The 72,089-nt window shown below is 49.6% G+C and overlaps 1 long non-coding RNA gene across 1 annotated transcript; it reads left to right on the top strand.

The window, feature by feature from the left end:
* Positions 1–52,908: 52,908 nt before the first annotated feature.
* Positions 52,909–59,483, top strand: LOC311581165. Its single transcript, XR_014773677.1, has 3 exons — positions 52,909–53,190; positions 58,376–58,497; positions 59,296–59,483. It is a non-coding gene; the product is annotated as an uncharacterized lncRNA (long non-coding RNA).
* The last annotated feature ends 12,606 nt before the right edge of the window (positions 59,484–72,089 follow it).

Below are 72,089 nucleotides of genomic sequence, written 5' to 3'. Positions count from 1 at the left end.
TCCTCACAAAAGCAACGTCCCGAGTGCACAAAACAGCTCGTTCACGAGTCAGGAGTGCGGCCACATGTGTTCACACACACATGAGTACACAGACATGTGAGTGCGGAGGGTCAGGCCACACTATTCAGAGGTTTGCTTGACTCTTTTTTTTTTTCCCCCGTTTTTGTTTTTGTTTTTGTTTTTTCTGAGACAGGGTTTCTCTGTGTAGCCCTGGCTGTCCTGGACTCACTCTGTAGACCAGGCTGGCCTCGAACTCACAGTGATCCTCCAGCCTCTGCCTCCCGAGTGCTGGGATTAAAGGTGTGTGCCACCACGCCCGGCTTGGTTTGCTTGAGTCTTCTAGGTGGTTGTTTAACCTGTCCAGGTAGCAGCAGTTTGCTTGGCCCTGTAGTCTGGGCAAAGCTCTCCTCATCTTTCTCACCTCCCTGGTCTCCAAGCACAGTGTGAGTTCTCCAGTCCTTCTCAGGGGCAGCTGTCCATCAAGGCTTTAGCCCATTGGGTATTATCCCTGCAGTCTGTCTGTTGGGGTCCCCCTGCTATGCTGTAGGTAGGCCATGCATGAAAGAGACCCTATCCCCTGTACCCCCAAATGGCAGCTTCTCTGAGTCTTGGGGGAACCAACTCCTCCTAAAGCCAGGACTCTTTTATTCCTGTTGCCTGTCTGTGAGTAAAAAAAAAAAACAAACTACTTGGTGTAGAGAGAGAGAGAGTGTGTGTGAGTGTGTGTGTGTGTGTGTGTGTGTGTGTGTGTTCTGCCTCAGTTGCCTGGAGCACATACCAGCGTTACTTTGACCTTCCTCCGTGCCCCCAACTCTGTCTGATGCGTCTCCGGACCCCACAGATTTCAGCACCCCAGCCAAGCTACCCCCCCATTCTAAAAATAATGATGCGTGATATCTACCCCAGACCTCCACAAAGGATCTCATTAAACTTCTATACAACCCCAAGAGGCAGAGGCTCTGATCACCGCACCTCATTTTACAGGGAGAAGGCTACGGTATCGGTACCAGGAACTGGTTTAAAGAGACTGAGATACCAGCACTAACAAAAATGGAGGTGTGGAACGGATAGAAGGAGATTGGGAAGGCATCGGGTGACGTGTTGAAAGGGGGCGTTGAGCTCATAGGGGCTCATTATCCTAATGCTTTCTGCCCACGTGGACAATTTCCCTTAATTAAGAGTAAAATTATGAAAAATAAAGAGTCACATACTGGTTGAGTGGATGAGCTCACTGGGTGTAGAGTTTCATCTTACATGGGTTATAAATGAGATAATGTATATAAAGAATGGCGTCATTCCTCTGCCGGGGGTGTGGCTATGGCTTGGGGGTACAGTGCTCGCCTGGATTATGCAAGGCCTGGGTTTTATCCTCGGAACCATAGAAACATAACTAAATAAATTGAATATTACTGTTTTGGTATTCTTGGTGCTGATTATTATTATTATTATTATTATTATTATTATTATTATTATTATTATCATCATTATTATCATTATTATTATTATTATTTATGCTATGTAAAGCATGCCCTCCTGTCCTGTGCTGTCACCCTAATGCTTCTAGCAATAGTCCAAGGCCTTAGCCCAGATCCCTGTGAGGCAGCTCCATTCCAGAGGCAGCCACAGCATCCCAACCTGTCTCCCCTGGGCCGCACCAGGACACATATTCCCCTCCGTTCAGCACTTATTTGGGATCAGCCAGACACAGAATTGTGGCAGTCACCCACTCCACCTGCCCCAGACATTGGGGCGGAGGCTCCCAGGGCCAGCCCCGCCTGCCACTCCCAGCCACCCACAGCAGAGGGCGGCCTCCCTGGCTCTAATTTTAACCCTGAGGAAGATGCCACTCGTTCGTTTTTCAAAGCTATTTCAAAGTGACTCTGATAAGCAAATTGCTGGCAGCCCTGGTGGGTGATTATTCCTGCATTAATCAGGGGGAAATTATGCCAGTTACTGATTAACTAATTACTGCAATCAGATCGGCAGGGAGAGCAGGGCAGAGGGAGCGGGCCAAGGTAAACAACCCGGGGAAGGTGAGGCAGGCTATCCGGCTGGAGACACAGGGCAGTGGCAAGCGGCCCCTACATTCCGACTCCCACCAAGCAGTCCCTGAGGCCACAGCTGGGACCCTGTGTGTCCACTGAAGGAAGCGGTGGGGAAGGGGGTGTCCATACAGGATGACAAAGGAGTTGTGTTTTTTCCAGCCTTTGCAAGGGTTGGGTGTATCCCCCATGCACCAGATTTGTGGGTTCTGTGGGCTCAGGCCTTCAGGAGGCCATGTCTGATGGAGAAAGGTTTGGGGGAGGAGGCTGCAGGCAGAATCAGGTTTGGCTATTAAGACGTACTCAGAAGCAGGGAAGAAGTAACTGAGTACGGAGCGGTGGCCAGATCTTCAGAGTACCGAACCCATTGGTCCACCCGGTCATCACCAGAGCTGCCCTTGCTGGCTCCCTCTCTGCCCCATGTGGAGGAACTGGAGAGACTGAGCTCACGGGTCCATCCCATCCCCATCCCATCCCCATCCCCACCCCACCCCACCCCACCCCACCCCCACGTTCCCACCTCACAATCTCAGTGTTGAGGGGAGTGAGGCCTTGTGGGTGCTTCATAACCGTTTGTGTCTCACCTGCCTGATGGGGGAAAATATGGCCCAGACTGGAGCCTGCTCAGCAGCATTCTGACCCCCCCGCCCCCACCCCGCCCCACTCAGCCCAGTGAGCAGCCACTGAATAAGATACTGGCAGTTGAAGCCAGGGGACAAGAAGTAGGTAGAGGCAGCCTCTTCTCTCCTAGTGGCCCAATTTGGGAGAGCTATGGGATGGGAGGCTCCCTGACCCCTCAGGAGGGTAGCAGAGATCTGGTACCCGACTCCACAGGTGGGTTTACAAGGTCCTCACACTCAGGCCTGAATCTGCCCCCTGCCCCAGTGCTCCTAGGTATAGTGTCCCCTGCTCTTCGGTGGAAGGAGGGATGTCTAACTCGGGGAATGGTGCCCTTACTGAAAGAAGATATTCACATTTCCAGAGTTTTGCTGTCAGCAGCTCCCAGTTCTTGTGGCCACGTAGCTTCAGCAGCAGGAGGAACTGCACAACATAGGCCTGCTGGGGGCCGAGGGGTGTGCGCTTAACCAAATGGGACTGCGGCTTTGGGCAAGCTGTAAGCCTTGAAGGAAGAATGGGAGGAGCTCATTTGAAGGGCTTTCCGATTGGAAAAGGTCTTTCCTGCCTCCCTCCCTCCTCCCCTCCCTCCTCCTCCTCTCCTCCCTCCTCCTTCTCCCCTCCCTCCTCCTCCTCCCCTCCCTCCTCCTCCTCTCCTCCCTCCCCCTCCTCCCCTCCCTCCTCCTCCTCTCCTTTCCCTCTCTTCCCTCCTCCCCTCCCTCCTCCTCCTCCCCTCCCTCCTCCTCCTCCCCTCCCTCCTCTCCTTTCCCTCCCTTCCCTCCTCCCTCCCTCTTCTCCTTCCTTCTCTCCCCTCCCTCCTCTCACCCCTTTCTTTCTTCCTTCCTCCTCTCCTTTCCCCATTTCCCTTCCCCCCTTTCCTCCTTTTTTTTTTAAATTAGGCTAAGCATTATTTTGTTGTTGTTGTTGTTGTTTTGTTTTGTTTTTCAAGACAGGTCTCTCTGTGTAGCCTTGGCTGTGCTGGACACACTCTGTAGTCCAGGCTGGCCTCAAACTCACAGAGATCCTCCTGCCTCTGCCTCCCTGAGTGCTGGGATTACAGATGAGTGCCACCATGCCCAAGCATTGTTTAAAATAATGTTTTTTTTATCAATTAATCTGAGAACAGAGGACGTTCGCCCCTCCGCATTTGCCTACACGTGTTGAGCTCTCCATACAGTCTAGAAGAGGAGCCACTGGGAGGTACATGCACTCAGAAGCAGATGGTGCCGTCCCCAGAGACATCCTGCAGGGAAGGGGTTCTCGGTCCCTGGATCATAGGATGCTGGAGGATCCAAAGACTAAACCTTCTGCTAACTCTCAGATCGCCAAACCCTAACCAGGCGTGCAGCCTCTGATGGCTGTCCCTTTCACTGCCCTCTGTCCTGTCTCCATCTGTATGGAGCCATAGGGTATATATAGTCCACTTAACCTGCTTGAGACAGGCCTGCCTTGCTGAGGGCTGGGTCTTCCGCCCACGCCCCTTCCCCCATCTTTTTTTTTTTTTCCGGGACAGGCTCTCTCTCTGTGTTAGCCTTGGCAGTCCCGGACTCACTTTGTAGACCAGGCTGGCCTCAAAGTCACAGGGATCTACTGGCCTCTGCCTCCCGAGTGCTGGGATTAAAGGTGTGAATTACCACGCCTGGCTCTTCCCCCCTATTTTAAGGTCTTACAATCCTCTCTACCTCACGGCCTGGGAGAGGATGTGCTGTGGCCCCTGCCTCAACTTGTCCCCATTTCAGATCAGAGGCCACTGTCCCTGGCGTCAGGGAGCAGGGTGGAAGGCGGACAGGAAAGCAGATATGTGTAGCGAGGAGCCCGGACGGCTGTCAGGGGGCGATTTAGGGCGATTGCTTTCCGCAGGGCACACGGTTTCACTGCAGCAAATATTTCCTCGGCGTTGCTACAAGACGTGCATTTGGCACAGCACAGCGGGCCTGCAGGCCCTGCTCTCCCTGGTAAAGAGGCGGGCGGGCGCAGCTGATGGCGGGAGTAAATCTGAGTTCACAATTAAAATCTCTTTAGAGATTGCGGCCAAGTGACTGATGGATAGGACCCCAGGCTCCATCCGTCCCCTCCACGCTCCCGCGCCAAGACAGATATCGACAGGACATCATAAATAGCCTCGCACAGGCTGGCAGGAGGTGCGGTTGAGAGACTCAAAGAAAAGGCTGAATGGGGCTCTGTGTTCCGCAGGGCCCTGGGGGAGCGGGGGCTCCCTGCAAATCACCTCAGATGAGCGGAGAAGGTGTTTTATCATTCTTCTAAAACTGAGTGAGGTCTCCTGCACTTGAATTTTGAGACATCTTGAAACTGCAGGGGGCGCTCTAGGGAGTTCTGTCTACCCGGACTATTCCTCCCTTCCCCCAACACCTATGGTAGTAGAGGTGTTTGCGACCAAAGGCGTTCCTTCTCTCAGGCTACTTTGGTGCATACCCGCCTGACTCTAAAGCACCGGAGTCCTCCTTTCTCTGCATGAAGACTTCCTGGCCATCCGTGGGGCAGGTCAGAGCTATTGAGAGGCTGGAACTTCATCTCTTGGGCAGCATCACCAATGATGGGTGACAGCTGACCAGAGGATGAAAAACTCAGCTACCTCCCTGACCGTTTGGGGCAACTCTGATGCACGGTCTGTAGTCTCCCCCAAATCCCCACAGGGGGTGAAGCCCAGCTGCTCACGGGAGCAACCCGCTGTCAATGTTCTTCCTACCAGGCCTTTTTTCCCCTTGCCTGCTCCCCTCCCCTACCTCATCCCCCACCCCCCAATGCCTAGCCCTGATTACTGCGATTGACCTGAGAGACACACAGGAAAGCACCACATCACACCTGTGGTGCTGGGTGTGAGGGCTCTAACCTAACCTGTAGTTTAACCCATTGGCCGGTTTGAGGTTGAACAGTCAGGGCCAGTGAGATGGATGGCTCAGCAGGTAAGGGAGTTTGCTGGACAGCCTCAGCTGGATTCCCAGGATCCACATGGTGGATGGAGAGATCCAACTCTCACAAGATGTCCTCTGACCTCCGTACGTGCACTGTGGCATGTGCACCCTGTCCATAACACACTTAACTAATTATTTGCTAATTAATTAATCAACACATTTTTAATTGAAAAAATAGAACAACTCTCAGGAGGGGTGCAGCTGTGGAAGATGGGTGCTGGTTAGATAAAGTGCCTTTGAAGGTGCATCTTAGTTCCGGATCCTTCCTGTTTGTCCTTCTGCTTCCTGGCAGCCAGGAAATGAGCAGCTCCGTTTCCCCAAGCCCTCCCACCTGCCGTTCGGCCTCAGCACAGGTCCGGGACTGATGGAGTCAGCCTACTGTAGACCAACACTCTGAAACCAAGCGTGAGGAATCTCCCCTCCCCCTTTGTGTCAGGCGTCTTGTTGCCAACTTAATTCCCTCAGACTCTCCTAAGTCAGCCACTTGCACACATCTCCTTGCTTTAGGGTTGCTCTGTCTCTCTGTGAGCCCGCATCCAGATACCAGGTCATCTTTGATTCTCAGCCCAACTTGTTTTCTACTCTGAGCCTTCCCTCTCCCTCTCGGTGCGGCAGACAACGTTCCCATGGCACCTTGAGTGTTTCCTGTCACACGTTGGTGTCCAGCTTCCCCAGCGAGATAGGAGCCTCTGGAGAACAAGAGACATTGTTTTGAATTATCTCTGGGGTCCCTGGGTCCAGCACAGTGCCTGGCACACAGTCACTATTTATTGAATAATTAATGGGGTGAATGACGTGAATGCATTAAATGCTCTTGCCAATTACAAGAGTGTAGATGAAGAATCTTTTTCTTCTCAGGGAGAAAGGAAGACACAAGGAAGAGCCTCGTGAAGCAAAAACAACTTGACTTAGCTTTGTTTTGAGCAGGGGACTATAAAGCATTGTATCGATCTGCCTTTTAAATTAAGAACAGGAAACAGTAAAGCCATTCAATAAATAAAACATAATAAAAACACCTCAGTCCCAGAGTATCGCTAATTAAGGGAGGCAGAGAGAACAAAGGGGGAGAGAGGAGGAGAAATGGGAGACAAGGCAGCACACCCAAGGGCAGCGAGATGGGGGACAAAGAGACTCAGAGAGAGTACACTAGCCCCAGGGGGCGCGGGCCACTGGGATATAGAAGGGGGCGGGGCAGTGTGCTTGCTCCAACAGAGGCTGGGAAACAGGGCGAGGTGGTGCAGACACAGGAAAATCCCGCGCCAACAGTTGGGCACCTCGAGGAGAACATAGCCTCTCTACATGCAGAAGGGGAGACACGGAGAAGCTCGGCAGCTAGGATCGCTGGGCTGCTCTTGCAGAGGGACCCGGGTTCATTTCCCAGCACTGCCAAATGGCGACTCACAACTGTCTGTAAGTCCAGTTCCAGTGGCCCTCTTCCCTCCTCCTTCCTCTGAGGACGGACATCACACAGTGCACATACACACTTGCAAACAACACACACACACACAAAGATAAATAAATCTTTTCTTTAAAAAAAAAAAAAAAGGAAAACTGGAAGGAGGAAGTGAGTCACGGGTGGCCAGGCACCTGCGTTAGTCACTCGTTCTAATGAAGCGTTTCCTACCTGTTACTCACACACACAGACTGAGGCTCCGAATGGCTGGGTCTCATGCTTCAGGCTTGTGACAACTCTATAGGGCTGGCAAGTATAGGAGAACAAGGCTCAGAGGTGCCAAGGACATCTCCCGGCTCATCACAGGCCGTGTCATCTGATCCCAGGCCCCGTGCCTTATCCAAGGTAATAAACAGTTCTAGAACATTCGTCATAAGACCTCCCCCACCAGGATCATCTCAACTGTCAACAAAGGTCTAATATCCAAAATATATGAAGAAATCAAGAAATTAAACGCCACCAAACCAAATAACCCAATTGAGAAATGGGGCTCAGAATCAAACAGAGAATTCTCAACAGAGGAATATCGAATAGCTGAGAAACACTTAAAGAAATGCTCAACGTCGTTAGTCATCAGAGATATGCAAATCAAAACGACACTGAGATTCCATCTTATACCCATCAGAATGGCTAAGACCAAAAATTCAAGTGACACCACATGCTGGCGAGGATGTAGAGAAAGAGGAACACTCCTTCATTGCTGGTGGGAATGCAAACTTGTACAACCATTTTGGAAATCTATCTGGCACTTTCTCAGAAAAATGGGCATAGGGCTTCCTCAAGACTCAGCTATTCCATTCCTTGGAATATACCCAGAAAATGCTCCACCACACAACAGGGACATATAGTCAACCATGTTCATAGCGGCCTTATTCATAGTAGCCAGAACATGGAAACAGCCTAAGTGACCCTCAGTAGAAGAATGGATAAAGAAACTGTGGTACATTTACACTATAGAATATTACTCAGCTATTAAAAACAAGGAATTCCCAAAATTTGTGGACAAGTGGATTGAACTAGAAATGATCATAATGAGTGAGTTAACCCAGAAGCAGAAAGAGTCAAATGGTATACACTCACTTATATCTGGACACTAGTCCAAGGGGCATGTCCCATGAAAGTCTTCACTTACCAGGAAAAGTGGGACAGAGGGGAGGACATCCTATGGGGACTTTAGGTGAGAGAAGCACGGGAGAATGGGGAAGTAGAAAGATCCAGAGGGTCCTAGAAACCTACAAGTAGAACATTATGATGGGCAGATCTGGGCCCAGAGGTCCTGCTCAAACTATAGCACCAGCCAAGGACAATATGGGAAGTAAACTTCGAACCTCGACCCAGATCTAGCCAATGGACAGGACATTCTCCACAGTTGAGTGAAGAATGGGGTCTGACTTTCACATGAACTCTGGGGCCCCGTATTTGACCGTGTCCCCTTGATGAGGAGGCCTGGTGGCACTCAGAGGAAGGATAACAGGTACCAAGAAGAGACTTGATACCCTATGAGCATATACAGGGGGAGGAGGTCCCCCTCAGTCACAGACATAGGGGAGGGGAGTAGGGGGAAAGCAGGAGGGAGGGAGGAATGGGAGGATACAAGGGATGGGATAACAATTTAGATATAATATGAATAAATTAATAAAATATTTTTTAAAAGACCCTGTCTCAAAAAAACAAAAACAAACAAACAAAAAAGGATATATTTTTTATTTTCAATTCTGTATACGTGTGTGCCTGTATATACATATACAGTTTCCCTTAGAGACAAGAGACAATAGATCCCCTCCATCTGGAGTTACAGGCAGTTGTGAACTGCCTGATGTGGGTTCTGGAAACTGAACTCAGGTCCTCTGAAAGAGCCACAAGCACTCTTAACCACTGAGCCATCTCTCCAGTCCCTAGAAGATATGTATTTAAAGGAGGAAGTGAGTTGAGCACAAGCACTCATTGTTTTTTGCCTCCTGACTACAGACACGAGACGTCACCAACTGCCTCAAGCCTCTGCTGTCTTGACTCCCAGACAGGGTGGGTTGTATCCCAGGAAGCACGGGGTGAAACAAACCCTTTTCTCTCTTAATCTGCTTCTGTGAGTTATTTCATCGCAGTATCAGAAGAGTAACTGTGGCACAGAGCAAGGGGAACGGCAGCTCACAGAGCTACCCACCCACGGCAACCTCTGAGAAATCCTAAGACTTGTGGGTCCTGAACTGGGAACGTAGACAGAAGAGGGTGGGGTCTCCTGTGGGTGGGGTGGGTCTGCCCTTCACGGCAGCCTATCTATAGAACCTGGAGGCTTGGGCCTCCTCACCCAAAATCATCAGGGCTCCAAAATCTGGGTCTTGCCTTTTCCTACATGGTCAGCACCTCACGTCCTCCTCCAGTTCCCAGGGCTCCCTTCCCTCTCTTACTCCATCTTAGAGCCATGAGGATTTGTCAGCTCCCCTGTAATGGGCGTTACAGGCAGTTGTGGGTGCTGAGAACCACACTCAGGCCCTCTGCAAGAGCAGTGAGTGCTCCTGACTATTCAGCCATTTCTCTGGCCCCTCTACAATTCGCTCTTGGCTCAGACCAGGCCGTGCTTCTAGAATCTCCTGGGACCTCAGCCAGTCCCTACCAGTGGATCTTAATTGCCTGACAAAAGTAATACCAATATTTATAAGGGAACAAACACGGATACCATAAATAAATACATTACTGACTCATTGAATTAATTAGTGTTTAATTACTCGAAATTACCATCAGTTACTACCAATTACCCGAACAACGAATGCATTCTTTCTCCATTACAGATGGCAATTTCCAGGGCCAAACCCAGAGACCTCAGCTTTAGGAAGCACCCTCGGGCTCCATCCGTGCTGTCTTGGCCCTCCCCCACTGCCCACCTTGGGATGGTCACTCATTTTGTCAAATATTTATTACAATACACCAGACTTTGGGCCGGGCACCAGGGATGCATCTGCAGACTAAAGTGACAAAAATCCTTGTCCTTGTAGAACTCACAGTCCAGTAGAGGATGATTTTTTTTTTTAATGCTGAGTACTTTAAAAGATGATGAGAGTGGGGCTGGAGAGATGGCTCAGTGGTTAAGAGCACTGTCTGCTCTTCCAGAGGTCCTGAGTTCAATTCCCAGCAACCACATGGTGGCTCATAAGCATCTATATTGGGAACTGATCCCCTCTTCTGACCTGCAGGTGCACGTGTAGATAGAGCACTCATATACATAAACTAAATAAATGTTTAAAAAAAAAAAAGATGGTAAGTGTTGAATAGAAAAATAGGCAGGAAGAGTGGTGGATGTGGAGTCGGGTGGTGACGGTGATGTTTAAATAGTGTGCTCAGGGGCAATGGGTGACAAGGACATCCTCTGCTTGTCCCTTCACTCTCCACCCTGATTCCCTCAGATCTGTGCCCTAGGAAGCTGCTTTGCAGGCATAGCATCACCTGAACTCCCTGACCCCCAGCCCTCCCCCATCACTGGCTTCTGTGAGTTGGGAACCTCAGGAAGAGCAGAAACAAGATAGTACGTGAGGTGGCTACAGCCCTTGCTCGGAGTTCTCAGCCCCTGGGCTGCCCTTTCAACATAGCGCTCTCCCCCATTTTGTTTATGTTTAATAACATATATACATGTGTGTCTGTGTAAGGGTATGTGCATATGAGTGAAGTGCTCTCAGAGGCCAGAAGAGAGTGTTGGATCCCCTAGAGCTGGGGTTACGTGCGATGTGAGCTGCCAACATGGGTGCTGGGAACTGAACCCAGGTCTACAGGAACAGTAGTCATCTCCTCCTCCTCCTCCTCCTCCTCCTCCTCCCCCTCTCCCTGTTCCTTCTCTTCCTCTCCTCTTCCTCCCCTCCCTTCTCCCCTCCTCTTCTCCTCCCCTCCCTCCTCCTCCGTCTCCCCCCACCTCCTCCTCTTGTTTCTTTTGAGATAAGATATCTCTGTGTAGCCATGGCTGTCCTGGAACTTTTTGTGTAGACCAGGTTGGCCTCGAACTCAGAGATCCACCTGCCTCTGCCTCCTGAGTGCTGGGATTAAAGGCGTGCGCCGCCGCCACCACCACCCACTTTACAACCTCCCTCTTAAATTGCTTCTTGTCCCCTATTTTGTTACAGCAGCGAGAGAAGGGGAATTAACACAGTGGCCTACAGTGGAAAAGGGTGAATGTGCTGATGGATTTGTGGGAGACTCCAAATCTTCTCACTCATGCAGCAGCAAAGATGTACTGGGATGGGAAAGATTTGGGGGAAAGCAGCTTCTTTGGGGGAACTGTGGGATTGAAGTTGATGAAGAAATGAGTCTCTGATGTACGGAGGCCAACCCTCCACCTGCGCTCCAGATGCTGGAATCTTCTCTGAGTCAAACCCACGTCCTCTGCCAGAGCACCCACTGCTCTTAACCACTGAGCCATGTTGTCCCTTTTAGCTCAGCGGATGTGCAGGAAACAAAAGGATGAGAACCGTCACAGCGTCCGTCTCAGCTCTGGGCTTGTGTAAGATTGGGTAATGACACTAAACTCCTCCTTCCCCTCCTTTCCCGTTCCCTGATGGAAGTTCTCGGTTCACTCTAACTAGGACCCTTTCCCTTGAATGGCAGGGTGCCCAGGAATGGCCGCATCTGGGAGCTGGAAGGGAGGAGAAATGACGGAGCCTGGAAAAGATTCCTGCCAGGGTGCGTGCGGTGGAGGGGAGGGAGGTTGTTTTCATCTCCCCGAACCTTAGGAAGCCTGTGCCAAAAAATAAATGTGGATTGAGAGTAACCCCAATCTCAGTTGGGTCAGAGCAATCAAAATGTAATTGGGTTTGTGAATAACTAATGTTTACACTGGTGTTGTCCTAATAGGGACGATGAGACCTGTAGGTGTGACTGTCATTCTCCTCCCTGTGAGAATCTCCGGCTTTCACAGAAACTGGGTCAGGTGGAGGGAGATCGAGAGAGAAGCCACTGTCCTGGGCTGGGGGACCAGGACGGAAGGAGGCAAGTTCTCTGGGCAGAGACAAGAAGGCTGGAGAATAACGGTATTGGTGGTAATTACTCTATATGATGCTTATTAAACACCTACTGCATACAAGACATAACACACTTCCTTCCTGCAGCCTGAAGAGATGTTCTATACTGTTGCCACTTTTTTTTTTAACAGATAAAACCACCAACTCCCTGGGAAGAGGTGAGTGGCTCTAGGCTTCTCATGTGGTCAGTGGCACAGAGGAGTCCAAGGTCGGGTGTCTAGAGCCAAGCTCTTCCAATGATTCCATCACCCTCCAGGGAGCCAGGGGAGTCATGGGAGAAGGTCGCCGCTTCCTCCAGGAGCCTCTGAGAGATGACGCAAGTCCACAGCAGAGACAGGCAAGCTGTGACAATTCCCATTCTCTCGTTTCTGCATGCCAAGCTGAAAAGGACAAGATGGGGGCTGGAGAGACGGCTCGGTGGTTAGGAGCAGTGGGTGCTCTTGCAGGGGACTCGGGCTTGAATTTCAGCAGCCACATGATGGGTCACAGTCATTCATAACCCCAGTCCCAAAGGATCAGCCGTCCTCTTCTGATCTCCATGAGTATCAGGCATGCACGTGGTACTCAGACATACCTGCAAGCAAAATACTCATATACACAAAAATAGTAATAAATCTAAATTTTTAAAAAGGATTTATGAGATACCTTGGGAATAAGACCCAAGTCTAAACATGTAACTCACTTGTGTTTCCCGTACGCCTTAGGCATCCAGGCTGAAGATGTAATTTTATATGGCATCTTTAGAGCACCTGTGTTTTGACTTGGACCTGTCACATGAGGTCAGGTGTAGAGTTTTCCACTTAACACCATTATGTCATCATTCAAAGTGTTTCAGACGTCAAGGCATCTTGACTTTGGGATTTTTCTGATTAGGGATGTTCATTCGGCCTGACACTACCTTCCCATGGGCGACACTGATTCGGTTTGATGACTCGAGGTGGGGTAAGGGGTAATTAAATGAGGGGATGTTGGGATGCTGTATGTGACCCTGTTTGTGCTGTGGCAGCTTGGCAAGGTGAATGACATTTGTCGCTGTGAGGTGGCGATACTGCTAGAGACCTCCTGGGAAGCTGAACAGGGGGTCAGCATTGCTGCGGGGTGGGGGTGGGGCTCAGGCGAGGAACCTCCAGATGCGGGGAGGGCAGGGCTCAGGACTTCCCGTAGAACCAGCTTTATTGCATTCCCTGTTCTGGACAGTGTAAGCGATGACCCTGCCTCTCCAGAGGGACAAATGTGATAAATAACCAGGGAGGACAAGCGGGAGGAGGAGGCCCAGACACCAGAAGTCATAAGTCTCTGTCCAACTGTTTGGCAGGCTCATTACAGAAAACCCCAGGGCCATCCCAGGCTGCGGACCCTGGGACTGTAGAGAGCCTCTGCTGTGGGGCTCCCGACGGGGTCTGCAGTTTAGTGCTGAGGGCTCATTGTCCTCACCCTCAGTAACCTTTACGCCAGGCCACGTATACCCACTCTGTCTCAGTCTCTAGAGATTCATGCCTCGCTCGACCCTCTAACTCCTGAGAACTGTAAGAAGGCATCTGATAAGGGTTTTCCTGATGTTCTTAAAGAGAGACTGAACACATAGGAACCTGGTGGCAGTTGGATTAGCCATGCTAGATTTCAACATATCCATGAAGGTCAGGGTTCAAATTCAGTTCCATTACTGATATGGTCATGTGGCCTTGGCGATATGCATAAACTACCTCTTCTTTATCTTGGAAATGGAGATTACATTAACATAGCCTCCCACTGTTGAAAATGTAAGAAGAAACACACACACACACACACACACACACACACACACACACACACACATCTTCCTGATAATACATCAGTTAGCATGCACATGCTTTCTGTAAGCCTAGCATGGGTCCATTTTTTCTTAGTTTTAATTGTCAATTTGATACTACTGAGAACCACCGAGAAGAGACTCAGTAAGGGATTATCTACGCGGGGTTGGCCTCTGGGCATGTCAGTGGGAGATTATATTAGTTGACAGAGAAATAGCCACCCCCACTGTGGGCAGCACCATTCCCTAGGCAGGAGTTCCTGAAATGCACACGGGTAGAAAAATGGAGCAGAGCACAAATAAGGAACACGTGAGCACGTCTCTGTTTCTTGCTGCCTTTGACTGTGATATGACTAGCTGTTTGAAGTCCCTGCCTTGACTTCCCCTACAATAACGGACAATAATCTAGAAATGTGAGCTGATATAAGCTCCTTTCGCCCACACATTTCTTTTTATCAGGGTGTTTCGTTACAGAAACAGAACTGAAACCAGAATGGGGTTCATTTAATTCTCACACCTGCGCTGTGTGGTCAGGCACTAGTCTGTCTTTTTTTGGGGGGCGGGGGTTCGAGAGAGACAGGGTTTCTCTGTGTTAGCCCTGGCTGTCCTGGACTCACTTTGTAGACCAGGCTGGCCTCGAACTCACAGAGATCCGCCTGCCTCTGCCTCCCGAGTGCTGGGATAAAGGCGTGCACCACCACGCCCGGCTCACTAACCTATCTCTTGATAGCTAAGGCAATATGCCTGCTGTGACCCTAGTGAGTGGAGCAGTTAGCCTTAGAATCCAGACAATCACACATTAGCCTTGTACCACTAGATTGCTCACTTGGTATGCATCAGGCGGCGGCCAACAGTGCATACTTAGGAATCAGCTACCATATTAAAGTAGACTTGTGGGTTTTCTCAAACTGAACGAGTGTTTGGCACTTGCAACAATATTGTGTCTCATAACCTGCTTTTTTTGTATAACCTCAGATAAGATCGGGATTCATCATTTTTTTAAAATTTTCGATTGATTCTTTGTGAAATTCACTTTATGCACCCCAATCCCACTCATCTCCCCTTCCCTTCATATCCGCGCCACCCCCCATCCTTGCAACCTCCCCCTCAAAACAAAACAAATAAACAAAAAGAATCCAGCCATGGAAGCTGCAGTGTGTCAGAGAGTGTGCCACACAGTATATACCCTTCTGTCCACATGTCTTGCAAATGTTCATTGCAATGAGTCATTGGTCTGTCTCGAGGCCTCTGGGTTCTTACACTGTGAGTACTGGATCCTCAGCGGGACACTTCTCAGATGTCTCGTTGTCCCGTTGCCATGGAGATTGCGCAGCTTTGGATCTGTGTAAGACCAGCCCCTTCACCAGCTCCAGTGGTTTGTAGATGGGATGGATGGATGTTGGGATGGACCAACTCAAAGGGGCGTACTCACTCATACTCCGCCACCAGGGTCAGCTCTACTGTGCTGCCCAGATGAGATGCTGGGCCCCACTTTCGCAAATGCTGCAGCTATCCAGGGTCCCAAGCAGCAGCCCGGACCAGGGATGTCCATATGATCTTTAGTGGTAACCCGGGGCCACAGACACTGACATGGACCCCCGCTGCTGCATGGCCACAGACCCAGACATGGCCCTTAACAGACTTCACCATGGCCTCAGGTTGGAGCGTAAGCTCTTCACACTGGGCGGTTCCTCATAGCCCTCACTGTCTCCAGTTCCATCTCTCTTTGTAGTGCTCAAATCCTTCTTCTCTCTCATCTCTCTACCACATACCTGCACATCCCACTTGTCAGTGTACGGGCCTCTGAGTGTCTTCCGCTCACCCACTGAGATCATCTTCCTTTTTTTTAAAGATATAATTATATGTATTTTATTTGTGTTTAAATATACACTTGTGTGCCCATGCCATAGTGAGGACGTGAGAGTCAGCTCTCTCCTTGCACCACGATGGTCCTCACCTTCTGGCTTAGCAGCAAGCAGCTTTCACCCACAGAGCCACCTCGCCAGCTTGTTGGCTCACGATGTCCTACCCAGAAGTGGTGAGGCCGATGCTCGCACCCGGGGTTCCTCATAACCAACTTCAAAGGCCTCGGCAACACTCCAGTGGCCTTCCCTGCCATCCTGCCCCACCCAGGCCTCCATGTGTCTGGATCCTTCGTCTTTCCCACTCATCGCGTTTCAAGAAAAACATGGCGGCGTGTAGACAAGCCACGGCAGCTGATTCACGGGCTCCTTCAAATTCAGCTTTCCACTAAGGGGAACCGACCCCCTTCCCAGCTGCCTCCTGGAATCTAGTATGCTCATTTGCAAAAATAATTGGTGGTTAAACAAAGTCTTGGTGTACACACAGAATATAAAAAGGAGACCGTCACAAAGCGACAAGGGAAAAGGCAGACAAACCACTAGAATGAACAAAGGATCAGCACAGCTAACTCCCAAAAGATGCCATCTGATTGGCTGTGAGCCAATCAGAAAGAGCGCTCCACTTTATCACCAGGGAGACACAGATGCTGGGAGATCCTGCTTCAAATCCACAGAATCCTTTGACTGCTGGCGAGGGTGCTAATGGGAATACACAGTATTTGGTATTGGGTGACACTATTTGGTCAAACTGCAAATTACATACATCATGACCCAGGGACTGACTCTGCATGGGAAGTTACATGTGTGTGTGTCGTCATCTGATAAGAAACAGAAAGCCCCATCCCTGCAGCCCGTGAACCGCAGTTCTGACCGCTAAGCAGTGCTGGCCGATCAGCAGCAGTGACATGGATGGATACATGACGTCACACTTATAGTGTGGAATATTATACATCCATGAGAATGGGCATGTACAGTGACTCCCAGTACAGATAAAGGTCAGATATATTGTGAGAAAAAAAAAAAACTAAACAGGAGGTTGTGTATAATGTCAAATGCTTGTAATTCCAGCGCCCGGGAGTCAGAGGCAGAAGGAATTAGGAATTCAAGTCCTTCCTGGCTACCTTCTGAGTAGGAGGCCAGCCTGGACTACATGAGACTCTGTTTCCAAAAAAAAAAAAAAAAAAAAAAAGGTCTTCACCAAAGGCTCAGGGAACAGTGCATAAGAAGGATTGGAAAGACTGTAAGAGCCGGAGGATCAGGGAGTTTGCTGTGAGATTGTTTTCTTGTCACCTCAGAAGCTAGGCCCATGACAGTCCAAACACAAGCCAAACAAGGATGACATCAATGGTCAAGCCAAACAGGACAGGGAGACGCCAACAAGGCCTCAGCCCTATACAAAGAGCTGCAGGCAACTGAGGAAATCTGAGAGTGGGAGTGGCGGTCCTCCCCAGGGAAGAGCAGACCAATTGGTCGTCCCTGAAAGCACACATACAAGTAGCATTGTACAAACTGAGCAGGCTATAGTTAGGAATATCTATGTATATACATATACACATGCATATATGCATGCAATAACAATTAGTGGAAAAAGAGACCATGAATTTAAATGAGAGCAGGGAGCAGTATTGTGGGAGGAAAGGGAGGGAAAAATGTAACAATATTATAATCTCAAAAAAAAAAAAAAGAACATAAATAGCCAAAAATAATAAAATTATAGCAATCAATAAACAAAAGCAAAAAAGCAAACGCAAACAGAATACATATGTGGATACATTTCAAATATATATTTCAAAAATGAGAGAAGATAGGCTGTGAAGCTAGAAGCCCTAAGGGTTCTTTTTAGTGGGGTGACACTAGTGGGGTACTATTGTGCTTCTTGCTCTGAGTGGTGATATCATACACAGGTCACTCTGGAAAGTAGTGGAGCTGTGTGCTGGTGACCTGAGAACTCCTGAATGTGTGCTTCAGTGAAATAGTTTGTTTGGTTGTTTTTGTTTGTTTGTTTTTGTTTTTCGAGACAGGGTTTCTCTGTGTAGTCTTGGCTGTCCTAGACTTGCTTTGTAGTCCAGGCTGGCCTCGAACTCACAGCGATCCACCTGCCTCTGCTTCCCGAGTGCTGGGATTAAAGGCGTGTGCCACCACGCCCGGCTTGTTTGGTTTTTTGAGACAGGGTTTCTCTGTGTTATCTTGGTTGTCCTTAACTTGCTTTGTAGACTAGGCTGGCCTCGAACTCACAGCAATGCATCTGCCTCTACCTCCCAAGTGCTGGGATTAAAGGCATGCACCACCATGCACGGCTGTTCGTTTGATTTTTTTAAATAAATAAAAGTTGGATATGGTGGTGCACACCTTTAATGCCAACGCTAAGTTGCAGAGGCATGTGGATCACTGTGAGTTCAAGGCCAGTCTGGTCTACAGAGAGAGTTTCTATCTTAAAGGAGAGGGAGAGGGAGAGGGGGAGGGGGAGAGGGAGGGGGAGAGAGAGAGAGAGAGAGAGAGAGAGAGAGAGAGAAGTTTCTGGATGCTGGAGAACAAAATCACTGCCCCTCTCCTTAACACAGTTACCAGAATGACGGAAGAAAACAGTGTCACATGTGGTGTGACAGGTCTTCCCTGAGAATGGTGACAAGGCCTCTTACAATGTCCTTGAGAAGAAACGGCCCGACACGGCCCAGTGACCATGTAATGAGGTGGATTGAACCGCTGTCCCCAAAGGGTGCTGATTAAGGAAGCCTTGTCTATCCTCGGGGAAACTTCTAGTGCCTCGGGGCTCTGTCTTCAGCCTGGGCAAGGGAAGAGGCTGTTATCAGGGACAAGGATGAAGACGTAACAGGCTTATCGAATTCACTGGTGACACAGAGCCAGGAGGGAGAGCGAGGATGGAGCATGAAGAAGCGAGATCCAAAGTGACTTTGGCAGGATGGTCAAGAGCAGCGAGCGTAATAAGATGAAATTGAGTGCAGGATGTGGGCACTGCCCTGAAATTGAGGCTAAAAGAGCACTTTGTAGGAACAAGACCAGGTGGTGATGAGGAGGCGAAGGCGGTGTCACTGAACAGAGAAAGCATGGAGACCCTCCTGCCTGGTGTGTGGCTCCCCGAGGCCTACCTCAAGGTCTGGCTCTGACAAAAACACACCCAGAATGCATTGCCAAATTAATCCTAGAATGAAGGATGGCAGAGCCTGACGCCTTAGCCTCTGCGCCATTTGATAAAGTCCGTGAGTATGTCCTGCTCTGGTGGGGGACCAGCAGGCTGTCACTCAGTCCTGAGGCCACCTAAAGAGATATTAATTGGGATGGAGCTGTGTCGGTAGAGTGTTTCTACAGCCCGCACAAGGCCTGGGTTGGAGCTCCGAGTCCCACCTCCCCGACCTTCCCCCCCCACCCCCCACCTTCCCCTCCCCCCCCACCCCCCGCCCCCGTAGTATGTGAACTGGGAGTGGGAGGTGGATGCAAGGAGGATCAGAAAAGCCAAGGTCATCCTCTGCTACATAGTGAATTTGAGTCCAGCCTGGGCTACATGGAAACCCTACCCTAAAATAAATAAAGGGATATGAACATATTGATACCAAGTAAGCAAAAAAACGGGAGACTTGGTTTTTTGATTGTTTTGTTTTTGTTTTTGTTTTTTGAGACAGGGTTTCTCTGTGTAATAGCCCTGGCTGTCCTAGAACTCTCTTTGTAGACCAGGCTGGCCTCAAACTCACAGGGATCTGCCTGCCTCTGCCTCCCAAGTGCTGGTATTAAAGGCGTGCACCACCATGCCTGGCTAGGACACTGTTTTTACATTTGATTTATTATTCTGTCTCTGTGTCAAGGTCCAGGTGTAGCCATCCCTCAGCTGCTTCGGAGTCTGCTGCTAAGGGCTCCCGGGTCCCTCTTTTCTGGGGTTTCACCGTCTGGTGATGGAAAGTACCTTGAGGTACACACACCCACACACTCACACACAAACACTCACTCACACTCACACACACACACACAGACACACATTCACACTCATGCTCATACACAAACACACACAGACACACACACATTCACACACAGACACACACTCACACTCATACAGACACTCACACTCACACACAGACACACTCACACTCACTCATACCCAAACACACATACAGACACACACTCACAGACACACACAAACGAGCTCATAGCCAACGACTACTGAGGAGGCTGAAAAGACTGTCTTTCTCCTAAAGGACAAGACAACTTTGCACTGTGTGCACATTCCAGGTCCTGTGGATTTAGCCAAGACTACCATTTCCCTGAGACCACATCCTTGCTCCACCCTGACTTGAGAGATTTCTGAAGGGTGAGTGTGTGTGTGTGTGTGTGTGTGTGTGTGTGTTCCCTGAACCCTGAACCCTGTCTCGGGCTGTTTCCAGCAAGTCTAAGACGCACAGCATGCAGGGCACAGTGTTTGTGGAATCAATGAACAAGAAAGACACACACCGGGCTTGAGTGGGTAAACCCCTCCGATCTCAGGTCACGGGACCAAGGGCCATGTGGCCAAGGTTGCAGGTCCTCTGTGACCTCAGCCTCCTTGGAGTAGCTGCCGTTCCTGCCCACCGCCGCTGCCGCCCTGTTCAGGAGAAGCTGTTGCTGGCTCTGAGAGCCTCCCGAATGGATTGATTAATTAATTACCACCAGCCTGACAGCTCCAGGCTGCTGGCAGGGCCCTCGGCGCCCCTCCCGGCTCCTCTTGGCAGGTGAGGTCTTCATTTCCCAGCACTTGGCAGAGCTGGGCTGGGAAAAGGTGGAGAGTAATGGGGAGGAGAGGGAACCAGGGAGGGAGGGGACACAAAGCAGAACAGAGAGGACGCTCCTGCCCAGGGCCTCCTTGCAGAGAATCCGTTTTACCATCCCGACTAAGAAACAGGCAGAGATATTTGCCTCTAGGGTCACAGTTTGGAGGAGAGATGGGTGACACTCCAGCGTCTTCGCTTCCCAAGTTGGCTTTCAGCCTGCATTCGATGGTAATTAGTAAGGGGAAGAGGGATTTCTAGTAACTTCTTCCCTTCCTATTGTAAGCCTTCTTCAGAACCGGCCCATGCAGCTCAGCCTGAAACAGACCCGACCGAGAAAGGGAGGGACTGGGAAGGACCAGTGAAGCAGTCTGGTCCTTCCCAGTCCTCAGGCCCCATGGCCGCTCTGTGGGGCCATGTTCAAGCAGAGCCCCTCCTCCACCCCCCTGTTTGATGCATCCCCCACCCCCTCACCCCCCAGACACACACAACTCTACTGTGGTTAGGATGCTGGTACTGATGTTTGCAAGGCAACTTATGAGGTTCCATGAGCTTTGAGGGCCGGGTGAAAATTCATCTCCTGCCGGCTGTGGTGGCACACACCTTTAATCCCAGCAGAGGCAGAGGCAGAGGCAGAGGCAGAGGCAGAGGCAGAGGCAGAGGCAGAGGCAGAGGCAGGTGGATGGCATGAGTTCAAGGCCAGCCTGGTCTACAAAGAGAGTCCAGGGCAGCCAAGACTTCACAGAGAAACCCTGTCTCGAGGGGGGAAAAGAAGAAAAGGAAAATTGGCCCCAGTTTCCTCATCTTTCAAATGGGGACAGTACTAATTTCAATTCAGAAATGGTTGGGGAAGGGGCCTAGGAATGTGGCTCAGTTGGGAAACAGCTTGCCTAGCGTTCAGGAAGCTCTGGATGAGACCGCTGGTACCACATAACTCAAGCATGGTGACTTACACTTGTGATCCCAGCACTCCAGAGGCCAAGGTCAGAGGATCTGTTCACGCTTGTCCTCAGCCACATAGTGAGTTTGAGGCCAGCCTGAGATACATGACATCCCTGTCTACAAAAACAAACAAACAAACAACAAAACGCCGTAAAGCCAGAAATGGTGGTACGCAGTGTAATCCCAGCTTTAGGACCAGAAACAAAAGAAACAAAGGGCTGCAGTCACCCTTGGCAACATAGCGAGTTCGAAGCCGTGGTTTGGATTCCTGCTCTTGGAATTGCTCCCGCCACGATGAGAGAGAGACCTGACCATCACCACCTAAGCGCATGTAGCCCAGGCCCCACGAGACCATGCCTCAGGCTTGTTGAACAGTGCTACGTAGCTCTTTCCTCTGGCTTAGACATGGCCATTGCTCAGAGCAACTGTGAGTATCTGGCAGGAAAGCCTAGTGAGATCAGGCCTGGAACACTCTTTCATGGGAGATGGCCAGTGCACATGAGGTCCCCCCCTGCCCCCCCACCAAAGCCCGACTTCTCCCAAAGGCTGTATGGAGATGGGAACGCCACTGGGCATTAGAACTCTGGTCTCTTGTTATTTTAAGAGAGGCTCTCATGTAGCCCAGGCTGGCCTCAGACTCATAACGCAGCTGAGAATAAGCTAGAACTCCAGTACTTGCTGTCTCCGCCTTCTGAGTGCTGGGATTACAGACCTGTACAATCTCCCCTGCTTTATCTGGTACTAGTGATCATGCGTGCTAGGCCACACTCACAGCTCTAGAGCATAGCTAGGGTACTTTTTGTCAGCATAGCTGCCTTTTGAATCACTTCTGCTCTGGATTGCTAAGATGGGTTTGAATGAAATCTTCTTTGGTCTGTCCTTGGTTTCCTATTGAGTTGAAAGGACTTTTCTTTCTTTCTTTCTTTCTTTCTTTCTTTCTTTCTTTCTTTTTTCTCTTTTCCCTTTTGGTTTTCTGAGACAGGGTTTTTCTGGGTAGCCTTGGCTGTCCTGGACTCATTCTGTAGACAAGGCTGGCTTTGAACTCACAGCGATCTGCCTGCCTCTGCCTCCTGAGTGCTGGGCTTAAAAGGCGTGCTTTTCTTTAAATCTTCCTAGGAAAAGTCACATGACAAGCATTTAGAACAGAGCCTATATGCATTAGCGAGATGGCTCAGCAGGCAAAGGGTCTTGCCACCAAGCCTGATGCCCTGAGCTGGATCTCCAAGGTTCCATTCAGTAGAAGGAGAGAACCCTGTCCTGAAAGCTGTCCTGGACCTCTCCTCGCCCCCCGCCCCCAGCGGCGTGCACATGAGTTATTTAATTAATTAACTTTCAAAGAGAACTTAGAGCAGGACCTGGCACCTTGGTAATTGCCCTAGAAGTAAATGTCGGTGTTACTGAGTCTCATATTCTCTAGGCTGCTGTGGTGTGAACAGCCCACACAGTCTATCCAAGAATACTACAGACGCTGCAGAAAATCACTCTAACACTCGGGGCTTGTGAGAAATGATCCCTGATTTCAAAATATCCAAATTGCTGGGGACGGGCGCCGAGGGGGGGTGGCGCGCTGGAGGGGGAGGAGGGGGGGGGGATGGATATGTTTCTTAGAAAGAAGAAATCCAGCATTATTCTCTATTCTCATCCTCATTGCTCCCTAACTGAAGTACTTAGCCCCCTGCCAGCTGCACGGCAGGTGCAGAATAAACATTTGTTGAAGAAAGGAATGAGTGACAGGTGGCCATCTTACCCTGAGTGTGAAGACACAGGGAGCTGGCCCCCCTGGCAACAGCTCCGCCCCCTGCACTGTGGCCCCAGGTCTGACTTTGCAGCCCCTCATGACGCCAGGCCCAGTAACAGGTTTCTTTGGGTATGAGCCCATGGTCCCTTCTCCTACACATACAAATTCTGAGGTCCCCCTAGCCTCAGTAAAAACACACTTCTTTGGGACCCTCAAAAGGGACCCCTGGGAAGTGAGGTTAGGATTTTTCAGGTTCCAGAAACCAGTTGGAGAGAAATGCTTGGGGGAGGGAGAGGGGGACCCAGAGAGAAAAGAAATTGTGTGAGAGAGTGGTCACAGAACTTCTTGGGGGTGGCCCCTACTGCTTCCCCATCTGTGCGAGGGCGGATAGCACAGTCCTTCCTTCCTTGCATGGTAGGGGGGTTAGGTCAGATAGTAGAGTACAGGCAGTGAGCTGCTTTCTCCCTCCTTCCCTCCCTCCCTCCCTTCCTCAGCACCCCCTACCTGCTGCTTCCTCTTGAGCCCCACTCCAGCCCTGCTCTATAACCTCCTCCATACCAACTCTGATTAATCTCCTTCCAGTAGCTAAAATGCACTTTAATCCTGGAGGGAGAGGAGGAGGGAGGTGGGGCTCAAGGCCAGTGGAAGCAGGGGCTGGGGGCTGCCACACCAGTGAGGGGCCCTCCTCACACAGAGCCTCCACACTCTGGCTCTTCCCACAAAGATTTAATTTGTGTCTTAATGGGCCTCAGCCTCCTGCATAAAAGCCCTAAAGTGCCTTTTTATTAAAAAAAAAAAAAAAAAAAAAAAAAAAAAAAGAAACCAAGCAAGTTGTTGATTGTGTTTGCTGTTTCCTAGGGGAAGGCAGAGAGAAAGGACAGGGGAGAGAGGATGAAAAGAAGAAATGGCTGGCGTAAGGCTCCCCCTTTCTCAGGCACCAGTCCTTTAGGTAGTGAGGATTATGGGGTACCCCTTACTGGTCTTGTAGAGAACAGGGAGACCTCAAATACCAGACACATCTAATGCTCCTCTCAGTCCTGGCACTAGCCCCAGCCGACCACTCTCTCACACCACAGGCCGCCTGCCCGGTGTCCCGGGGACCTTGTGGGGCAGAAGGAGAGCTGGTCCCGATCTGCCCAGTTCATAGTTTGTCCTCTCTGAGGAACTGTAGCCACTTCCGCCCCCTTCTCCTTCCCACACGTAACCATCAAGTTCAGCCCCCTGGAAGCCTCCTTCAAAGTTCTCTGCCAAAGAGCAATGAGCTAAGACCCTAGGTTTGTTGAAACATAGCATTACAACCAATTTAGTTCTGGCTATGCTCGGCTTTTATTTGTGGTTGGTGAACCAGGGCAGCCCCCGTCCTGCAGACGGAGTGAGCTCCCGCAGCAATGCCAGCACAGTGGGTTTGTGGGAAGGGATCAAGGAAACAGAGCAATAGGAAAAAGCACTGAGTGATTGACCTCAAACAACTTCAAGTCACTTTTTTTGTAATGGTTTAAGCAGAGGGTCTTGGAGTTTAAGAGATGGCTCAGCAGTTAAGAGTACATATAGAAAAGAGAGTGAGGAGAGAGAGAGAGAGGAGGAGGAGGAGAGAGAGAGACAGAAAGAGACAGAGAGACAGAGACAGAGACAGAGACAGAGAGACAGAGAGACAGAGAGAGATAGAGACAGAGAGGGACACAGAGAGAGACACAGAGACAGAGACAGAGCAGAGACAGAGACAGAGACAGAGAGAGCACTGAAGTCCCAGCACCCACATGGGTGGGTGGTTCACAGCTGTCTCTAACTCCAGCTCCAAGGACATCAGACACACACACACACACACACACACACACACACACACACACGTCAAAATAATAAAATTAAGTTTAAAAGCCTGAAAGTCTTGGGCCAGCAAGACGGCTCTGCAGATAAGGGTGCTTACCACTTGATGATTTGACGTCTTTCCTCTGGATGCACATGGCAGAGAGGACAAACTCACAAGTTATCCTCGGGTCTCCAGATGCCTATTGTGATATGCCTGCGCCCCACCTGTAAGGTAAAGAAACATAATTTTCAAAACTCAGAGGGTCCTTCCTTACCTCACTGACTCAGGTGGACTAGAACCTCCTGTTTTTAGGAGAAACTTATCTTTTGGGGGTGGGGAGGGGCAGATCTGTCTGTCAACGCCTCTGTTTGGTTTTGTGGCATGGAGCATTTGTGACGTCAATCCATCTTGGTTTGGCCAAGTCCATTGGGGCCTGTTGTAGGTGCTCAGTCTAGAACAACAGTTTCCCGTCACCTTGTTTACTAGCCTCCGCCGCTTCCGTCTTTCACTTCTCCCAGAATTGCTCTTAATTCCCCTTGGGTTGTTTGTTTGTTTTGTTTTGTTTTTTCAAGACAGGGTTTTCCTGTAGTCCTGGCTGTCCTGGACTCACTTTGTAGACCAGGATGGCCTAGAACTCATAGAGATCTGCCTCCCCCTGTTTCTTCCCTAGCTGAAAAGTCCCCACAGCCCTATGTGTTAGAGGCAGATCGGTCAGACTTCCAAGCTCAGAGGGAAGTGGTCAGGCCTCCCAGCGGGGGAGGACCAATGCCAACAGCAGAAGTCCCAAACTACTGTCTGCTTGATATCAAGATCACAAGGCAGCAGGGAGGAACAGGTATACCTGATTGGCGGAGCTCTGTGTCAATCAAAATAATTCAAACCACCTGCTGTATGGGACCATACTCCAAGACGAACGGCCACCAGCCGCTCCTGCCCACCAAAGATGATCAAAGCTGGGGTTTGTTGACTGTGGACATGTCTCTTGGAAGGAGAGGGTGGGGGAGGGTCCTGAGACTTTCACCCGAGCAGCTCCCCGGAGTGGCAGATGTTTGCCGGCTACCAGATGTTTGCAATTCTGCCCTAACTGCAAGTGGTCTCAGGATCTCTGGGAGGGGAGTGAGTGGACACGTGGGGAAGGATTAGGGAAAGGGGCTGCCTGTAACTCAGCCGTGGCAAAGCTGTCATCCCTGCTGGCACAGACGCAGGCTGACACTCCAGGCCGGCGTGGCTGTTTTAGGGTCATCTATGCCCTGCCCCCCCCCCAAAACCCCTCACCATTGCCCTGCAAATAAGCCAGCCATTGGTTTAGTCACTAAGTCAACTTACTGGTTCCTCTGGCTGAGCTTTGGTGGACTCACACCTCGCTTGGTCGTCAGGGGGACCTTAGAGAAAGGAGTAGATGTCATTTGCACCTCCCCCAAGGAAGGGACGTGAGCAAGTCAGCCACAGATAAGAGAGTCAAGTGCCCGGCTTTCCATCCATGGGAGGTTTTTCTTATCTCACCGTGCCAACCGCACTCCACTGGGTGTAGAAGATTGTGCCTATTGCCCAGGGTGGGGTAGGGGCTGAGGAGGCCGTGGGTTACACAACAAAGAAATCAGAACAAGGAAGAAGAAGGATGACTCAGCAGTTAGTCCTGCCAAAGAGTGGAAGTTATTCCCCAGCACCACATGGCTGGAGGCTCTCAACAGTCTGTAACCCCAGTTCTAGGTCATCCAACACCCTTTTCTGGCCTCCACAGACACCAGGCACAGACATTATGGCATGTGTACATGCAGGCAAACATTCATACATATACATTTTCTTTTCCTTTGTGCAATCTTGGCTGTCCTGGAACTTTCTCTGTAGACCAGGCTGGCCTCGAACTCAGAGATCTGCCTGCCTCTGCCTCCCAAGTGCTGGGATTAAAAGCATGCACCACCACTGCCCAGCTAATAAAAAAAAATTATATTTCTGGCTTCTGTTTTTATTGTTTTCAGCCCTGCCCCACTCTCCACACCCCATGTGTGTCTGTAGTGTGTGTGTGTGTGTTAAGCGACCTATATTTGCTGTCCTAATTCTTCAAACTCTGATTATATTCTTCTTGAAGTATCTGTTTGTGTGTGTGCATGCATACCTGTGTGTATGTGCTTGTGTGTATTAAGTGTGTGTGCAAGTTCATGCATGTATGTACGTGCATATGTGTGTGCATGTACGCACAATTACACTCGGAGTACATGTATATGCAGGGGGAGACCAGAGGTGAACCTCAAGTGCTGTTCCTCAAGAGTCATCACCGTGGTTTTTTGAGACAAGATGTCTCATTGGAAAAGGGGGGGGAGGGGTGGAAGGAATCATCAATTAGGCAAAAGTGGCTGGCAAACAAGCCCAAGGGATGCGATCCACTTGTCTCCACTCTATCCCCAGTTCAGATATTCACTCTCTCACTCTCAATAAACAAATGAATGAATTTCTAGAAACTAAGCCGCCTTTAATAACCCAGCACTCAGGAGGCAGAAGCAGGCAGACCTCTGTGAGTTCGAGGTCAGCTTAGTCTACTAACCCTGAGTTCCATGGCAGCCAGGGTTACACAGAGAAACCCTGTCTTGAAAAAAAAAAAACAGAACAAACAAAATGCTTAATTAAAAATGTAAAATTACTAGTAACAGACAACCCCTCATATCCCTCACACGGCAGGCAGCCAACATCCTCTTCTACCCCAGCAGAAGGAGGTTTTCTCCCAGGAGACACTGAACCAAAGGGCCTCTGCTATCAGGAACAGCTGGCCAGCTGGAGAAAGAGTGCACGCGCGCGCGCACACACACACACACACACACACACACACACACACACACACACACGGGGCGTGGCCTCTGCTATCAGGAACAGCTGGCCAGATGGAGAAAGAGTGCTAAATTAGTTTGTTAGCTGATGGAGCAAGCTAACACACACACACACACACACACACACACACACACACACACACGGGGCGTGGAGGGTGGGGGCTGGGCTGAAAACAGAAGCCTGAAATCAAAGTGTCCTTCTTCATCTCTTCTGGTTTCTAGTGGCTTCTGGGTTCCTTGGCTTCTGGCTGCATAACGCCAGCCTCTGGCTTCGTTGTCGCATGATCTCATCTTTTCTGTAAGCGACTTATAAGACACTTGTCACTGGGTGTGACATCTGGGGATTCCAGGATGGCCTCATCTAATTATATCGGCAAAGATTTTTTTTTCCTTTGCAATTATATCTGCCAAGATTCTTTTTATCCTGAATAGGCTCACACTAGGGCCCTCGTGGTCTCCAGGTATACAACATGGCGTATTTGTTGGGGAGCCACTGTTCAACCCACTTCGCTGGGAAAGTTTGTACCCTGAACTGAGGCGGGGGCGCTGCAGCTCTTTCCCCCTTCCCAACACCCCAGCAGGCAGGTTTATACTCCCAGGTGGGAGATGGGGGACCCCACCTTAGACAGTCTGGCCTGGGCAAAAGTCTCCATATACTAAGCTAAGGCTTCTGTCAAGGAAGCAGCTTGGCCCCACTTGACTGACCTTCCACGTGACAGCTTCCTATGGAGCTGTCAGGGATAGCCTGGCAAATAGGAACAGACAGCAAGGGTGGCCACAGTGTATAGGAAGTCTGCAGCCCAACAGGAGGGGGGTGGGGAGGAATGTGAAGGAGGAGACAGAAACCTCCTCGAAGAGCCCTCTCTTCCTAAGGAATCGGGAACAAAATAAACATTCAGGGTTGAAAAAGCAACGTGAAGGTAATTTCCACGGTGACTCAGCAGGTAAAGGTGTGTTCAGACGAGCCCGATAAACTAAGTTTAGTGCTGGAGGCCCATGTTGTGGAAGGAGAGGGGTGTCCCTCAGTTTATCTTCTGACTTCCACATGTGTATTGTGGCAAACACACCTGCACTCGAGTGTGCACGCTGACTCAAGTATATGCACACTAAACAAACAAACAAACAAATAGATGCTGGTGAGATGGCTCAGCAATTAAGGGCACTTCCTGCTTTTGCATAGAATGCAGATTTGGTCCCTCCCAGCACCCGTATGTCAGCCCATAAACACCTGTAGCTCCGGTTCCAGAGTAGCTCAAGATGGAGTCTGGCCTCCACAGGCTCCAGACACACACACGTGGTACACATGCCCACATGCAGGCACTTCTGCATACACATGAGATAAAGTAAGTCAATACTTAAAAGTTATTTCCAGAGTGATGCATGTGTGCTATACTTATGAAATAAAGTCAGAGAAGGAGCAAGGCTGCACATTGCAGGCCTGTAGGCCCAGCACGTGGGAGGTAGCAACAGGAGAACCCTGAGTTACAGGCAAGCCCGGCACACACACACGTAGTAAGAACCTGTTTCAAACAACAAAACAAAATAAAATCTATAGAAGCAATCAGAAACCCAGTGTTTACCAAAAATTAGAGCCAGTTCCAGGACAGCGAGGGCTACACAGAGAAACCCATGTCTCAAAAAACAAAATTAGCCGGGTGTGGTGGCGCACGCCTTTAATCCTAGCACTCAGGAGGCAGAGGCAGGTGGATCCCTGTGAGTTCGAGGCCAGCCTGGTCTACAAAGTGAGTCCAGGATGGCCAAGGCTACACAGAGAAACCCTGTCTCGAAAAACCAAAAAAAACAAACAAACGAACAAACAAAAACAAAACAAAACAAAATTAACTAATTAGGTAAATATGCAAAAAGATAGCTTATATTCAATATGAGAAAGGTCAATTTATGGAAACTTCCCATTAAGAAAAAAAAAAGTCAAAGATCAGCTGAGAAGGTCCAACAGATGACCTACCTATAGGATAGTCATAAACCAAAAGAATTAGGCATGGAGGCTGAGGCTAGAGGAGTTTGAGGCTAGCCTGTGCTACAGAGTAAGACTCTGTGACAAAAAGAGGGACACAGAAAGGGAGAGGGAGAGGGGAAGAGAGAAAAAAAACGATGGCGATAGAAAAAAAAAATAGAAGGAACAATACAAGAAAATCCCCTAGCACTAAAAGTTATGCTTCAAATCATTTGAAACAATGACAAGAAAAGTGCTTTTTACAAAGCTCTGTCCATGTGAAATTTCATAATCACTAGTGATTAAAAAAAAATTTTTTTTAAGGGGGCTAGCAAGTTGGCTCAGTGGGCAAAGGTACTTGCTGCCAAACGTGATGGCCTCAGTCTGGCCCCCAGGAGCCACATAGTGGGAGGGAAGAACTGACTCCCAGAAGATGTCCTCTGGCCTTCACACATATCATGGCATGCATGCATATGCATGTGCATACAAATGTGTGTAATAATAATTAAAAAGACGCCTAAAAGCTTTCACAGAGGCAAGATAGGTTATTTACAAAGAAAAAAAAAAAAAGGAATCAAAATAGAATTACGTTCTAAGAGTATAAACCTAAAAACAATAGATCAAATTCTAGTTTAAAACAGAGTTTCTAAGGTGGAGTTGTATACCCAGCAAAACTATCACCCGGGACGCACAGCCGCATCCACACACCCAAACCCCCACACACATACGCTTGCAACACACACACACACACACACACACACACACACACATACACACACACACCCAAACCCACACACACATACGCATGCAACACACACACACACACACACACTCACAAAATAAAAACATTTTCAAATATACATGTATATTTCAAATATACAAGACGCATGTCTCCTGTAGACACGCCCTCAAACATCTATGGAAAATGTACTGCACCAAAAGGAGGGAGCCAATCAAGATGGAAATTTTTATAGCTCAAGAGAAGGATTCCCACAGAGAAGAAGCTCGAAGGCATTTCTCAGGTGAAATCTCAGGAAGAGGGCTGGGCAATAGTCCTAGAGAAACATCTGCCCAGGAGGACAGAAGCTTTCAGGAAAGACATCACCCAAAGAACCTGGTGAGGAGGCATGCGCGAGTCCTCCTGGATCCCTGGGAGGCTGAGGTGGGAGGGTCCTCTGAAGTAAGGAGTTCGGGTAGCCTAGGCAGCACAATTTGGGCCCCATTTCCCAGCAGGTTAGAACTTCCACTAAGGGAGAACAAATGGCAGATGGCCTGGTTACTTTACAGATACAGAATTTGGGTCGAGGGGCTGGAGAGATGGCTCAGTGGTTCTGTTTCCCAGCACCCACATGGTGGCTCACAACCATCTGTACCGCCAGTTTCCCAGGATCCCAAGCCCCTGAAGCCACAGACCTACAAGCAGACAAAACACCCATGTGCTTTTTTTTTTTTTTGGAATTGAATGCCTGATAAATACTGAGAAAATGAATTCGATTGTTTTAAAAATAGAAGTAATAATTAACTCAATGAGAGAAGTAATACAGTTAAAAATACAACCAAGACCCATTATTTTGCTCAGCCTTAAATATTTATGAAGCCATAATAAACATCAAACATTGATTTAAAAGTGGTAAAAATTGGGCTGGTGAGATGGCTCACCAAGTGAAGACCACCTAACTCAGGTCCTGCACTCCTATGCCCGGATTCACACGACTTCTTGTCAGACACACACACACACACACACACACACACACACACACACACACAGTAAATAAATAAGTGTAATTTTAAAATTGATAAAATTATAACTGAAGAAAAGTGGAGGATGGGTGAATCAAGCGCAGCATTTCATCTTCTGTAGCATGAGACCGATAGTCAAGACTTCAGACTGTAAAAATATAACAATGAGCAATATATTTGGTTTTCCTTTTAAATTGCCTGAAATAAATCCTAGAAAAACAAAAATAATTAAAAGTGGCTGCCTCAGAGGCAAGGCTACAGTTAAAGGCTAGAGTGGAGATGCCTGGCTTATTACGGATGCTGTAATGTTTAACTTTTTAACTCCGAGCATGCATCTTTTTAATTCAGAAGCGTTTGTTTCGGGTTGGGGTTCACTCAGCATGTACGAAGCCCCAAGTTCCATCTTCTGCACTGCAGAGCCCAACATGGCGGCACACCCCTGAAATCTCACCTCTTGGGAGGTGGAGCCTGGATAAACAGAAGTTCAAGGTCATCTTCAGGCACAGAGCAAGTTCAAAGCTAGCCTGGGTTACATGCGAGCCTGTCTCAGTAGTAGTAACATGCTAACAACATTAACACGCATACGTATCATACAACCAGCATTAAGCCAGCAGAAAACTGTGCCGTCTCTGACCTTGAACTTCTCTTTCCAGCCCAATGCCTGGGATCTCTTTTTTGGGTGGGGTCCTAGCACCTTAATGCTCTTCGATCCTCTCTTCGTCCCTCTTCCTCCCCCAGCCCACTCTGAATCTAAGTGTGTGTCCGCCAGTGAACATCAGGAGTGCCATGATGCCCTCAGGTCTGGCCAGTTCTGCCCTGTCCCCTTACCCTTCTCCAGCTCCCCTGAAGATCCAGCTGAGTGGCCAGGAGAGCCAAGGCGGAGTCCTCCGAAAGCCTAGACTCTCCGGTTCCATCTCTATTTATCAGCCCTCTGTATCTGCAGTCTCTGCAGCCCCGCAGACTTAGCCGTCTGCAAATACAAAATACTAGGGATGAAAGTAAACAGACACAGACCTTTCTTCTCTATTATTATTCCCTAAACGACACAGTAAAACTGCTATTTGCAGAGGATTAGCACATACTGGACCAGTGTGCATGGGCTGTACACAAATACATCGTTCTAAGTAAGAGACGAGCGCATCCTTGGATTTTGCTGTCTGCACGGGGTCTTAGAACCAGCCCCTCACGGGCACCGATAGAGAATGTGCGTTCACCGTTGTTGCGTTCTTGTTCCCTCGGTTACACATGATCGCTAGCTTAGCTCCTTGAAGCAGCGCAAATTTATTATTTTACAGTTCTGTAAGTCAGAATCCCGACTGAGCTCAGACCGAGGTGCCGGCAGGACTTCATTGCTTTCTGGAAGCCCAGGGGAGCCTTTTTTTTTTTCTGGCTTCTAGAAGCTGTCGGCATTCCTCACCAAGCAACCCCCTCACCAGCTTAGCACCCCAAATGCATCCCATTGCTCTGAGTCTGCGTCAGAACAATACTGCACTTCTATCCTTGGTCCTGGCTCTTTCTTCTCCCTCTTCTCCTCTAAGGACTTAAAAAATATATACTTTAAGTTCTATGTACATGTAAGTGTCTATTGTAGGTGTGCGCGTGTAAATACTGGTGCCATGGCGCACGGTGGGGTGTGAGGGTGGGGGGGGCAGAGGGGGGCAGATCCCTTGGGACTGGAGTTACAAGGCAGTCAGTTGTGAGCCACCTCGTGTGGGACCTGAATCCGGATCCTCTGCAGGAGCCTTCTTAACCACTGAGTATCTCTCCAGCCTCTCTTCCTTAAGGGCTCTTGAAATGAGGCGGGTTCCACGTGGATGCTCCAGGTTCCACTCCCAGTCAAGGCTGGTGGATGAGCCCGGAGTCCTTCAGCATTACCACAGGAATGGGAGGCAGGTTATAAACCTCTTAGGGAAGAGATCTTCCCTCTGCCTAGCACAAACACGGGTTTAGTTTAGCATTAAGTCTGATGTGGGGCTGGAGAGATGGCTCAGCTGTTTAAAGAGCACTGCCTGCTCTTCAAGGCGTCCTGAGTTCAGTTCCCGGCAACCATAGGGTGCATCACAACCATCTATACTGGTATCTGATGCCCTCTTTTGGCCTGCAGGTGTACATGCAGATAGAGCACTCATATACACAAAATAAATAAATAAATCTAAAAGAAAAGAAAAGAATATCTTTAAACTGGGTGATGGCGGCACACGCCTTTAGTCCCAGCACTCACTAGGGAGGCAGAAGCAGGTGGATCTCTGAGTTTGAGGCCAGCCTGGCCTACAGAGTGAGTTCCAGGACAGTGAGGGCTAAAAAACCAAAAGCCAAAACCAAACCAAACCAAACCAAGTTGTGTGTGTGTGTGTGTGTGTGTGTGTGTGCATATTGCGTGCAGATGAGTACATTTGTGTAAGGGGCACAGATCAACCTCAGGCATCATTCCTCAGAAGCCTTGTTTTTTGAGACAGGTCACCCATGGGCTCAGGATTCACAGGGTAGCCCAGGGTGGCTGCCAGTGAGCCCTGGGGATCTGCCTCTGCGTCACTGGTGTATGCTCTTGGGCCCTAGGTATTTAGTGTGGGTGCTGGAGTTCGGATTCAGGTCGCCATGCTTAGGTGACAAGCTCTTTATCAAACGGGCCATCTCCCCAGCCCCTAACTGAGATTTTTACGTATTTTATTTAAAAAAAGAAAACTTGTCTTAATTACTGAAGACCCTTCCTCCCTCCCCACACACATTCTGCTCTGGAATTTTATTCCTGAGGTTAGTGAGTGCTTTAGTTAGGGTCTCCATTGCTGTGATGAGAGGCAAGGCCAAAAGCACCTTGGGGGAGGAAAGAGTTTATTTACAGTACACATCCCAGGTCACGGTACAAAGAAGCGAGCCGAGGCAGGAACTCAAACCCTCAAACATGGCAGGAACCTGGAGGCTGGACCTGATGCAGAGGCCATGGAGGGGTGCTGCTTACTGGCTTGCCCCCTGTGGCTTGCTCGGCCTGCTTCCTCATGGCTCAGAAGCACTCACAATGGGCTGTGCCTTCCCTGATCAATCACTAATTAAGAAAATGCCTTACAGCTGGAGGCAGTTTCACAATTGAGTTTCCTTACTTTTAGATGACTCTAGCTTGTGTCAAGTTGACGTAAAAACCATCCAGGGCAGTAAGACACCCTAATGTAGGCCCTGCCTGGGATCTCTTCCTTGGCCCACCCTTAATCCCAGCCCCATCAAACAATGGGAGTAGGAATGGGGTGGCCACACCACCCAGAATCCAGGCCAGTTCTGCAGGCTATTTCCCAGCCATACCTCCATTCTGCTTTAGTTTGAGAGGTGGGGGTTCAGGCAACGATGAGAAAAGTTACTCAGTCTATTTTGTTTCTCAGGCACACAGGAGAGGAGCCAGCCCCTACCCCCCCCCCCATCCTATCCTCCCCTAGTGGCTGCAGTTAGCAGCCTTGCAGACTGATGACACACAGGGAAGGCTGGGGAAACTGAAAAGGGATCCTCTTACAGCTTGAAGGTCATGGGCAGCCAGCGGGTGTCCGAGCCACCACAGGGAGGAGGAAGGGACTCTAGAAAGTGGCTGCTATGCTCCCCTCAGAGAGGCCCCAGGAGGCAGGGGTCTGATTCCCAGCCACTCTGACAATGTCACCAAGGAGACTGCTAGGGATGGGAAAGAAGGGTCTCCCACCCAGAGGCTGGGGGAGGGGAGGGCTGATGGGGTTTAAGGTGGAGGCAGGGTGCAGACAGAGTTCTCAGAATGGGAGTTAGATATTGCTGGCCAGGCTGGACCGATTTCACATCTCCATGAGCCTGGCAGGAGATCCTCAGAGCCTGTGCGCTGAAGAGCCTTCCCTGCTCTTAACCCTCCTCCTCCTCCTCCTTCTCTTCCTCCTCCTCCTCCGACAGCCTCAGCCCCAGAAGGCGAGTGGGATAATTCCCATTTTGCAAGTGAGGGAACAATATTCTTGGATATCTGATTACCATCTAGGCCAGACGGTCTCCTGGCTCCTCAGTTCCTCTCTTTTGTCTCTTGGTATCCCTCTCAGGACGGGACAGGAGGATGAAGACTTTGGAGTAAGCTCCCAGACTGCTACCCCTGTCTGTCTGACTGCTAGTGTTACTGTGGGGGCAGGGTGTGTGTCAAGACCAGCTCTCCCCATCCCTACCCCCCAAGAGTTAGCACTCCGGAAAGCTGACTGGAGGCTAGGAAAGAAGCCAGCATGAGCAACCCTCTGCGACATGGCTCAGACTGCCAGCCCCTCCCCAAGCCCAAGCCCAGCCCCCTCCTACCCCTGTGCGCCACCCCCCACCCCCGCCACGGTTACCCACATCACCATGACTGAGGTTCAGATCGTGGCGTCCAGTCACTGGTCTAAAGATCCCTACAGTCTCTCCCCTGGGTGAAGGTTGGGGCCAGTGGCCTCCTGCCAACCCTACCTCTGCGTCTCCAGGAGGCCTTGTTTGCAAGAAACTGTCACTTCTGCGGGACTGTTCCTGAGAGGGTGCGCCCACCCTGGCAGAGGGAAGCTGGTCTGAGACTGGTGAGGGTCGGATTCAGCCCAGATGGCTTCTGGGAATCCATTCTGCCCGTACCAACCCCGCCCCCAACCTGCTCCCGCCGGCACTCTGCACTCTAAGGTACCTTCCGACACTGCGAGGCACCAGGCAAGGACTTGGCAGTTATTGATCGGATTTACTCCTCTTTCCCCCGCTGTGGCAGAGCCCCAAGGAAACATTTCTTCCACAGAAGTACTGGGAGCAAGCCCAGGCATTCAGAAGGCAGCAACTTCTTGGGGTTCTGTCTGCACTGAAGACCTTGCCACCTGAGCAATAAGACCCGATGAGAAGCCGGGGCTACAGAGATGCTTGCGGAAGTCCCTTCCCCCAGGTCATGAGAGACCAGCAGGATTGGCAGCTCCCCTAATCAGGCTTTCTCCAAAATCTGAAATGATAGCACAGGCTCTTTCCCCCCACTCTCCAAAGCTGGCTGGTCCTGAGTCACAAGGGCACTAAAGACTAGGTCCCACTAACAGGCGGGGAGGGAGAGAGGAGGGACTGGGTTTCTCAGATGCTCTGCCAGGGGTGGGGAGGCCAGAGGAGGAGCTGAGGAAGGGAGCAGGAGGAAAAGAAACTCAAGAGAGGTGATGAGAAGTGACTCCAGCCAGTATCTACTGAGCAAGCTAGCCTGGTGTGGCCACCTCAGCTCTGCAGAAGGAGGAAGGGAGAGTTTGCGCATGAACAGGGGTTTCTGTGAGCCTTGCTGAACAGAAAATAACTAGGACGGGACGGAGGAGGGCTGGTGACCTGAAGGGTCAGAGGTCCTAGTCCAGGCCCACCAAGGCCAGCCCTTGGATCTTCCCCTGGGCCCAATCAGACGCTCTGCACTCTGAGTTGCCAACTTATTACTCAGAGGGACCCGGAGCTGTTGACCCACAACTAATCACTAATGGTTTGCATATTTTGCATATCATTTGCATTCTCCTGTGGCTCTCTGCAATCACTCCCTAGAGGCCCCTCCTTTGTCTCTCCAGGGCTCTATGCATCTGCTCTGAGTATCCCTCATCTTCCTGGGCCACAGAGCCCCATCTCCCTGTCCTGAGCTTTCACCTGGGATCAGGTGGGAAAGGTCATGGATGGGGTGTCTCTAAGCCTCAGTCCACACCCTCTCTGACTTGAGGGCTCAGCAGGGCAGCTGAGGGAGCTGGGGCCACCTTGCAAGGAGGTGGTGAGCTGCCTGGTGATGAACGCTCCTGCTAATGGAAGCTTCTCCGCCACAGGGGCTTTTACGGAAACTCAGGGAAGCCCTTTAGGGCCATCGGCACTGTCTCTGAGGTCCTTAACAGACTCATTAGTGGTCTCTTCCACCTTGCAATTAAGGGCCTCTCCTCTAAATGGCAACGCAGGGAGAGAGGGGTGGGGGGGAAGGGTAAGACCTGAGGCTCCGAGCAGAACTCCTGCAGCCTTCACCTGCCCACCCTGTAGCCTTGCCAGACCCTCAGGACGTGGAATGAAACACGGCTCCCTTTCTTCCTAAGTGTGTGTTTCAGATGGAGAGGGTCTGGTACCTTAAGAGAGCAGGACTTATGGGAGGCCACCCAGGCCAGCCGAACTTCCTCTAGATGCCTGCGTCAGGTCTCCTTTCCGTGTCCCCGCAGCAATCGTTTCTCTAAAACATTTAGATGGCAGGCAGGCCATGACCTAGTTATGACTGATGCCCCTTATGGCCAGAGGTCATAGGTGACAGCCCCCTGGGGGGTCTGTCCCCCCCCCCCCAATCAAGCCAGGATGCTGGAGCTCTTTAGTGTCCTGACTGCAGGCCTGGCTATAAGGCTCACCATTGCTGTTGCCTGGGAGTTTAAGGCGAAGAAGAATCTTTTTTCTGGGGGGGAAGTTATGTGAATGCCGGGGGGGGGGGGAGTGATGGATGGGAATAGTAGCCATAAAGGCCTTCTTGGGGGGTGGGGATGGGGCAGGATTCGGCACAGAGACCACTTGTAGCTGTTTCCTGTTCTATGAACAAAAGCTTGGGCTGGGAGCCAGACCCTCTGCAACCCATCAACAGGCACGACGATGTAAGAGCCATGACAAAATGTGTAAGTGAGGGCTGGAGAGCCGGCGCAGGGGTTAAGAGCACTGGTTCAATTCCCAGCACCCACATGGCGCCTCACATCCATCTGTCATCCTAGCACTCAGGAGGCAGAGGCAGGTGGTTCTATGGGAGGTCGACGAGGCCAGCCTGATCTACAAGTGAGCTTCAGGACAACCGGTGCTGTCACATGGGGTTCAAGAAACCCTGTCTTGAAGAACATAAACAAATAGACAAATAAGATTGCCCAAGTGAGCCAGGTATGGTGGCACAGGCTGGCAATCTGTTCAACTCAGAGACGTTCAAGAGTTGCGTAGTGAAACCCTGTCTCAACAATCAAGCAATAAATGACTTGAGGAAAATCTCTCTCTCTCTCTCTCTCTCTCTCTCTCTCTCTCTCTCTCTCTCTCTCTCTCTCTCTCTCTCTGTGTGTGTGTGTGTGTGTGTGTGTGTGTGTGTGTGTGTGATATGCATGTGAATATACATATACCTCACACATGTGTGAGGCTGGCTGCCTTGCTCTATTGCACTCTGCCTTATTTTCTTGGGACAGGGTCTCGAATTGGACCCGGACTCAGTGTATTTTGGCTAGACTGGCACCCACAGTCCCAGCTGTCCTCCTGTCTGCCCCTTCCTAGCCCGGGCTTACAGATGTACGGCTGTACCAGGCCTCTTCTGTGGTACTAAGGACCCGAACACAGGTCTTTGGGGTTACACGGCAAGTGCTCTTACCTCTCTTGTTGTCTCCCCAGCCCTGGGAAAATCTCACTTTCCTGTCTATGCCTTGACAGGCCAAGAAACTTGAAAGGTGACAGAGACTTAGGCCTCAGAAAACAGCTGTGGGTGATGGCAGAAATGAGGGTAAAATTTTGCTATTGAGGTGACTTGCCGACCTAGGGGCCCAGCCTGTACATTATATACAGCTACCTGTTTCCCTGGCTCCCTCCTGGGAGCGGCATCTATTAAGCACCTACTGTTTTCCAGCTCTCCTGTTAGATATTTTTCACGTGTACGCTCATTTAAACCTCACGGTTAGCGGACACAATAGTTAACATCTTCCCTCTCTCCCTCTTTATGAATGATAAAAATTGGAGCTCAGTGAAGCTAAGTGCTTTGTCTAAGGTCACACTGCCCCTGACGCACTGAGCGACACCAGGTACAAGAATGTTCGCAAAGCTTTATTCATAGAAGAAGAGAAAAAAACAACAACAACAACAAAAGCCCAGCTATCCACCACCAGGAAAGCACTTTAATGAACTGTAGTTTAAGGGAGAACTTTAGAACAAAGAAAAGGAGTGATGGCTACAAACAGCAGCACAGACAGCCAGCAGACATCATAGCAAACGGAGAAAGCAGGCGGCGCACTGTCTGCTGGGCTCTATGAAGTCTGGTACACGTAGTCTGCGCTGCCTTTGTGGTACCTGGGGTCTGGAGAAACAAGGGCCACCATTCTGATGTGAAGGAACTTCTTAGGGTTCTGGGGGCTGTTTTCTACCTTCGCCTCAGAGTTTCATGGTTATTACCGGTGTGCGCACACGCACGAAATGTCATCCGATGGCACCTTTAACAGCTTCCTCTCAAAAAGCCAAGGCAAAGAGGGCTGGTGAGACAGTTCACTGGGTAAAGCCATATGCCACCGCCGCTGCCGCCGCCGCCGCTGCCACCGCCACCGCCGAGGTTGACGACTTGAGAAAATCTACCCCGTAAGTCGTTCTCTGACACACATACACATAAGTAAATAAATAATGTTTTTAAAATATTTTAAGATAAAGTAGTTAATGATGTATATCTTCTTCAGAGATGCACAGCCTAGGCCAGCAAGGTGGCTCAACAGGTACCTGAGTTCGGTCAGTGAAACCCACATAAGTGGAAGGATAGAAAATTGTCCTCTGGGTTCCATACCCGCGCCCCCCCCCCCACATACACATAGACACACATATAGACATACACACATAGACACACACATAGAGAGACACACATACATGTACAGACACACACACACACATACACACATACACACACACTTTATTTATTTTTTTTTTTAAAGATTTTGTTTATTTATTATGTATTATTTATTTATTATGTATATAGTGTTCTGCCTGCCTGCATGCCTTCAGGCCAGAAGAGGGCATCAGATCACATTATAGATGGTTGTGAGCCACCATGTGGTTGCTGGGAACTGAACTCAGGACCTTTGGAAGAACAGTGGAACGGTCAGTGCTCTTAACCTCTGAGCCATCTCTCCAGCCCTACACACACACTTTAAACATGCACAGTCAAGATGGCACCTGGCAAGTTAACAGACTTTACAACCCGGCAGGTAGTGTGGGGCTTGGAGGTAGACCCTGCCCACTTTCCCTGCTCTTCTCTGAAAAACAAACAAACAAACAGATCCCTGAGGCTGCACACCCTGTGGCTAGGTCAGCACTCCCCAAGTGAAGGTGCTGGCTGAAGAGGGGAAGGGACATAGGACAAAAAGAAGAGCAGGTGGAGAGAGGGGCCAGCAGTGGGTGGGCAGGAGCTCATCGTTCCAAGCCTCCAGTGGGCCTGAATTGGACGGGCTACGTTTAATGAGGCCTTCCTAGGCCCGCGGGGAGGCGGCCCTGGGCTGACAGGCGCCTGGGAGGCTGGGGAAGACGGAGTCATTTCTATGCATTTCGATGGATCATGAAGAGCAGCCGCCTTGAGAGCTCAATGAGATGCCAGAGCATGCCTCGGATGGGGAGGACCCCGAGGCCGGCTCATCAGAGGATCTTCACTGGGATGCAGCCTGCCGGCCTAAGGCATCCGGGTCCAGCCGCCCCATTGTCCCCAAGCCTTGGCTCGGCCCTCCCACGTCTGGAGATTGTCCCGCATCCCTCCCTTTGCCTCCTTCTTCCTCCTCTGCTCCTTTCTATCTTCTGTTTGTATTTCTGATCCTCTCTCCCCGCAACCCCCCCCCCACTCGCTGCCTTTCTCTCTCCATTTCCCCTGTTGCTATTTCTTCATCTCCATTTCCCATCGCTTCTCCTGATGCCTCCTCCCCCTCCCACCCCGCCTCCCATTCCCTGAGCTAGCCCAATATAAATAGTAGAAATTAATTTGTCAGCCGGCACAGGTGGCCCAGCTGGTGCAGCAGCGAGCAAAGGAGAAAAGCTGGTTGAAATAATTATTCTCGACTAAAGAAATCATTCTTTTGATTCCTGGAGGCTAATGGAGTGAGAGCAACCTTTGACCAGGCTGGGCTGATGGTGATGGCTTAGGGAGGGCAAGTGGACGCTTCCGGTAGCGTGCAGAACATCACCCCTCACACACATACACAGACACACACATACACACATACACACACACATACACACACACACACAAACACACATACACACACACAACATGCACATATACACACACAAATGCACACACCACACACACACACACATAAACACACACATACAGACACACACACAAACACACACATACACACACACAACACACACAGACACACACACATATACACACACAAACACAAACACAGACACACACAAACACACACACATATACACACACAAACACAAACACAGACACACACAAACACACACACATATACACACACACATATACACACACAAACACAGACACACACACACAAACACACACACCCCACATGCACACACACATATACACATACAACACACACACACACAAACACACATACACACACACATACAGACACACACACAAACACACACATACACACACACAACACACACAGACACACACACATATACACACACAAACACAGACACACACACAAACACACACACCCCACATGCACACACACATATACACATACAACACACACAGATACACACACCCACACACACAACACACAGATACACACACACACACCTAAATCTACTTCAGACGAACAATGTGTGGAAAGCCACTCTCTGAGTTAACACAGTCGCAGACAAATGTTTTGAGACAGTATTTGTCACTAAGAATATGGCTCCTATCCTTAAATTGGATGGAAGGAGTGGGCTTCCTTAAGAGGAGGCATCCTGGGAACCAGGTTACCACCCCTGGTCCTGAAAGAGGAAGAAGGTGTCTTGACTGACCTTGGCTCTGCAATCTGTCAGGCACTGTGCTGGGCTCTGACTCCGGTGCACGTGTTTGGTCATGGAAATCAGGTAGGAATCAAGTCAGCCAGCAATTCCCATGTAATTGAGTGTATCTTGTCGGCAACCTGAGGCTGAAGGGCAGGGGCGGTGGAGGGCACGGGTGGGGGGCCTGAGGCAGACAGAGCTCAGCTGAGGAGTGTCTGTCACCGCAGGAAACCCAGGGCTCATTCCCCGGCTTAATGGAAGGAGTATACGTGAAGAGATGAGAGGCAGAGGTGAAGGACCAGTGTGTGCCTGGGGCTCCATCCCATGGCGGGGGTAAAGAGCTCTGGTGGAGGCTGGGCTTCACGAGGGAAGGGCTGTGGTGACCTGCAGAGTGAGAGAGGGGTGGGACAGACATCTGGCTTTCCCTCCTGCTGCCCTCCCAGGGGTAAAACCCAAACCACCGAGCAAGAGCATCCAAGGCTGCAGCGGAGACCAGGTGTCCTCTGGGGGGCTTTGCCAAGGTAGAGCAGGTGGGTCCAACAGCCTGGGAACTTTGGAGCGAAGAGAGACCCCCCACTCTTGGAACTGAATTCCTGTCTGATGGAGAAAAATTCTTTCTTGAGGTGTGTGTGGGTGATTCTAAACGGGAGGGGGGGCGGGAGGGGGTGGTCCTTGTATCTGGATGTCAGAAAAACTCCTGGCCGGAACTGAGATAGGGGGCTGGATAACCAAGTATTGCAGAGTGAGTGGCTGAACGTGGGAAGACTGGAGGAGGGAGGAGAGGCAGAGAGTCTGCAGGAACATGCCTGGGTGGAAAGAGGTGCAAGAGGGAGAGACTCAGGAGAGGAGAGGCCAAGAGCCAGTGACTGGCAGGAGGCTGCGATGGGCTTCTCCCACGGTCTCCTGACGCCCAAGTTTCCCCACTTGGAGTGCAAAGGAAGAGGCTGTGATTAGCCTGGGGGCAGAGGGCCTCTGAGCTGGCGAGCACCGAGCTTGCGGATGGACACGGACGGAGCACCCAGCCCGCCTCCCCGCTGCTCCTGCGGCCCCCTCATCCCATCCATCTTCCTCGATAGCAGCCACCCGGATCTTTGCAAAACAGAAACCCGATCCTGTCAGTCACGCTTGAGCCTCTTGGATGTTCCCCACTGTACAGATCACTGCGAAAGTCCTTCATGGTTGACAGGGCCAGCCCCACCGGCTCCCCTCCAGTCCCCCCCCACAGAATTACCAAGTACCCGGAAGGTCTGCTACTGGCCTCTGGTGCAAGCTTGTCCCTTCGCTCAAAGCACTCTCCTTCCAAGCTGGGTGCAGTGGTCCAAAGCTGGGTGCAGTGGTCCATGCCTGTAATCTCAGCATTCAGGAGGTCGGGGCAGGAGGATCAGGCCAGCCTCTGCTATTTAGTGATCTTGAGGCTAGCCTGAGCTACAAGAGACCAAACCAAACCAAAACACACACACACACACACACACCCCACCACCACCACCACCACAACAACAACAACTATAACAACAACAACAACAACAACTTCTTACATCTAGGGAGATGGCTCAGTGGCTAGGAGCGCCTTCGTTCTTTTCTCGGTATCCACCTAGAGTGCTTTCCAAACTGTCTGTAGCTCCAGCTCTAAGGGATCCATTGCCTTCTGGCCTCCATGGGCACTGGATTCATATACACAAATACACACACTTAAAAAGGAAATCTTTCCAAAAAAAATCTTTTAGATGTATTCAATTTTATTTTATTTTTGAGAGAAAGTCTCACTATGTAGCGCTGGCTGGCCTGGAACTCACTCTGTAGACCAGCCCTTTCCCTTCGGAAAAGCCCATGGCTTGGGATATGCTTAGGACAAACCAAGTGAGACAGGTGTGACACCCTGGGGGCCATCCTCATTGTGTTTTTTACTGAGATGCAAGATTCACCTATCAGTGTGCATAAGCTCAAGTGTTTAGGCCAGCGGTGCAGAAGAGCTGAGCGCTGGCACACACGTGTCCACTGTGCTCTTACCTGCCCGCCATGTTGGGCTGTAACCAGGACCATGAGCTACCATAAACCCTTTCTCCCTTATGTTGCTTTTCCCAGTGTATATGCGCATACACTCACCCAGCCACACCCAGATCAAGGAATAAGGTATTCACCGGGCGTGGTGGCGCACGCCTTTAATCCCAGCACTCGGGAGGCAGAGGCAGGTGGATCGCTGTGAGTCTGAGGCCAGCCTGGTCTACAGAGCAAGTTCCAGACCAGCTAGAGCTACACAGTGAGACCCTGTCTCAAACAATAACAGGAAGATATGAAATAGTTGCACATCCCACTACCTCAAAACAGGCATGCCTTCTCCCAGACCACACCACATACATAAATATACACACACCCACACCCACCCCCCCAACACACACACCACTGCCAAAAGCAGCCACGGTTATACACAGCTCTTACTAAATTCTGTCATTTGTCCTTGAATTTCATGTAAATATGAAGCCACATATACCACACACAGCATGTGGTTTCTTCGGTCCAATACCTTTGACACAGTGTTGTGTCTGTGAGATGCATCCGACTTGCTGTAGACACCTAGAGCAATTCTTTTTTCCTCACTGAGTAAAATGTCATCGTACAAATATAAGGTGTGTAAGTGTGAGCTGGGGGTATAACTTAACAGTAAATGACTTGCTTAGCATGTTTGGTTTCTAGTCCCACAAAAAATAAAAAAGAAAGGAAGGAAGGAAGAAAGAAGTAGACCAGAGTATGTATATTACAAGTTAATTGTTCCACTTCTTTTTTTGGTTTTTCGAGACAGGGTTTCTCTGTGTAGCCTTGGCTGGCCTGGATTCACTTTGTAGACCAGGCTGGCCTCGAACTCACAGCAATCCGCCTGCCTCTGCCTCCTGAGTGCAGGGATTAAAGGCGTGCGCCACCACGCCTGGCTCAATTGCTCCACTTCTAGTTGGACATTTATGTTGCTTGAAGTTGTTGGTTCTTTTTTTTTTTTTTCAGTGCTGAGAATTGCACCGAGGGCCTCCTACATGGTATTGCAGGCACCCTACCACTGAGCTACTTCCTCCACTTTTTTTGTTTCTTGCTTTTTTGTTTGTTTGTTTGTTTTTGAGGATAGGGTGGCATGTAGGCTGAGCTATCCACTCTCCAGCTCTCGTGTGCTGAGATTTCAGGCATGCAGCCCCACACGCAGGGTTGGCCATTATTAGCAAAGCTGCTGAGAATATCTGTGTATCTGTCGTCTGCAGAATCCATTAACATTATTTTCAGACACACACTTGACTTTTAAACGCAGCAACAGACCACTTTCTACCTCTTCCGGCTGGACTGCTCCATGCTGGGCTGAGATTATTCCATAGCATGGGTCTGCCTGTGGGAGAAGGGAGGAGCCTCAGGCCTCGCCTCTTTGCCCCACACTGATCTTACACACCGCCAACCACAGTCTTGTGTCTCTGTGCCTTTCTAGCACAGTGGAGGAGGACCGTGCCTTGACGCTGGAGCAGGGTGGGGGGGGAGGGGAGGGAGGGATGCAAAGACGTTTTTTTTTTTTAAACTGTTAGGCTGAGCCCAGCTTGGTGGCACATGCCTATGCTCCCAGCACTAGGGAGGCAGAGGCAGGCCTATCTTTGTGAGTTCGAGGTCAGCCTGGTCTACAAAGCAAGTCTAGGATAGTCAAGGCTACACAGAGAAACCCTGTCTCAAAAAACAAACAAACAACAAACCTGAACCAAACAAACAAACTGCTAGGCTGTTGTGACAGAGCCAAAATCACCTGCGGGTTGGGTCTCTGGGCATCCTGTGGGGGATTATGTTGATTTCATGAATTGATGTGTGAAGACCCTTCGTAGGTGCTAGTGGGACCATTCGCTGCGCAGGGGATCTTGGACTGTTTAGGGAGTCAGAAGAGCCGAGCGCTAGCACACACGTGTCCGCCACTCTCTTCTAGCAGCCAAGGCAATGGGAGCAGTTGCTTCAAGCTCCCAATGTCTGGACCTGCTCGCCAGGATGGGCTGTAGCAAGGACTGTAAACTACTACAAACCCTTTCTCCCTTAAGTTGCTTTTGCCAGGGTTTGTTTGTTTGGTTGGTTTGGTTTGGTTTGGTTTTGGTTTTGGTTTTTCAAGATGGGGTTTCTCTGTGTAGCCTTGGCTGTCCTAGACTCACTTTGTAGACCAGGCTGGCCTCGAACTCACAGAGGTCCTCCTGCCTCTGCCTCCCGAGTGCTGAGATCAAAGGCATGTGCTGCTGCTACCACCACCACCCAGCTAGAAGCTGTCTTTGAAGGGAAAAGGTACAGGGAAAATAACACATGGCCCAGTGGCAGATTAGGGTCTGTGACGATGACTTTATGCCTCTGCATACCCATGCCTCAGCCCGGCACTTAACATATACAGTTGGCCCACAACAAATATGGATTCAGTGAGTGACTACAAGAAAGAACAGACATGCACAGAGGCTCCCAACAAGCACTGCCTTTAGGAACCCTGTTTCAGGGGCCTGTGGGTAAAGGTGCTTGCTGCCAAGCCTCGTGACCCAACTTCAATATCCAGGCTCCTCGTGGTGGAAGGAGAGAACCAACCCCAAGTTGTCCTCTGACCTCCATATGATTTCCATGGCACAGGTGTGAGAACACACGTGCACACATGCACACACAAATCGGTGCAAGGCGAAGAAACAAAAACCCAAACTTATCTCAAACTAACATCCAAGTACAATTCCCTACTATGGAGAAGCCAGCAGTGCCAATAACATGCCAGTGAGCCACTGGCAAGTTCTTATGTGGGGCAGAGAGGGTGTTCTCTGCCCCATAAATGATGAGACAAGGTCACAGAGTGGCATCAGGGAGCAAGGAGGAGGTGGCTGGCTGCCTTGAGCACAAACTGGTCTTAGCGGCAGGTACCTAAAGGAGATCTGGAGTGGAGGTGGGGTAACAGCATATTGATGAGAGCTGTCACCAGGATGTACCACAGGCATGGGTTAAGCTAGACTGGGCACCTGGGGGACAACTCAGACTTCTGCCACCTCCCTCTCTGTGTTCCTGGGAAAGCCCAAGTTTGTGGGGACTGTGTGGCAGGCAGGCCTGGAAACAGTCCTGGAGTTTCTGCCCGGCTCCTGGCGACAGAGTTTCTTCTGCAGCTCTCCTCTGCCTGGGGGTGACTCATCAGCTGTGGTGTCCTCCAGCCGCCTGGGCACATCCGTCTGTTTATAGCCAGTGCTGGCAGCAAGGCCTCTGGACTGTTCCAATTGTGACCACAGGGGGGCGAGAGGGAGCCAGGCCCAGCGGCCCGGCCTTCTGGAGGATCCTGAGCTGGGAAGAGCACTGGACCAAGAGTCTGCTTTGGGGCGAGGAGTGGGAGGGGGCAGGGAGGTGTCTGTGCTGATGCTTCTTAGGCCTCCCAGGAGCCCCGCGTCTCCCCTATATCCAAAATAGGAGTCCTGCCTAAAATCAGGACTAGAATCTCTCTTAGGAAAGCATTCTTGCTCGGTCTATCTACTATAGGTCTGCTGAAAGCCTTAGGTCAGCTTCTTCCCTTATGATTAGGTCCGCTAGGGGCTGGGGACTGTAGCTCAGGGGGTTGAGGCTTTGCTTAGCATGCACAAAGCACAAGTTTCTATCCCAGACACTCTGTAAGCTGCCGGGTGTTCAGTACACACCACCTATGCTACTGTCCTTAATAAAACTCACACCCTGCATTATATGTGTGTGTGTGTGTGTGTGTGTGTGTGTGTGTGTGTGTGTGTGTGTGTTTAATTTATTTCCTTATTCAGGATTTTTTTGTTTTGTTTTATTTGTTTGTTTAGATGGTTCTGTGTAGCCCAGGCTGGCCCCTTTTGGCTTTGTGGCTATGGATGGCCTTGAACTTGTGATCCTCTTGCCTTTACTTCCTCAGTGGTGGGATTACAGGTGTATGCCACCACCTGATTTAAGGGGTGCTGAGGTATGCTAGGTAGAGCCCTTGCTTTGAGCCTGTCTGTCACCTGTATCATACATAGCCCAGTGCCACATCATAGCTGTCCTAGGCCAGCGGATCTTATTATATCCATGCACACATATGAGGTCAGGCCCAGAGGCTGTCTCTGGTCCCCATCCACAGTGCCTGGTGCTTCACCGTTGTCAATAATCTCTGGCACACCTCAAAATAGTGTTTTGGCTATAAGCAGCCGATACCTAAGCTCAAAGATATTGATTTGACGAGGTGTGGTGGCTCACGCCTGTAATCCCAGCGCTTGGGAGGCAGAGGCAGGCTGCTCTCTGTGAATTTGAGAGCAGATTGGACAGCCAGGGCTACACGGAGAAACTCTGCATCCAAAGCCACAAAGGTAGATTAGTACAGTCTGTGCTCCAGGGAACCTAGCCTCTCCATTTCCCCACACCCAGCAAGACCTCAGCTCCCACCTTCCAGCTCTGTGCCCACCCCTCCTTCTGCCTGGGGGACCCTGGGGTGGGGGTGGGGAGAACAGACTCATGCCCAGTTGTAAAGACTTAAGCCTACAAGCCTTTGCTTAAAAGTGATAGAGGCTTAATTCTAGGAGCGAAGCCCAGTGGATTTACTCCAAGTATCCACTAAGGCCTCCGCCTCGCCCGGTGAGCGCCACCTGGAGTATGGCTGGATGCTGTGTCTCACTTGCCCGCCCCCCCCCCCCACCCCCCAGCTCCTCTCTTCCTTCTCTCTTGACCTCTGCACCCCACCCCCATGCCTGGTCCCTTTCTGGGACTGTAATATCCTTTCCCCAAGACTGTCTCGGAAGAAGGAACCCTAGTCTTAGAAGTGACTGACACCTCGGGATTTGACAGCCTCTCAGAGCATTCAGGGGTCTCCATTCCTGTGGGGCCTGAAAAAGATTGTGTTGAGCTTGACCTTGGGATTTCCTTATCTGAGGCTCCAAGGGGGTTCTGTCTTACCTGTTGCTTTTTTTTTTTTTCTTTTTCTTTTTTTTTCTTATTTTTCTTTTTCTTTTTCTTTCTTTTTTTTTTTTTTTTTTTTTTTTGGTTTTTCAAGACAGGATTTCTCTGTGTAGCCTTGACTATCCTGGACTTGCTTTGTAGACTGGGCTGGCCTGGAACTCACAAGGATCTACAGCCTCTGCCTCCCGAGTGCTGGGATTAAAGGCGTGCGCCACCACGGCCTGGCTCCCAGTTGCATTTTTGTCCTCCTGATTTCCAGTTCTCAGAAGTCCTACTGATGCTTTGCAGAGAGAGGCTCAAGTCCCACCTCTGGGGTCTGCTCTGCCGTGTGACCTCAAGTGGCTTCCTGGGACTCTCTATGGCAAAGGTTGCTACTGCTGCCTGTCTTCTTTTGATTTTATTTGTTTTTGAGACTAAATGACTGTGCAGCCTAGGCTGAGCTCCAACTTGTGGCAATCCTCCTGACTCAGCATCCCCAAGTGCTTGGATTGTGAGTATGGACCACTATACCTCACTTGTTGCAGCTCTTCTACGACAATAGCATTTCTGTGTTCATCTAAGCACATGGCGAGGGGGGGGAGAGAGAGGGGGGAGGGGGGAGAGAGAGAGAGAGGGAGAGGAGGGGGGAGAGAGGGAGAGAGAGAGGGAGAGAGAAAGAGAGGAGGGGGAGAGAGAGAGGGAGAGAGAGAGAGGAGGGGGGAGAGAGAGAGGGAGAGAGGGAGAGGAGGCGGGGGGGGGGGGAGAGAGAGAGAGAGAGGGAGAGAGAGAGGAGGGGGAGAGAGAGAGGGAGAGAGGGAGAGGAGGGGGGAGAGAGAGAGAGAGGTAGGGGAGGGGGGAGAGAGAGAGAGAGGTTTGTATGCATGTCTGCCTGTGAGTATGTTTTCCAGTACACGCGTGTCTGGAGGCCAGAGGTCTACTTCTGGTATCTCTCCCTATTGCTTTCCACACTGAGGAATATTTTTGGCTTTTTGTTTGTTTGTTTGGTTGGTTTGGTTTGGTTTTCTCTAGACAGGGTTTCTTTGTGTATCACTGGCTGTCTTTATAGACCAGGCTGGCTTCGAACTCATAGTCACCTGCCTCTGCCTCTCTAGTGCTGGAACTAAAGGCCTGTGCCACCACGCCTGGCTTATTATTTTTTTTTGTTTTGTTTTGTTTTGTTTTATTTGTTTTCGAGACAGGGTTTCTCTATGCAGCTCTGGCTGTCCTGCAACTCACTATGTAGACCAGGTTGGCCTCAAATACACAGAGATCTGCCTTTCCTTGCAACCCGAATGCTGCCATTAAAAGTGAGCGAGAGTGTCGGATCCCCTGGAATTGGAGTTACAGGCAGTGCTGAGCTCCACATAGGTGCTGGGAATCGAATCCGGGTCCTCTGGAAGAGCAACCAGTGCTCTTAACTGCTAAGCCATCTCTGCAGCCCACCCCTCATATTAGTTTTAAGACAGTTTTTCACTGAACATTGAACCTTCCAGACGGGCTGGCGCTGGGGTTACAGGCGCATATCAGCATGGCTGGCCCCTGTGTGGGTGTTAGGGATCCCGGTTCAGGTGTCCATGCTTACAACAGCATCATCCTACCTGCTGAGCTACCTACCCCATCCCTGTGCCTCCTTTTTGAGTCTGTCCTCAATCATCCACCTGGGACAAATATGTGATGGATGGAGCCCTGGCCATTATTCCTGGACACAGAGCAAGGGCATACTGTAGGGATATTGGACCAGTGAATCCTGAGGACTTAACACAGCAGATCTGCCATCCCATCCCAGACGACTCATCTCTGGCCTTTCACAGAAGTGAGAGATAAACGTTTCTCTTGGGGGTGGGGGTGGGGTCTAACCTGTTCTAATATATACCATAGGTCTCCCTGTCCTAATAGGTGAAGAATGGATAATAATGTCTACTGAAAATTATATATGTATATGTATATATATGATACATACATACATACATACATATATACATACATACATAGACATGTATATGACCAATAGAGACACAGAAGAGTTCAGCTCAGTAAATACAAGCTCCCTGCTTCACTGTTCCTGCACTGTGTGCCGAGCTGACTGTGACCAGACGCCCTGAGGGCCAGCTGGGTGGACAATGTGAAGGAGATGATCCCAAAGCACAGAAATGAACTTCCCATTCAGACTTAGGTGGGGAGGGAGGGTCCAGTGACGCACTGCAGAGGTGAAGGCTTCTCTTGCTCCTGGAGTCCATGCAGGCCCTTGATGAGTGGCAGGTGACTAAAGCAAGAAGCACGTGTCTCTGCGTCCGGCCATCTGTATGTGTGTCTGTGTGTCTGTGTGTCTATGTCTGTGTGTGCATGTTAGAGTAGAATATGAATCAGACCACAGGCATCCAGTACAGTGTGTGCGTGTGTGTGTGTGTGTGTGTGTGTGTGTGTGTGTGTGTGTAACCTGCTTGCAAACAACAGAAACTAACTCAAGAAAGAAAGAGGTATTAAAAAAAAAAAAAGGAAAGAAAGAGGTGAAATCCACACATTCATCCATTTAAGACAAGGTCTCACTGTATAGGCCTGGATGGCCTGGAACTTTCTGTGTGGAGTGTGCCGCCGCACCTGGCTGCTGCTCTTCACTCATTATCTGCAGTGCCGGGGATAGCACCTGGTGTTGCACCTGTTAGGCAAGGGCTGTGCCTCTGAGCCGCGCCCGCAGCAAGAACTTTATTCTACCTGAGACAGAGGAACAGTTTGCCTTGTGGTTTGCACAGCTGCCAACACAGCTGGGCCCCAGCCCACACGATCTTTGCCTCAGATGAGTTTAGATTACAGATAGGACCAGCATCAGGTCGAGTCTGACTCAGACTCCCTGCAGTTTTGTGTCCCTCCCCTTCCCTTCCCTTCCCTTCCCTTCCCTTCCCTTCCCTTCCCTTCCCTTCCCTTCCCTTCCCTTCCCTTCCCTTCCCTTCCCTTCCCTTCCCTTCCCTTCCCTTCCCTCCCCTCCCCTCCCCTCCCCTTCCCTCCCCTCCCCTCCCCTCCCCTCTCTCCTAGTAGCAAACTCCTGGCTAAAACCTTTGTTGTCATAGCTCAGGGCAGCTGCTACCCCTAATATAAACCCCACTACAGTTTAAAAAAGGGGGGGGGGCCGGGCTAGGGAAGGCTTAGAGACAATGGAAGTGACCTGCCTCTAGGCATGTGGGCCAATCAGAAGAGGGATACTCAGCCACCAAGAACAGTGCAGGACATGAAATGCACGGTCAGCTGCTGGAGGGGCCTTCGTCACGCTCACATCAAAACCAGACATCCTCAGGCCAAATCCTTCCAAGCCGAGGCCTTATCTCTCCATCAAACCTGCTCCTGGGAAAGCACTTGAGACTTGTTCTCACCAGCATGTAAATGACCGAGGAGAGCTTACAATGCTATTCTGCACTTACTAGCCCCCGAGAGCCAATTTATGGATGCTTAGCTCAGACTAGACCATTCTCTTTCTCTAACACCATCCGTGGTTCCCCATTTATTTCGGAACAAAGCCCACACAGCATCCTCAAATCGTAATTCAAGGCCTCCTATCGCTAAACTCAAACTCTCTGCAGCCTTATCTCTTGCTCCATGCACCCCCGGGTCCATTCGTTACTGTAGACATGGCTTTCAGAGCCGCGTCCAGATGGGTGAGGTAACGGGGGGGGGGGGCAGAGGGAGTTTGGGGAGTGTTCAGGAATGAAGTGTCTCCCGAAGCAGAGGGTGGTTCTGCAAAGTGTTAGCGGCAGGTGTGGTTTACAGAAAGGACTCGGACCCTAGAAAGTTGGGACAGTGGGAGCAAAGGAAGCTTGTCTTTTCTTCCCGCTGCCTCATGTCCCCGGCAAAGTATGGTGTTCCGCTTTCAACCCATAACGTCCTCCACAGGTTCCTAGTGTGAATACCGGGTCTCCAGCTGGGGGCGCTAATTTGAAGGCGGAGCCAGGCTGGAGGAAGTGGGTCCCAGGGGGCGGGACTTGGAAGGTTATATCCTGTGCCAGTTCTTCCTGCCTTCTCTGTTGCCTGGTTTTGTGCCAAGCCATCTCTCACAGGCCCTCCTCGTTCCTGTCTTCATGAACTGAAATCTTTCGGAAACCATGAGCCAAGGTGACTCTTTCCTCCAGGAAAGTTGTAGACGAGTAACTGCACCTGAGAACCAGAGATGCCAGCGGCGATCCTGAAACAGTGATGATGGTGCTGGAGAGATGGCTCAGTAAGTAAGCGCTTGCAAACGTGAGAACCAGAGTTTGGATGTCAGACATTCAGGTAAAAAGCTGGATCAGCAGCACGGATCCATAATTCCAGAGTCAGCGAGGCGGAGACTGGAGGATCCCTGTTGCTTGCTGGCCAGCCAGTCTAGCCAAATATGTTCAGCGCTAGACCCTTTCTCAAAAACTGCATGCAACTATACATACATGTACACACAACACATGAGCCCACACCTATATAGTGGTAGTGATAGTTAATATTTATGTTCAATGGAATAAAACATCCAGGTATGGCTTTAAATACTTTCAGGTATATTAACCTGTTTGCTCCTCATAATACCCCTGTAAGGTAAGTCCCAGCTTTGCCCCTATCTTATAGATGAGGAAATTGAGTAATGGAGAGATGATTAAAAAGGGCCCTTTTGGCTCAACCAGGTCTTGGTGAGAATCTCATTTTATTCTGATCCCCCTCCCAACCTTTTCTGTCTTCCTGTCTCAGTGCGGCGTCTTTGGTCTTCTTGATGTTACTGTTTGGTTTTAGTTTCATGTGTATGGGTGTTTTTCCTACCTTATCTCTGTGCACTGCTTGTGTGCCTGATGCCTTCAGAGGCCAGAAGACGGCATCAGCCACGAACGACCATGTGGGTGCAGAGAATTAAACTCCAATCTTCTAGAAGAGCAGCCAGTGATCTTAACTTCTGAGCCATCTCTCCGATTCCCTTAGTGAGTGAGCTTTTGTATCTGTGTCTTTCCCTCTGCCTCCCATTTCTAGCCTATCTGTTTATGTCTGCCTCATTTCTCCTATCTGGGGTGTGTTTGTGTGTGTGTGTGTGTGTGTGTGTGTGTCTGTCTGTCTGTCTGTCTGTCTGTGTCCACCCACCAGAGCTAAAGAAGGGATGCTAGCTCAGCAGCCAGGTTCAGTGTTATGAGTACAGTAGTGATGCTGCCTGAGAGGGAAGGACCTGGACCCCTGGGTTTGGAGAGACAGGCTGAGAGGGCAGTGAGTGCTCCACGGGCTGAGAGTCTTGCTGTCTGTCCTGAATGACTTTTGGAATGAAAGATGTAAATTTTAGCTCTACGGAAGGGTCTGGAAAGCCATCTAGGTCCCTTGCTCTCCGGCTCTCATTCCCAGCCTCTTCCTGGGACTGCTGGAATGTGGGAGGGAAGCCCAGAGCCCAGGAAGCGTCTCTGTGTGCCAAGCCTTGCAGCGGGGAGAACAGGCAGGCATCCGGTGCCCCCCCCCGCTGTGAATCTTACATGGAGGGGTTCTGCAAGGAAGAGGCTGAGGCTCTGGGGACATCCATCTGTTTTCAGCAGGGTGACACACAGTGAGCTCTGTAGGTAACCCCTCCACATGCCCGGATGAGGAATTCCCTGACAGGTTAAGGGAAGAACAATGTGAAGATGCGGGAAGCCCTCACCCATCTGTCCCTGTCAGTGACTGTAGGGTCTGCCCAAGGATGCCCAGGTGTGGCAGAATTAGCAGTGGTGGTGTGTGTGTGTGTGTAGGGGGGGAACGAACTGAGTCCAGGGTCCGAGAGCCTCAGAGCAGTCAGATCGGATCCACAGCCGTACCCCCAGTGTCCTGGGAGACCTCTGTGCCGAGGCTTCGTCCCGTGCTTATAAACACGTTCTTTGATTTCCTCTGTGATCTGGAATGTTCTGGCCAGGCCTTCTTCTGGACCACATGAAAGCAAGAAAGAGATTTATAAATAGAGTTTAAAAAGCACAGGATTCTTTTCCCACAGCTTGTTCTGAAAATGGAGAGGGATGGAGTGAGGGGTGAAAGGTCCAGTGGGCTGGGGCCTGGCCTCGCCTCCCTTGTCAGGGCGAATTCCGGGCGTGGACGCTGTTTCTGTTGGACACTTGCCTCTGCTCTGGAATGTCTTTCTTCATGGACTCTCTCCTTGGACAAACTTGTCTTCCTATCTGGAGAGTCATAATCTGTTGATGCCTTTCACTGAGGCAGCTCCGCCTGCAATGAGATCCTAAGGACTGACTTCCTTCCTTCCTTCCTTCCTTCGTTCCTTCCTTCCTTCCTGTCTGTCTCTTTCTCTGGACCCTGGGTTTGGAGAGACAGGGTGAGAGGGCAGTGTCCCATGGGCAGAGTCACAATCTATTGAGACTTTCACTTGATGTAATCAAAACAGGCTGCAGGAAGATCTCTCTGTCTTTCTGTGTCTGTCTGTCTGTCTGTCTGTCTGTCTGTGAACTAGGGAGGTGGCTCAGCAGGTGTGAGCACTGGTTGCTCTCCCAGAGGTCCTGGGTTTAGATCCCAGCACTGACGTTGCAGGGCCAGGGAGTCAGACTCCTCTTCTGGCCTCTGTGGACATCTGTACACATGGGACACACAGAGACATAGAAATAAAAATGAGTCTTAAGAAACTAAGAGATGCCGAGCAGTGGTGGTGCATGCCTTTAATCCCAGCACTCGGGAGGCAGAGGCAGGCGGATCTCTGTGAGTTCGAGCACAGCCTAGCCTACAAAGTGAGTCCAGGACTACAAGAGAGAAACCCTACCTAGAAAAACAAGAAGAAGAAGGAGAAGGAGAAGAAGAAGGAGAAGGAAAAGAAGAAGAAGAAGAAGAAGAAGAAGAAGAAGAAGAAGAAGAAGAAGAAGAAGAAGAAGAAGAAGAAGAAGACGCCTAAAAGAATGGGGGCTGGAGAGATAGCTCAGCAGTTAAGAGCACTGGCTGTTTTTCCAAAGGACCTGGGTTCAGTTCTCAGCACTCACATGGCAGCTGACAACTGTCTGTAATTCCAGTTCCAGGGACTCTGACATACATGTAATCAGAACATCAATGTAAATAAAATAAAGATAAATAATTTATTATTTTTTTTTAAAGAAAAGAAACTAAAGGAAGAGATTTGAGGGAGGAAGGGTTTATTCTGGTCCTGGGCTTCAGGGAGTAGAGTGCATAGTGGGGAAGGCAGCGAGAGCTTGAGGGTGCTTGTACACATCTTCATGGACCAGGAAACAAAGGGACTGAGGCCAAAGCAGTGTGCTGTAACCATCAATTGTCTAACCCTACTCTTCCAACTAGATCCCCTGCCACCTAAAGGTTCTATAACCTCCCGCAAACAATGCTACCAAGTGTTCAAACACATGAACCTGTGTGTGTGTGTGTGTGTGTGTGTGTGTGTGTGTGTATTTTGGGGGTAATTTTTATATGTAAACTCTAACAGTTTGGTTTCTTGGGGGTAGTCCTTGAAACTGGGATGGGTAACCTGAGAGGCAGGAGTGAGATAGAAGGGACAAGTTGACAGGTAGAAGGAGCTGAGGGTTATTGATGCATAGCTCGAGGCTTGATTGGTCATTTATGATTTAAGGTCAATGTCAACAGACCCCCCCCACCAAAGGGTCTCTCTGTGTAGCCCAGGCTGTCCTGGACTCATTTTGTAGACCAGGCTGGCCTTGAACTCACAGCAGTTCACATGTCTCAGCCTTCCAGATTGATGGGATTACAGGCGTGTGCCACCTTGACTGGCTGTCAGTAGATTTTAAGATACTGTATTGGACCAGACAAGGTAGTATATGCCTTTAATCCCAACCCTCAGGAGGCAGAGAGAATTTCTATGAGTTTCCGGCCATCTAGGGATCCACAGTGAGACTTTGTCCAAAGCATAAAGAACAACAAACAAAAAACTCAGCACTGCTCTGAACTGGGGCACAGGAAGTGGGAAGACGCATATAGTACAGGATTCTGTCTCAAGCACCCCCGCCCCAGGACGTGCTCCGCTCCCTCCTTTCCCAGTTGCCCTCCTTCCTCAAAGTGGTTCTTGTGGCCCTTGGTGAGGTCTGGAGACAGTGACCTTAAGTGGGAGGTGGGAGCGATCCCAGCCTAGGAAGCGGAGACAGGGTGGTTTTCTGGACTTGCTGGCCAGCTGCGCATAGTGTGTGAGCTCCAGGTTCAGCGAGACCCTGTCTCCAAAACTAAGGTGGAGACAGACTAAGGCAGAAGCCTCAGGAAAGACAGACAGGTGGGCGGAGTCACGATAAGGAGTTTCCTCTCTCAAGGTCCCTCAGTTTCGCAGTCTCTAAAGGGAAAGTAATGGTGGAGGATTTGGTTAGGAAAGGAGGCTGGGGGGCCAGGCTCGTAAGAGGAGCCCTGAGCAGAGGAAATTGCCTGGCTCCAGGCTAATGCCGAGGGAGAGTAGAGACACGGAAAGGGGAGAAAGGCTGGAACAAACACCTAATGACCGAGCTTGTTAACCTAAGCCCTGCAGCATTAGGGACACTGGGCTGGAGCACCCCTCTTGCCTGCTATTTCCCTGTTTGTGATCCTTGCTGGGGTGAGGGGCACGGATAGAAAGCCCTACCCAGTGCCACAGCAGATGGCCACTGCGGTGCTGGGCTAAGTATGCCTACCGTTACATTCGTGCCTGGAGCTGGAGTTGCTCCCCTTGGACCCCATCTCCATTGGGGACACGTGGTGGGTTAGAGCAGGCCGTGTCAGGGCGGAATGGTAGAGCAAGGGGGCAACGCCCGAGGAGCCAGGGCACTGAAGAGCCCTGTGGGAGTAGACTGCTAGGGCTACCCGCTGAAAGCCTGCTCTGTGGGGAGCGAGGCTGGCCAGCAGTGTATGCTGGGAGCCCTCCTGATCTAAGTGTGGGCAGTGTTTTCTCAGGGGAATGTGCGCGCACGCGTGTGTGGTGTGTGTGTGTGTGTGTGTGTGTCTTTGTATAATTCAAGCTGTCCATTTAAGGTTCCTGTGCATTTCTGTATGTGTGTTACAGCTTGGTAAACGAATGAAAGTAAGGAACAAGAGCTACTGAGCTACTCGGCTCTCCTCACAATCTTTATGCCAGTAGGGCCTTCCGGCCCCCACCCTCACCTCCACCCTGCTAAGCACAGGCTTACTTCCCACCTCTTTAGATTAGATTTCCCTAGACGTTCCTTGTATACAGATTATAGGGGTGGGGCTTTGAAGGCCTTGTTCTCACTGATGCAGCACACACCAGCACTCCCCACTTTTTATTGCTGAATAGTTTCCCAGGATATAGTTAGACCACTCACTAGGAAGTGAATAGGTTGTTCTCGCTTCGGGGCTGCTGGGAATAATGCTGCTATGGGCGTTTGCGTACAAATTGTGTGGCCTTTGTTCATCTCTCTTGCGTGACAGATACCCAAGAGCAGGCTTGCTGGGTTGTACAGTGAAATCATATCTAACTTATCTCTTTAAATTGCCAGGCTATTTTCCAAAGTGGCTGGACCCCTTCAAGTGCCAAATAAGGGTGTGGGTGTTTCCACATCTTCCCGGAGACTTGTTGCCTGAGTGTCTTCCTGGTGATGCTCGTTCTGGTGGTTCTGAGGTAATATCCCCTGTGGTCTCAGTCTGCGTTTCCCTGATGACTAATGCTGTTGGCCTGCTCCTTTCACTTGCTTGTCAGTTATTCATACATCTTTGGGGGAAATGGCTGTTAAATATTTTGTCTCTTTTCAATTGTATTGTATGCCTTTTTGGATTTTTATCAGCCCTTTATATGTTTTGGAAACCAGCTCTTTTTAAAAAATGCATCCTTATTGGTGGAATGCCACTCTTAATAATTAATTCTTATTTTATGTACATTGATGTTTTGATTACATGTATGTCTATGTGAGGGTGTCAGATTCCCTAGAGCAGTACCTTACAGACAGCTTTGGGCTGCTGTGTGGTTGGTGGGAATTGAACTCAGGACCTCTGGAAGAGCAGACAGTGCTCTTAACCTCTGAGCCATCTCTGCAGCCCCTGGAAACCAGCTCTTTATCAGACATAGGACCTACAACCCTTTCCCCCTTCTCAAACTGTGCCCCGCCTTTGCCTTTTGCTGAAACACACATTGTAAGGTTTTAAAATATTTTTATTTACATACTTAAGTTTTTTCAAGGATTTACTTATTTATTATGTATATAGTGCTCTGCCTGCATGTACACCTGCTCACCGGAAGAGGGCATCAGATCTCATTATAGATGGTTTTGAGCCACCATGTGGTTGATGGGAATTGAACTCAGGACCTCTGGAAGAGCAGTCAGTTCTTAACCTCTGAGCCATCTCTCCAGCCCTTATATACTTATTTTTATGTGCATGTGCATGTTTCTCCCTGTCTGTGTGTGTCCCTACATTTATGCAGGTGCCTGCAGAAGCAAGAAGAGGGCACCAGATCCCCTGGAGCTAGAGTTACAGGTGGCTATGCACCATCCAGTGTGGATTCTGGGAATTAACCTCAGGACCTCTGGAAGAGCATCAAGTGCTCTTAACCACTGAGCCAACTCTCTACCCCCGATACACATATTTTAGTGGACTTCAAGGAAACCAAAATAAGTGGCCATTGTGTTTAAGGCACTGTTTTATTTGGGGGGAGGGGCAGTGAGTTTGTATTGTATGCAGAATGACCGACAGAGACTGTCTGCCTGCACTGGTTCCCAGGGGGCTAGGGGGGCATAAAAGAGAAAGTGGAAAATTCTAAATGGGTCCTTGGGGAAGGAAGTGTGTTGGTGGTTAGCCTCCGATTAGATGACTCGAGTCCTTCTTCAGTCACTCACCCATCAGCTCAATACACATATATGTATGTATATATGTATATATGGTGATGGATGGGTGACTGAATATATATGACAATGTGTGTATATTTTTTACATTTACATTTTTAGTTGTGTGTGTGTGTGTGTGTGCACATGTCGACATCTCCATTGCATTGTAGAGGTAACTAAGGTTTTAAGGTGTTAAATAGCCTTCTCAGTCGGCGTGTGGCGCATGCTTTTAATCCCAGGAGGCAGAGGCAGGGTCTCTGTGAGTTTGAGGCCACCCTGGTCTACAAAGTGAGTGCAGGACAGCCAAGGCTACACAATGAAACCCTGTCTCGAAAAGCCAAACAACAACAACAACAACAGCCCTCTCAGTATCCCCCAGCTAGCTTGAGATAGACCTAGGAAGTCAACCTGTTGGACTTCAAAGGGCACAACTGTCTCTTGGTCAGTGCACAGTGGCCACAGTCATGTCTTTACTTTCTTTCTGGCTGTTTGTCTGTCTCTTGAGTGAGTGAGCGAGTGATTTAGAGACAAAGTCTCACTGGCTGTCTTATAACTCGATATGTAGACTAGGCTTGCCTCAAACTCTCAGAGACCCACCTGCCTCTGAGTGCTGGGATTAAAAGTGTGTACTACCAAACTGGGCCTATTTGTTCATTTTTGAGGCAGGACTCATGGAAGTGGAGCTGCTCCTAAACTACCTATATAGCTATAGGTGACTTTGAACTTCTGACTTTCGAATCTTTACCTCCCAGATCTGGGTATGGGAGGTACCATACCTGGTTTATGCAGTGCTGGGCATGGAACCCAGGACCCCAAGCGTGCCACACAAGCACCCTATCAAAGTCTTTAGACTGACTCTCATTACTCCTTGTAGCTCACTGAGACCACTCAGTTTGGAATCTACTAACCTCACAGCCTCTCCCACTTGAAAGCCTGGAATCGTCCTGACGCCCCCAAATGCAGGCTCTGTAGTAGTTTTCTTTGTATTTCTCACAGTCCCTGGCAAGATTTTTGCCTTTATTTCCAGCTTTTTATTGAGGATAATCATTCATATAGAAAAAATGCATTATTCACACAGGCATGGCTCAATGGATTCATGTGGATTAAATGCATTCATGTAGCCAGGTAGCCAGATCCATAAGTAAAAAACTGCCAGTGACTAGCCCCTCAGAAAGACATTGGTGAGCTAGATGTGGTGGCACGTGCCTGTAATCCCAGCACTCTGGAGGTAGAGGCAGGCGGATCTCTGTCAGTTCGAGGCCAGCTGGGTGTACAAAGCGAGTCCAGGACAGCTAAGGCTACACTGAGAAACCCTGTCTCAAAGCCTTTTCCCAAAGAGTTACCCACTTCTTTGCCCTACACCCCCAAGGAGAGAAGCTAGGGCCTTTCCTTGTGCCAGAGCAGACAGCGCTGCACCACTGAGCTGCACCCCCAGCGCCCCATTCTCTCCCAATTGTTTTGTTGGTTTGAGACAGAGTTTCATGAAGCCCAGGCTGGCTTCAAACTCACTGTAGAGCTGAGGGTGACCTTGAACTCCTGCTTCCTCTGCTGGGTTTGCAGGTATCCCGCCCGGCTCATTCTTCTAGTCCTTGCCAGGCTAGATGAGCCCTGCCCATTCCTGACCCGCCCGTGAACAGAACAATGCAGCAGCGGTTTTGTTTGGGGGCCTGGCGTCTTTTGCTTGGCATTGGTTTCCCCGTGAATTATTCCTGTTGCGTACAGTACGGTTTGTTGTTTATTCTCATTTGATGAGATTTAGGAAGGGGATGGAAATGAAATACCACGCGTTGTGAAACGAGAAACACCATCTCAGATTCTGACTGTGTTGCTTACAAATCGAATCTTTGGGCAGTTCATCTGGCTCCCAGGATTTTAATGGCCTTATTTGCACAGCAGAGAAGGTAAGGTTTCTCATGCAGACTGCAGTAGCCAAAGTGAGTGACGTCTGTCATTCCAACGCTTGGAAGAGGAGGCAGGATGATCAGGCATTCATCCTTGGCTACGTGAGCCACTGTGAGGCCACCCTGGCTCAAAAAACCATAACAACAAAAACAAAACCAGGGCGTGCAAAGCAGCCATTGCCGTTAGTGGACAGCATAAAAAGATGGTAGCGTTATTATTTATTAATACCCTATTTGCTGAGTGATGTCCAAGGAGGAAATGGGATCACAGTGGTGTTGAACTCCTAGTGTTTATGTTCACACCTTCGTGAATGCACACAATTGCAGCACATGCGGAAGTTCTGGGCCATGGAGGTGCCCACCAGTGTATACAATCAGACCTGTGCGTACACACCCACTCACACCTGCCCGCACAAAGATACACTTCCCCCACGAGCAGCCAGCGTGTGGAGTTTTCCCTTCTCTCAGCTCTTTCAAGAAGCAAGCACCAGATGGGATGGAGTCTGCTACAGGACTGAGCAGCCCCCACATCAGAAAGTCATAATCAGTGAATCCATCATGTGGCCAGGCGCTGGCGAGGCCACTCCTGCCTGATGGTCTATGGAGGAACGCTGCCTCCTCTTCCAGTGCAGAGAGAACAGACACAGGCAGGCAGTTGCCAGGCAGTGGAGCCAAGAGAGAGCAGATGGCAGCTGTGCAGCCTCCGCCTAGCTGGGCTCCCAGGCTGGTGGGAAGAAGTTGCTGGCAGTGCGGATTCTGTACCAAGCAAGCATCCCTCCACAGGGCCATCCTGCCCTCTATGCCTTTAGTCTGTCTTGGAGTTACACAGACCTGGCCTCTGTAAGCTTAGGCACTCTCTACCATCTTCCTTGGTCTGTTTGGCGCCGATCTGTTTGGCATCCTCGGCGTCAAACAGACCCCACCCCAGTGTGTGCTCAGTCGCCCATGATGCCATTTGGCCCTGGAAACGATCTATGCCAGTTTGAGCAAGGGACTTGATGGCAAACTTCAGGTCTCTAAGGATTCACACAGCTATGAGGTCATAGCTTTTGGCTGCTTCTGAAAACCTCTAGACAGGAAATTGGGAAGGTTGGGGCACAAGTCCTGGACAGCCTGCCCTGGGGAGCTTGGGCACCAGGCCCAAGGGACTGCCATGACCCACAGATGACTTGGCCGTTTGCCTCAGACTGCCTGCCACGAGGCAGGAAAGGATAGCCTAAGGGGGAACTTCCTTTCTGCTGCCTGCCTCCTCTCGCTCAGAATGTTCTGTCTTCTCAGTCTCTTGTTCTCTGTTTTTAATCTTTGGGCAACAGAGTTCTAGAAAAAAATGTCCACATCAGCAACTCTAAATTAGCCAAGGTTAATGCACATACCCCGCCCCCGACACACAGACACCATAGACTCTTGGAAATCAAAGGCCTAGACGCAATCAAGAGACACATGACAAAGCCAGTCCCAGTGGCACAGGTCTGTGGAGTCACAGTGACTTACAAGGCAGGAGATCACAAGTTCATGTAATGATATTCCATTTCAAAAATAAAATACAAAAGTGGGGATGCAACTCATTGGTAGGGTACTCGCGGAGCACATATGCAGCTATGAGTTCAAGCCCCAGGATAAAATGAGAAGGGCAGGAGAGGGGACAACAGAGAAGTCACTTGCAACGCATGTGGAAGAAGGCTACTATTATTCATGTCAACATTAAAACTTTAAGGAAAAAAATTCCCCCCACACCCCATAGAAAAGTGGACAAAGGTACCTAAATGGACAATGCTATGCAAAACAACAACAACAACAACAACAACACCACACACACACACACAAAAGCAAATTAAAATAGCCATTAAGTGCTGTCTTTTAAGGTGGTGGTGGCAGCAGTAGCAGCAGTGGCAGCGGTGGTGCACACCTTTAATCCCAGTACTCGGGAGGCAGAGGCAGGGGGATCACTGTGAGTTTGAGGCTAGCTTAGTCTACAAAGTGAGTTCTAGGACAACCAGCCCTACATGAAGAAACCCTGCCTAGAAAAAAAAATGGGCTGTCTTTTGTCAGTAACATTGGAAACAGTTAAGACTGATGATATTACGGAGATATTTAGGAACGGGGACCTATCCTCTTATTTCACTGTTGGAGGGAGTGTAAATTGGCACACGATTTCTGATGGGACATTTGGCCTCCTAGAATGAATGTGAAACAGTATTGCAATTATTTTCCTAAGAAGTATGCCCCCAAGTTGGGACAGTAGTGTATATCTGCCATTTCCACTACTTGGAGGTGGAGACGGAATGAATTGTGCCAAGGGTTTGATTCCAGCCTAAGCAACATAATGAGAAACACAGTGTCTTTAAAAAGAAAGAAGGGAGATGGGGAGAGAAAAAGCTAGGCTTGCTGGTGCATGCCTGTAATCCCAGCATGCAGGAAGCTGAGACAATGGAATGCCACTGTGAGTTATAATCCAGCCTGGGCTGCACATTGGACCTACCAGTCCAGATCTGGGTTACATGACAAGACCCCGTCTCAAAACTTTGGGAGGAGAGCAGGGCTGGAGAGCAAATGCTCGTCTTGCAGAAGGACCTGAGTTCAGTTCCCAGCATCCACATCTGGAGGCTCAAATCTGCTTCTATTAGTAGGTTCTAGGGGAGTTGATGATGCCCTCTTCTGGACACTCACATCAATACGCGCGCGCGCGTGCACACACACACACACACACACACTCATGTAGAGAGAAATGTGAGGAATACATTTCTGTTGTTTGTAAGTTACCCACTCTATGGTATTTTGTTACAGTAGCCTAAATGTTCTGAAACAGATTTGTAGACCAGATAAAGCAAGTTGCCCTCCCAAGGTGGGCAGGCTTTCTCTAACCTATTAAAGGCATAGATGGAACAAAACAAAACAAAGAAAAAGAAAAAGAAAGAAAGAAGTAAGACAGAATTCTCTAACTGATGGTATATAAGTCAGGAGATGGTTCTTTTGGATGTCATCAGCCCCATAGTACAAGTTTACACCATGGACTCGGCTGGTTGTATGCCTTTAGATGATAGCTCATTAGGAGGCTCTGTCACCCTTCCCCCTCTCAGCCTCTTACCCGCAACCAATCCTGTATCTCTGGAACACCAGCATTCATGCCTTTAGCTTTAAAACTATACTGAAGGACTGGAAAGATGGCTCAGTGGTCAAGGGCATGCACTGCTTTTACAGAGGGTCCAAGTTGGGCTGAAGGGATAGCTCACTGCTCTTCCAAAGGTCCTGAGTTCAAATCCCAGCAACCACATGGTGGGTCACGATCATCTATAATGAGATCTGGTGCCCTCTTTGGGTGAAGCAGAACACTGTATAAATAATAAATAAATAAATCTTAAATCAAATAAAAATGAAACAAAAAAACAGGGCCCAAGTTCAGTTCTTAGCACCCACAGTGGGCAGCTCACAACTACCTTTAACCCTAGCTCCAGGGGCATCTGACACACTCCTCTGGCCTGCCAGGTCACTTGCACTCATGTGCACATACTCACAGATGCAGACACACACACACACTATTAACAATGAAAAGATTCATTGGAGGTGGTGGAACATGGCCTTTAATCTCAGCACTCAGGAAGCAGAGGCAGATGGATTTTTGAGTTCAAGGCCAGCCTGTTGTGCAGAGCAAGTTCTAGGACAGCCAGGGCTACACTGAGAAACTGTGCTTTGAAAAGCCTTTAAAAAGAAGAGAAAGAAGAGACATAGGAGGAGGAGGAAGAGGAGAAGAAGGAGAAGAAAGGCTGTAGTGAGAATTTTGGTTTCTTTAAAAACATAGAAATGTTATGTGAATTTGTTTTTGTTTCCCAGGTGTGGGATATGGGGATGCTTCAGATTGTCCACAGCAACTGGCTGTGTTTTGTCTCATGCTGTAGGAGGTGTGTGATTTTGCCAGCTGCAGATAATATACTTTTGAAATTCTGGGGACTCTTCTGAGTGGCGGTTGCTGCTCTCCCTGCTGCTGTTGTCCCCACTACTCCCGCCTCCACCACTGCCCCTGCTGCTGTTTGCTGTTGCCCTTTGCCTGTTGGAGATACCCTGACAGCAAAGATCAAAATTGCTCCAAGGAACTCAATGCCTGTAATCAGCAGGAAGTAGCTCCCTTTCCCCTCTAACCTTCTTTCTCTCCTATTTATTATTGGGGAAAAGGAAGGGATTGGGGTGGAGAAGGGTGGTAGAAAAAACCCAATAAAGTAGCCAAAGCCTGCCTACAAAAGGCTATACTGTAAGCCTGTGCACAGAGATATGCAAGACGCCATGACATCAGTTTCAGGACACGCTATGCCCTGTATGATCTAATTTTTATTTTTATTTTTTGGTTTTTTGAGACAGGGTTTCTCTGTGTAGCCTTGGCTGTCCTGAACTTGCTTAGCAGACCAGGCTGGTCTCGAACACATAGTGATCCACCTGCCTCTGCCTCCCGAGTGCTGGGATTAAAGGCCTGTGCCACCATGCCCAGCATATGATCTAATTTATGTGACTATGTACAAACAAAATACGTAGCCTGCAGGCTATACACCCGTTTGTTAGCCCAGGGTATCTCTTGAGGGTGGGTGGGGAAGATGGTATTAGGGAGGCCTTTTCTTTCTACAAAGGTCAAAATTTCTGAGAGAAATGGCTATTTCTATTCTTGTCAAGAAGTAGAAAAGTCAGTAAAAATCAAATTTCTCACTGAGGCCGGGTGTGAGCAGCAGGGATAGCGGGGATGATGTCATCACATAAGGAAGACAGAATGTGAAATGGCAGCCCCCTGCTCTCCTCCCTCCTCTTCCCATCCACGTCTTCCTTTTAGTTCATTTATTTTTAGTTTCCCTGAGAAGGGCTGGAGATGGCATGCTTGGCTGCCCTTCTTTCCCCTCGGTTCTGAGAGATTATCTACGCCAACTGGACTGTAAGTGACTCAGAGAACGAACTGTACACCAGAAAACTTGAAAGCCTGGAGGGACCTAAGACAGGGTTTTGTTCAATGGAAAAATAATATTCCCACGCAGGAAAACCAGACTCAAAAGAACAGAGCAGACCCCCACCTCCGTGTTTGAAAAAAGCGTCTCATGACACCCTTGTGTGTTTCCCTAACTGGCCTGCAACTCTGTATGTAGATCAGCCTGGCCTTGAACCTCTGCACATCCTGTTGTTTTATAGAAGGGCCTCAGATCTTTTGCCCTCTGCCAGCTGTAGTCCTGGGACCCAAGTCATGCGTGGACTCGGCTAGCGTCTTTCCTGCACTTGCAGGGCTCCCCTGAATTAGCACACAGGACATTATGGTTGCTGAGTCTTGCCCCAGAAGGGAGATGCCCCACACTGTCTTTCCTAGCAGGCCAAGGCCTTTTCTCTGATGACTAAAACTGGCTTTTCATCTCCCCACAGATCTAGGAATATTTTGGGGCTCCCTGTTCCCATGAGTGGGAGGTCACAGAAAGAGGGACTGGGGACACTTTAGTCAGTGGCAAGGCAAGGAGCCTCTGTGAAGCTGGTGGAATCAGGGTTGCCGTCAGGTCTGAAGTCTGGGATTCCATTTGGCAGATAATATGAGGATTAGGCTTGAGGTCCAGGCCAGGGTTTGGACACGGGCTAATACCAGGTTATAATGAATTACAGCAGTGAAAGGCTTTAAAGCTGGGTTAGAGAGAGTTGTGGGGGTTAGGATTAGAACGTGGTGGGGGTGGGGTGGGGGGGAGGATCATCTGCTTCCTCTCAGGCCTCTAAAGTCCCTCTGTGGTTGCTTTTCAGGGTTAAGTAAGGTCTCTTGAGCAGCCCTGCCTTTGAGACACAGGAGGCCTGTTCCGGAAAACCTCAGCTGCTACTTCAGGAGCTCTGGCTGCCAGGGCAATGTTATTCTTCCCTAGCTCCTACTGAGCATGTCTGATGGCTCCTTTTGGGCCAATGGTGAAAGCAAAGCACCCCCAAGGGCCACATCCCAGGTCCGTCTGGAATTCAATCCGTACGAGAAAACAGTCAAGACAATTATGACAAAAGCACTTCTGCCAATTACCTCACACTTGGGCCCCCTCACGGGATGAAACCCTGAAATGTTATGTCCTCTCTGAGCTTCCATCCGGTTAGGTGGACGCTTTGTGGGAAATGGATCAGGGCTCTTCCAATCCAGATCGTGGGAACCAAGGATGAAGAGTTAAGCTGGCTAGGAATGTCTTATTTCATCTAACTCCAGTGTGGCTTCCCACAAACTAGCACTTTTACCATCTTCTAGGGAAAGGCTAGAGTGTGACTGAGTCAGACCTTCCTCATAGAACAATGCTCACAATGGCAGTCTCTATACGGGTCTCACCTTCTTAATCGATGTTTTTATTTTGTAGTACTAGAGACTGAACCTATGAATGGCCTTGAACGATACCATTGAGCATTCACACCTCTAGTTCCTCACTGGTGCATACCAGGCAGCTGTTCCACCACTGATCCCCATCCCAGCCTCTCATTGGTGGATTCTGGGCAAGTGCTGTAGCATTGAGATACAACCTCCTGCCGGGCGTGGTGGTGCACGCCTTTAATCCCAGCACTCAGGATGCAGGGCAGGCCTGTGAATTTGAGGCAAGCTTGGTCTACAAAGTGAGTCCAGGACAGCCAAGGCTACAAAGAGAAACCCTGTCTCAAAAAAAAAAAAAAAAAAAAAAAAAAAAGCAAGGCAGTGGTGGCACATACTTTTAATCCCAGCACTTAGGAAATAGAAACAGTTAGATTTCTGTGTTTTCGAGGCCAGCCTGGTCTATAGAACCAGTTCCAGAACAGCCAGGGTTACACAGAGAAACCCTGTCTTGAAAAAAAGAAGAAAGAAAAGAAAAAGAAAAAAGAAACAAAACTCAGAGCATGGTGGCACACAGCTTTAATCCCAGCACTTGGGAGGCTGAGGCAGGTGGATTGTTGAGTCCAGCCTGGTCTACAAACTGAGTCTGGGATGGTCAAGGCTACACAGAGAACTTACCGCAGCTTATTCCCTTTTGGTACCTTCCCCAAGAAGACAGCTGATCCTTTTCTCTTTGCAATGATGTTTTCTTGTACAGTTTCTTTTTAAAAGATATTTTATTTTTATGTGCATTGGTGTTTTGCTTGCATGAATGTCAGTGTGAGGGTACCAGAGTCCCTAGAACTGGAATTACAGGTGGTTGTGAGCTGCCATGGGGGTGCTGGGAATTGAACTGGGGTCCTCTGGAAGAGTAGCCAGTGCTCTTAACCACTGAGTCATCTTGCCAACCTTGTGATATATGTATGTGTGTATGTATGTATGTATATATATATATATATATATATATATATATATATATATATATATATAAGAATAAAATATATATTATTTATTTATAGGCAGGATCTCTATGTAGCCCTGGCTGGGTTGAGATTCCCTATATAAACTAGGCTGGCTTTAAACTCACAGAGGGTCTCTTGCATCTTCTTCTAAAGGGCTGGGATTAAACGTGTGTGCTGCCGAGAGCCTGGCTCAGCTGACCTTCTTGAGAACTACAGCCTCTAAGGATGGGCATTTGGCAGGCACACTTGGATGAGAGGCCTGACTATACCGTTACATTTGCAGAAGGTGGCACAGAACCAAGGTGTGACAACTTGATATAAAGTGGCCTGACCAGTTTCTTTCCCTTGGTAATTGGAACACAGACACACACATACACACGAGTTTTGTTTGTTTGAGACAGGGTTTCTCTTTGTGTAGCCCTGGCTGTCCTAGAACTAGCTCTGTAGACCAGGCTGGCCTCAAACTCAAGAGATCTGCCTGCCTCTGCCTCCCGAGTGCTGGGATTAAAGGTGCGTGTCACCACTGCCCAGCTAGAATCAACCAATATTAATGAGTCTTATATTGCTCTTGATGTGAATGTTAGTAAGCAGGTCCAAGGAGAATGAAGCCGCTTTTGGGGGGGGGGGAGATGAAAGAACATGTGAAATGTGAACAGAGGAAACAATTTGAGGGACTAGCCACATGGCTTCCTGTTGATATTTAAAGTCCTTGTGTGAGATTGGCCCCTTGTGATGTTGTTAGTGTATTTAGATTTTTTTTTCGAGACAGGGTCTCTGTGTAGCCTTGGCTGTCCTGGACTCACTTTGTAGACCAGACTGACCTGGAATTCACAGCGATCCACCTGCCTCTGCCTCCTGAGTGCTGGGATTAAAGGCGTGAGCCATCACGCCCGGCTCTGTATTTAGGTTTTGAGATAGTGTTTTGCTGTGTGGCTCAGGCTGGATACACACACACACACACACACACACACACACACACACACACACACAGGGAGGAGTGGGGAGGGAAGTTTATTTTGCATGAAGAAATTTGTATGATTTTGCTACTTGCAAAGACAAGGCTTTTTAGCAAGGACTGTATTTTTGTCAAATTAGTTTTTCCATTCACCAAATACAGGTTAATTTTGCTTCAATCTTGGTCCTTTTGAAGACAGTTTCCGCCCCCTGGACTTGATTTGTGGACCAGGCTAGTCTCAAACTCACAGAGATCTGCCTGCCTTTGCCTTTCATGCCTGGCTTTGAAGACAGTTTTAAAAGAGACAATTGCTGGGTGGGGGTGGGGGGTGGGGTGGCACACATCTTTAATTCCACCACTTTGGAGGCAGAGCCAGGTGGATCTCTATGAGTTAAGAGGCCAGCTTGGCCCACAGAGGGAATACAAGATAGCCAGGGCTACATAGAGAATCCCTGTCTTGAAAAAACCAACCCAACCCAACCCAACCCAACCCAACCAACCAACAAAACAAGAGAGAAGCACAGAGAATTGCTGGATGGTCCTATAAAGGGCACAGGAAGGACCCAACTCTCTTCTGGCACAGTTGGACACCAACGGGGTAATGGTCCCTGTAAATGAAGGAATGTTCTGGGCCGGAGGGGGGGTGGGCACTGAAGCAGAGGGGACAGGAGGGTCGGAGCAACTGAGCAGCATTTCACAGCCGCAGTTGGCTGACTTCTAGGGGGCACATGCAGAGGAGTCAATGGTGTGAGTCTTAGAGGAAGGTGAAACGCAAATGACCTAACTTCCTGTACGCAGGGAGCTTGTACCTGTGGGTTAGCTACATCCTTGTGAAATCATTTCTAGTCTCCAGAGGGACTGGACATACTGGGCACTCAATAAATGCTTGTTGAGTTAGTGGCAGACAGACAAGGTAGCAGTTCGTTAGGTAACAAATAAATACCGTTTACACGCAGCTTTCCTTTGGGTTTTCTTTTCTACACAGAAAAAGACAATCATCAAGATGCCAATACAGAGAGATGCGAGGGATTTAATCTCACTTTGTTAAACTCAAAGTCTCTCTCTCTCTCTCTCTCTCTCTCTCTCTCATTATGTGACAATTACATGTCAATTTAACTGAATATGTGAGGGGACAAGAGTCCAGTGAGAATGAAGAATGCTGTATATGTTTATTCCTTTTCCTCCTCCAGTCATGGTCTGTCTATGGAGTGCTGGCTATCCTGGAACTCATGATGTAGACCAGGGTGGCTCCAAATTCACAGAAATACACCAGCTCCCCTCTGCCCCCCATAGGGCTAGGACTAACGGCATGCACCCCCATGCTCAGGTCCTACGCACTTGTGACAGTAGTTCTATTGAAGGCATAAGAAAGTTCACAAAATCAGGCTTAAACAGTGTGGCATTAAATGCCTTATATTTTTTTGTCTTCACCTTCAGTAGCATCCTTCCAAGGATTATAAACTAACTCCTGGTTTTTAGAAGTTTTAGAGGATGGCTCTCAGTCTTAACAAATCCAGAGAATGCATAAGCTGATATAAAGAAAAGGAAAAGTACCATTTGATAATAAAGTTAATCTAAGGAATAGTCTCTGAGATTGGATTCCCTTGGGGTACCCATGCTAGCGTTCCTGGAAATTTCAGACTTTCAAGTTGGTTCCAAAACCCTTAGGGCCAGTTCACTTGTCCAAGAGTTCTGGTGGAAGTTTCCTTTGTGTTAACATTAGTGATTGGTAGTGGACTATTTTGGTTACCACTGACTGGAGAACAGAAAGAATTCATGATCATAGATAAGTAATATTTAGAGATTCTAACAATGGCTCAAGTTTCTTTGGCCACTTCCATTCACTTCCATAGACGAAGTCAAGAAGAAAGGTTTATCAAACCAAGACACTGGGAGTGGCGTTGGGACACTGACATTGAGGACATCAGGGGGTGGAAACACTCGGCCAAGTTACCTCTGCCGCCGACTTGCCATCAGGAGAGGTTGTATATACATTTCCCAGAATTTTTCATTAATGCCAGGAGGGGGCCAGTTTTCCAGGTGGAACTGCAAGAGTGGGTGGTAAAACGGGAAGTGAGATTCTCCGACGGCTGGCAGCTTGAGGAGAAACGCTTTCACGGCATCGATCAGGAGCGAGAGCCAGGGCCTCGAAGACCCAGACGGCCAGCAGTGAATACCGGACACTCAGACAACTTCCGGGTTTGGAAAGGCCTCACCCTCCTCGGGATGGACTACAAAGTCTCCGGGGCGCATGCGCAGC

The sequence above is a fragment of the Acomys minous genome (assembly GCF_964271855.1).
Source record: "Acomys minous genome assembly, chromosome: 13".
NCBI classification, from domain to species: Eukaryota; Metazoa; Chordata; class Mammalia; order Rodentia; family Muridae; genus Acomys; species Acomys minous.
This window is presented reverse-complemented; position numbering and strand designations above follow the sequence as displayed.